The 72089-nt window shown below is 41.2% G+C and overlaps 2 protein-coding genes across 3 annotated transcripts; both read left to right on the forward strand.

Moving 5' to 3' along the window:
• Positions 1-32876: 32876 nt before the first annotated feature.
• Positions 32877-41476, forward strand: LOC147633386 (putative copper-transporting ATPase HMA5). The gene is made up of 7 exons (XM_086806448.1): positions 32877-33018; positions 33615-33916; positions 38273-39670; positions 39780-40034; positions 40138-40260; positions 40342-40824; positions 40905-41476. The coding sequence occupies exons 2-7, from the start codon at positions 33620-33622 to the stop codon at positions 41307-41309; spliced, it is 2961 nt and encodes a 986-aa protein (XP_086662574.1). The 5' UTR covers positions 32877-33018; positions 33615-33619; the 3' UTR covers positions 41310-41476.
• A 17309-nt stretch (positions 41477-58785) lies between these two features.
• On the forward strand, positions 58786-60553 carry LOC147633387 (uncharacterized). Of its 2 annotated transcripts, XR_015267055.1 has the most exons (4): positions 58786-58962; positions 59366-59429; positions 59523-59862; positions 59945-60553. XR_015267055.1 is itself a non-coding variant. In XM_086805845.1 (3 exons), the coding sequence occupies exons 1-3, from the start codon at positions 58821-58823 to the stop codon at positions 59620-59622; spliced, it is 306 nt and encodes a 101-aa protein (XP_086661971.1). In that variant the 5' UTR covers positions 58786-58820; the 3' UTR covers positions 59623-59933. The 2 variants fall into 2 exon arrangements, 1 of the variants encoding a protein (XP_086661971.1); XM_086805845.1 differs by lacking the exon at positions 59945-60553 and having other exon boundaries at positions 59523-59933.
• The last annotated feature ends 11536 nt before the right edge of the window (positions 60554-72089 follow it).

Raw genomic sequence — 72089 nt, forward strand, 5'->3', positions numbered from 1 at the left:
TTATGTGTGTTCGTCACTTTATCTTCTTGGTAGACCTCTTTTGTTGTGTGAAGAAGAAGAAGAAGTTTCAGCCTCTCACCTTGTGTATTCTCTTCTAGGGTTTGTGTGAGTGTGTGTGTGCTTGCAAGAGCTCAAGCTCTCTTCTCCCCTGCATCTTTTCAGTATTGCAGACAAGAGATCTACCAGTGGTTTTATGTTCTCATTTGGGAGTGCTGCTGTGAGTTGGAGCAGTTTAAGAAGCAGCTAATAGTTGGCTTGTCGAGTACATAGGTAGAGTACAGGGGTGCTCTATGGCAGCTTGTGAGGTAGCTTAGTTTCAGAAGCTACTTGGTGACATGGGAGAGCCCGTGGATAGGGCAATTGTTATATATTATGACAACATGAGTAGCATACAGTTGGCCAGTAACCCAGTATATCATGCTAGAACGAAGCACATTGAGGTGCATTATCACTTTGTGAATGAGGGAGAAGGTTCTAGCAGGAGATGTAGATCTGGTATATGTCAGCACACAGGATCAGGTGGGGCTGACATCTTCACAGGACATAGAGAAACTCCACAGGTTTAGGAGCTTACTTGAAGTGCAGTGTGTGGAGTTGAGCTCGAGGGGAGTGTTGAGATATCGAGCTCAACTAGTGCTACAACGGACATTGATGACCCACCTGGGTGATAGCTTCCGCATCTACACCACTGGCATGGTTGGTGAGATTATGGATTATATGCGGCCAATTGGATGACAGGTTGTGTGACAACCATTTTGGATTACTAGAGACTAGCATAGTTATAGTGCCAACTCATTTAGTCAGGTTCACATTATGGACCGCCGACCCTTGTATGTTGTAGTAGTTGAGTACTAACCCATATAGTGTGTACTCTTATCTTTATGTTATGTTGGTTGAGTAGAGAAGAAGAAGATAGAAGAAAATTCAGCTATCCATCTCTCTCTTGTGTCTTTCTCTCTCTTCTGTGTGTGTGTGTGTGTTTGCTTGCTAGGGTTTGAAGCTCTCCCTCTCCCCCACATTCTCTTTACACCTAAAGACCAGTGTAAGACACAACTAAACCACCAGATAAGCCTCCGCTATTCCTAAATGACCTGAGACATCTCCGTAGATCTCTGGTCAACATTTTTGAGAGAGAAACACCTATTGTCCAGCCTGTAGAGAAAGAACAACAAGCTGCCCAGCCCTAGAGAGAGAAAGTGACCACTGTCCAACCCTCTGTACCTACTATCTAGCCTTCTCAGTCTGTTTTCCAGCCCTCTATACTTGTTCTCTAGCCTTCAGTACCTACCATCAAGCCCTAGACAAAGAAGACAGCGGCTATAGAGAGAGAAAACAACCCGTCAATCTCTGTAGAGAGAAAGATAACAGCCTGACCATCTGTGTAGAGAGAGATATAACAACCCGCAAAGCTTGAATCTTAGTGTTTCTTCCTATCTCTTTCTTTGTGTTTTCTTGTGGGTCGTGGGTTGTAGGCTATCCCAATAGGCAAATCTAAGGACTGCGTGGACTAGTGTTTTAAAGCCAGGAGGGGAGCTTGAGGTGAGAGATAGTAGCAAACAAGGTTTGTAGAGTGGAATCCTTGCAGTACAAGTTTTACAGTTGGTGGGAGTGTGGAAGGCAAGAGATTGGGACTAGCAGTGTTGCCTTGTTCCAAAAATCTAAACTAGTCAGAGTGCCATGTTCTAGCCATGTTTTCTCAATGCTGGAAGAGAACTAGGGTGCAAGGTTTCCATATGTTTTACCTTAAGCATACCAAATCTCATGATATTTTGACACCAGGAGACATGAGTGTGAAAAGTACCTATCTAATAGTTGCTTGCTGCAAGCATCAGGACTGCATAAGGACCCGAGGGACTTACAGGCTATCAGGGGCCTTTCTTCTTTGAATTTGGGCATGAGACTTGACATGTGGGTCTTATAAAAGTCAAAGAACAAATCTGCATATTTTTATCCTTTTGGGTCTACTGAGGAGATGGAGCACAAGGGTTAGTGTCTGGTCCAAAGCATCTATAGATGCCATCCTAGAGGGCTGATGGAGGGCTTACTAAAGAAGATTTGAGTTGGATCTTGGTGTGCACGTGAACTAGCGGTAGAGGATTGCTCCCATCAAGTTTGGCAGTGTTTGGACAAGTGGAAGTGGTTCTGGGATGACATACTCTAGCTAGGGTCGACATGATGCTAGATGCCAACCTCAGTGCAAGACACAACTGAACCACCGGACAAGCCTTGGCTATTCCTCCATGACCCGAGACATCTCCATAGACCTTTAGCCAACCTTGTTGAGAGAGAAGCACCTACTATCTAGCATGTAGAGAGAGAAGCACCTACTATCTAGCATGTAGAGAGAGAAGCACCTGCTGCTATCTAGCTTGTAAAGAGAGAAGCACCTGTTGTCTAGCCTATAGAGAGAGAAGCATTGCAATTTAGCATGTAGAGAGAGAAGCACCTGCTATCTGGCTTGTAGAGAGAGAAGCACCTACTATCTAGCCTCTAGAGAGAGAAGCACTTGCTATGTAGCCTGTGGGTTTTTCTTGGTGTTTTCTTGTGGGCTGTGGGTTGTAGGCTATCCCAGCAAAGCAGTTCTAAGGGTTGTGTGGACTAGCATTTTGGAGCGAGGAGGGGAGCTTGAGGTGAGAGATAGTAGCAAACAAGATTTGTAGAGTGGGATCCTTGCACTACAAGTTTTGCAGTTGGTGGGAGTGTGGAAGCCAGGAGATTGGGACTAGCAGTGTTGCCTTGTTCCAAAAATCCAAACTAGTCAAAATGCCATGTTCCAGCCCTATTTTCTCAATGCTTGAAAAACTAGGGTACAAGGTTTTGTGTGGAGTATTTTCATATGTTGTACTTAAGGCATACCAAATCTCATGAGATTTTGACACCAGGAGGTAGGTGTTTGCAGGTGTGAAAAGTACATATCTGGTAGGTGTTTGCAGGTGTGAAAAGTACATATCTGATAGCTACAATCAGGACTGCATAAGGACCCAAGGGACTTACAGGCTGATGGTCAGGGACCTTCTCCTTTGAATTTGGCCATGAAACTTGATATGTGGGTCTTATATAAGTCAAGGAACAAATTTGCAGAGTTTCATCATTTTTGGGTCTATTGAGGAGGTGCAGCAAAAGGGTTAGTGTCTTGTCCAAAGCATCTCCAACAGTTGCCTGTTTGCCAACTAGGGATTGTTCAAGGATATTTGATTTGTAGCTTGGTGTGTAGGTGGACCAAAGGTAGAGGATTGCTCCCATCAAGTTTGGTAGTGTTTGGACAAGCAAGTGGAAGCAGTTCTAGGTCATGGGGTCAACCCCTTGGGGCTGACCAAGGCCCACACATATACACGCATTCATGCAACCTTTTTGTACCATATGAATAAAAGAAAATCCTGACACCCAATCTCGCTTCTTCTCTCTCCTCTGTCTTAATCATCTTAGTTCAGTATCAATGTTCTTAATCAGGCTTAGGTCTGTGGATTAGTACAGTAAGGCTTTCGCGCACGCAACAACTGAAGATGCTCCTCTGGGGCTACCGAGGCTAGCTGGCTAAGGGTTGGCCTACATTGCTCCCAAGCTCAAAGTAAGATAGCTACAAATATATCCTTAAAAGCTGGGCTAAATCCATGGGCTCATATCTCTGTGAAGATCCATTTGGTACTCTATGGCTAGGGGCCCCCTAGGCTCATTAGGGAAAATGTGGACTCATTTTTGGGCCCTCTAAGAAATGCCAAGTCATCATTCTATTACGAAAAGGGGGATCGTGGATAACTCTATCCATAGTACCTCAAAACTATATCATGTAGCATATCATTGGAAATATCTTGATGAGAGGATTCTAACGCACCAACCTCCGATAAATTTTGAGTTTTTATGCTCAAGTTATGGCCTCCCCACCAAAAAGTAAACTCAAAAGTTTCATAACGGAAGCCTCACCCTCATTGGTCCTTATGGAATATTCCCTAGAATCTCAAATTGCTTAAAATGCCCAAAAGTGAGTCCAGATTTTCCCTAATGCGGGGTACGGGCTGAAATCCGAGCCAAGAGGAAGTCCTTCCCAAGGCTCACCACTAGGAAGGAGTCCTCTAACAATCAGCTTTTTATGAGCAGAGTGTGGCTCTGAATAGCAAGGACAATGATGCCTAGGCCCCTTCTACACCATGGTGGCTGAATGATCACTCTCCATGCCACCTTGGCCCAAACAGGCCTCCCATCACTGCCGGCCCATAAGAAGTTCCGAATCAACCATTGTACCTAGCCAATGCATGCTCGGGAGAAGGCATAACAAGAAGTAATGTACCACATGGTGGCAAGAAGCACCTGGTTTTCCATTGCCACTCAATCGACTAAGGAGAGCCTCGCAGAACTCCAGTACAAAAGCTTCTTCCGAATGCTCACCAAGATAGCGGATTAGAGTGCCCCTCGGGATCCACTGGAAAGCCTCAACTGGGCACCGTCTATCACATGCACACCCATGCCATGGCTAATCTTTGGCATGAACTATCTTAATTCTTGATTAGTGCAACAGCTAGCAGTAACATTAGAGTCATCGTTAGCACCTGCATTTGCATCATCATCTTCATCCATCAAGAGGAGTACATAAGGGTTGTCGAGGGCTAGTATAGCAGGCCTCTATATAGTAGTATGTTTAGTTCATGGGCAACAGGTGTGGCAAGGCAACAAAGACAAAAGCACATGATTTATCAGCATTTTAATGAGTTTATTGTCCACATCAGGCTGACTTGTGTTAGCATCTGGCCAACTACATCCTCCAGCATTATATAAGCATAATTCATATTTTCAACATTCATTCCATTTAGCAAGTCATTTCTAGCATTCATTCATTCCATAACATTAGTAGAAGATATGTCGAAGGGCTAGGATCACCCCTATGGGGCTGACCATAGACCTAAGTCTGTACAAGCATCATGTAGTCTTTTTTGTAATAAACCCTCACACCCAATCTCTCTCTTCTTCTCTCTCTTATGTCTTATTAATCATGTGTTTATCATCATCTTGTTCTTAATCAAGCTTAGGGTTGTGTATTAGTTTAGCAAGGCTTCCGTGCATGCGCAATAAAGTCAAGGTGGGTGCACAGCCTACCCAAAAACCACACAACTTGTGCCAGTTTTGATCTGCGCTCCTGATGTGCTTGTGTTGGTCTTCTAGTGCAATGGACACCAGATTGTAGCCTGAAGACCCGTCTAAGAAGCTGCAGGCTTCCTCACCTACTACTCATTCTAGTAAATGATCCATTTATGGTGGTAATGCATAGTGGTCCTTTCTTGGTAGTTGCATTGACCTTTTTGAGAGATTAACAAAAACTCTTAGCTTTCCATTCTTTTTCGGAATGATCACGATTGGTGATAGCCAATCTGTATGCTTGATTTCGTAATGAAATCTGCAACTATGAGTTTATCAATTTCCTCCTTTACAAAATAGCTGCATATTTAGGATTCATCTGATACAGTTTTTGCCTGGATGGTCTTGATCCTTCCATGATCGGGATAGTGTGTTGAACCACCTTGGATGGTACACCCTTCATTTTTATATACTTCCAAGAAAAACAATCCTTGAACTCTTTTAGGAGAGCAATGAGCTCTTCTTCTAATCGTTCTCGCGCAATGTAGATAGGTTTGGGATCCTCCCTTGGCTCTGCAACCTGGCTCTGTAATCTCTACCTCCTTAACTTATGCTGGCCCATCATAAGACCTAGATTGGCCATCCTCCTTCACTCTCTTGGCCGTCAGTTGGGCCACTTTTCGCTCATCAATGGTGTAGGTTTTGAAATGATCTGGCACTGGGTGTAGATTTTTCTCTTTGTGTTATCCTCCTCCTCCTTTCGAGCCATCGCCTTCATTGCCTCTCTCTCAGCTTCAGCCAGAGCCTTGTTTTGTTTTCTTCTTCTTGCCTTAGTAAGTTCAGGTGGATCAGGCTCTTGAAGAGTAGTTTTCTCTTCTCGTTTTTCTTCCAAGGTGATCTTACTCAACTCCTCACCCAAGTTCTTAGAGAACTCATCATGTGCCTTAGTGACTTCGAGATATCTCAGCCCCACTAGCCATCCATGGGTTTACTTCGTAACAAGGCATTACATCGAGAGATATACTTCTTTTGTTTCTATCAATTCCTGAGGCATTGAGTGCTGTTGCAACCATGCGGTCCAAGCACTTCTGTTCTTGAGGATTCATCCTCAGTTTCCTCTTCCATGAGTTGCACATCCAACATGTGCACTGTGGTAGTGGGAATTGTGTTGCCATATATATATAGGCAGTGATGTATGTGAATACACTTAGGACCGCCGGGGCACTTTTTCCCTCTTTAGGAGGTTTTTTCCCTCGGCTTGTATATACGCCCATCCTTCTAGGGCTAACTTATCTTTTGTACATTGACACAATCTAATACATTGTGTGTTGTGTGCTTTCCTACAACCCTAATTCCAACAATTGGTATCAGAGCGGGCATCGGCTCCTAGGGCTACGCCGCCAGTACCCTCCGACTCATGTTCTCCGATTGAGGTGAGCTTTCACGATCGCTTGTAGGTCCCTATACTCTGCAAATAGGCCCGTAGGGCTTTGCGTTCTCGGAAATCGCATCTGAGGTCGTTTCGGGCTCCGTTTTTGCATTGCAAGTTTTGCACAGGTGTTTTCGTCATTTTCTGTAGAAATTTTGATAGTGCAATTTTCTGCAAAACAGGCATACGTATTCTATTATGGACCGTGCTACATAGCATGAGTTGTTTTCTGTTCAGTCTTTGCTTCATTACAGGCAGCTTTTGCATCAGTTTTAGTCAGTGGCCATAGCTGATAACAGCAATGATGTATTTCACATGTTGTCTGCTGAAGATAAACTGGATGGAGACAGCAACAACTACCCACTTTGGGCATACATGATGCAGCATGTTTTGGTTGCAAAAGGAGTGTGGAACATTGTGCAGGGTATGGATGTACGTCCAGGTTCTGTGGATGTAGGATCTGTTAAGGATGTTGCAGGTTCTAGCAACTCTACTGTTGCTACAGTTTTACCCACTGCTGAACAAGCTTGTTGGGATGGTAAAGATACGCAGGCTCATGCCTTGATTGCACTTTCTGTCAAACGTAACATCACCCCACATATTCGTTCAGCTAAAGCAGCAAAACAGGATGGGATATTCTAGCTGGTTTGTATGCAGGTCGTAACGAGGCAAAAATCGCTTACCTGCGTAAAGAGCTAGAATTGAAGATTATGCAGGAAGATGATGACATGAATGTTTTTCTTGCTGAGATTAAAGATCTCAAAGAACAGTTGATTTCTGCAGGTGAGATTATTCCTGATCATTCTCTTGTGCAGATTGTTCTTGATGCTTTACCTGAGACATATCAGACTTTTGCTTCCACGTGGAGGCTTCTTACTGAGGACAGACCTGATGCTGTCAAGTATGATACTTTAGTCAACAAGCTCTTGCAAGAAGCGCAGTCCAGGCAAAACAGGGCCAGGCAGCATGCAGTTGATCAAGCATTTATTGCTGCCCCTTCCACTGTTTCTTCTCCTATTAGTAGGTCTGCAACTTCTTCTCCTTCCACAGGTAGCAACAATAAGTCTGAGAAGGCACTTGATAAAGGCAAGAAAAAGATCAGGTGCAACTATTGTAAGGCAAATGATCATGTCATTAAGAATTGCCCTAAGCTAAAGGCTAAAGAGGCAAAGAAGAAAGAGTCAAATGCAGCCACAATAGCGAATGCTTCTACAAATGCAGATTCTGCAAATGTTGTGCAGGATACAGAATGGGCGTTTAGCGTGTATTGCCAGTATGACCCATCTGTACATGATGCATGTTTGGCAATTTCTGTTGACTTTAATGTATGGTATTTTGACAGTGGTACTACAAAGCACATTACCTCGCATCGTGATATGTTCACTTGTCTTGAGGCTGTCTCTAATGGGAATACTGTCACATGTGCCAATAATGCTGCTTACCCAGTGAAGGGCGTTGGTAAAATTATGCTTACTGCTGCAAATGGCAGTGCTTTCACACTTTCAGATACTTTGTATGTGCCAGGGATAAAGAAGAATCTATTGTCTGTCTCTGCGCTTGCTAGACTTGGATTTGTAGTCAAATTTGTGGATGATAGATGTACTATTCATGATTTGACTTCTGGTGATACGATTATTGCATCTGGCACCTTGTTTCGTGGGCTGTATAGGCTCAATTCTTATGACAAGTGTGTGGAAGATTCAGCAAATGCAGTTTCTGATAAAAAGGCAATTTCAGATGCAAAACTATGGCATGCTCGTTTTGGTCATCTGAACTTTGCTAGTTTGCTGCGTTTGCAAAAATTTGATATGGTTGCTTCATTGCCCCTTCTTGAGGCACCATTGAAACATGTTTTTGAAGGCTGTATTTTGGGCAAAATGCAGCGTTCTGCGTTTCCAAAGGATGGTTCTGTGCGGGCCACTCGCAAATTGCAACTTGTACATAGTGATGTATGTGGGCCTATGCAAACTCCGTCATTTGGTAAACACTTGTACTTCGTGACTTTCATTGATGATTACTCAAGGCATGCATGGGTATATCCACTGAAGGCAAAGTCCGAAGTGTTTTTGTGCTTCAAACAGTTTTTTCTTATGGTTGAAAATGTATCCAATTGTACTGTGGGCACCCTCCGTTCTGATCGAGGGGGGGAGTACTTGTCTAAAGAATTTGATGCATTTCTGGCTAGTCGTGGGATAAAACACCAATGTACAGTGCCGTATACCCCTAGCAAAATGGGGTTGCTGAGAGGAAAAACATGTCACTTATGGAGATGGCACGATGTATGGTCAAGAGCCAAGCTTTGCCACATGCGTTTTGGCTTGAGGCTGTCATGTGTGCTGCATATGTACTCAACAGGTGTCCCACTAAGGCCTTGCAGTCTATTACTCCATACGAAGCTTGGCATGGCAGGAAGCCTTCTATTGGTCACTTGCGTGTCTTTGGTTGCTTGGCCTATGCTTTAGTGCCTGTGCAACAATGCAGAAAATTGGATGATAAGGCTGTCAAATGCATTTTTGTTGGTTACAGTGCTGAGAGCAAGGGTTACAGATTGTATCATCCGCAGTCAAAGCGTATCTTGATTAGTCGAGATGTTGTTTTTGTGGAAGATGCTATGCAGCCTTTGTTATCATGTACCAAAGAGACAGGTGTGAGCTCACGGGATGTATTTGATACATTGTTGCCTCTATTTACAGGTGGGAATTCAAATATAAGTCCTAATGAGGCAAATACTCAGCCTATGCAGATATCAAACGACATCATAGATCAGCCTATTTCTGATGCAGATTTACAGGATGTAATTTCTGAGGATAGGGCTGAAAATGAGCAGGCTAGAGGTATGCCTAAATGGCTGGTGCAAACCTTGCGTGATAGTAAAATTGATGCACCTATATCTAGTCATACTCGTTCAGGTTTTCAGCATGCCTCTTATGCATCAGATTGTTATGCTTTGGCTGTGTCTAGTATGTGTGAAGAGGAAGAACCTCTTTCATTTGATGAGGCACAAAAATCAGAAAATTGGTTGGCTGCAATGCAAAGTGAATATGATGCTATAATGAAGAATGGTACATGGTCTTTATGTGATTTGCCTATTGGTAAAAAGGCCATTGGATGTAAGTGGGTTTTTAAGTTGAAACGAAAGCCAGATGGCAGTGTTGATCGCTATAAGGCTAGACTTGTTGCAAAGGGTTATGCTCAAGAAAAGGGCATTGATTTTGATGAGACCTTTGCTCCCACTTGTCGTATGACTACCATTCGTAGCATTTGTGCATTGGCAGCTCATAATGGTTGGAATGTACATCAGTTGGACATAAAGACTGCGTTCTTGAATGGAGATTTGCATGAGGAGGTGTATGTATCGCAGCCTCGTGGTTTTGTTCAAAAAGGGCAGGAAAACAAAGTGTGCAGGTTGAAAAAGGCTTTATATGGTTTAAAGCAAGCTCCACGAGCTTGGTATGAAAAGATACATGCGTATTTGACTGCACGTGGTTTTCAGAATAGTCCAACAGAAAGCACTTTATATGTTAAATGTGTGGATGATGTACATCTAATCATTGCTCTCTATGTCGATGACATGCTGCTCACAGGACCAAATGAAAGTCATATTGCTGATTTTAAGGCTGATTTGAATGCCTCTTTTGAGATGTCAGATTTGGGGCATTTGCATCATTATTTGGGGATACAATTTAAGCAGTGTGATGGAGGTATTGCTTTGTGTCAGACAAAGTATATTGAGACATTGTTGCGGAGATTTGGCCTTGAAGACTGCAAGCCTATTGCTACTCCAATGGAAACAGGTTTGAAGTTGAGTCTTCATGATGCTGGAGATCACTTTGATGTCACACTCTATCAGACAGCTGTTGGTTGCCTCATTTATGTATGCATTACGAGGCCGGACATTCAGTTTGCAGTCTCACAGGTGAGCAGGTTTATGCATAGCCCAGGGTCTCAGCATTGGAAGGCAGTTAAACGCATCTTTCGCTACTTGAGTGGCACCATACATCTTGGGTTGTTTTATCCCAAGGGGGGATCGTTGCCGCCAGATTTACATGCTTTTTCGGACTCAGATTGGGCTGGCTGCTACTCAGATTGGACTGGCTGCTATGACACAAGACTGTCCACAAGTGGTTTTTGTTTCATGCTCGGTAGCTCATGCATATCTTGGTTGAGCAAGAAGCAACCTACTGTGGCCACTTCTAGTTGTGAAGCTGAGTACAGGACAGCTTTCACAGCTACGGTTGAGTGTGTGTGGCTCAGACAACTTATGGCTAACTTGGGTGTTGGACAAGAGTCTGCCACCTCTATCTTCACTTACAGTCAGAGTGCATTGGAAGTTCCGAGAAACCCTGTTTTTCATGCTCGCACAAAGCACATTGAGGTGCATTATCACTATGTCAGGGAGAGACTCTCAGCAGGAGAGATCAGCTTGGCCTATGTGCCAACACAGGACAACCTCACCGATCTTTTCACAAAGGCACTTCCTCGTGAGAAGTTCGAAGCTTTCTGCAAAGCTTTGGGCTTGCTCCCCTTTGTGGACTGATCTACTTCGGGCATGGCACTCCCCTATACATGAGTGCCAGCTCTCGTTCACACCATCACTCCTAGGGGGGATTTGTTGCCATATATATATAGGCAGTGATGTGTGTGAACACACTTAGGACCGCCGGGGCACTTTTTCCCTCTTTAGGAGGTTTTTTCCCCTGGCTTGTATGTACGCCCATCCTTCTAGGGCTAACTTATCTTTTGTACATTGACACAATCTAATACATTGTGTGTTGTGTGCTTTCCTACAACCCTAATTCCAACAAATTGTTCCTGATTCCACATACTTTGTTCCTCTGGGAGAGGCAACACATCTATGGTGGTAGGTACATGCATTCAGTTTTCACTAAAGTCTAGAGGTGGAAGTGATGCATACATCTTATTCTCTTCCTCTTTCCATGAGTGTTCTTTAACTAGTTGGCAGACTTGTAAAAGGATGTGGTTCATTCAGTTATGATTGAATTATCCCCAAACAATTTCCCTTCCATGGGGTGTGCCTTCCACATATGGAGATCAATCTTCCGAATTTGCAAATCCTTTTATATATACATTTGGTCTAATGCCCAATCATGCATCACCTTGGTTTCCCTCATGAAGGGTCTACCCAAGATAATATCATATGAATCTGGTTGGCGCAAAAAGTACATTACAACAAATGCATGATGGTAACGAAACGAAAAGACCTTAAGCTTAACATTTTTCAATAACCCCATTAGTCTTGAAGATGTTCCATCTACCATCATAACGACTATCTGCTCTTTATAACTCCGATTTTCCCCATTTTTTCCAACATCGCTTGGTGATAATGCTCACACCCGCACCTCCATCTAGGATAGCAAGTGCTTGGTACCTGTTATGGTGGATTAAAATTGTGGTGTTTGTGTCATCGTTCTCATATCATTCTCATAATACCTCCCCAATTGGTTGACCAGTATTTGGATGAATCTAGGTGCTCCCCTTTCCTTAGGTTCTTGGTTTTTCCCTGCTCTGTCAGAGGTGTTTGGCTCTCCTCTATGGTGGTCATTGGGCTCATTCTTCCTTCTACCCAATCCTTGAAATCCTCCCACAATGCTAGCATGTTGCGTAGCAATGGTCTGTGGCATTTTGATAGTTGTAGACAATATTGCTGAGAGACAACCTATGTTCCTACGTTCTCTGCTAAGTGAGGACTCCTTCCATGTGTTTGTCTCATATTCAATCCTAGGGAATGAATGGTTTGACAATTCTTGATCTTCCTTCGCAAACATTATTGCCATCAGATCACTATGAGTCCCTTCCTTGGACTCTTCTAGAATTGGAGTAGGTACATCCAATTTTCTTTCCTTTAATAGCTCATTCCGTGGATACACTGTATCCCTACCTTGTTAGCCCTCAATTTGGCTTCATGGTTGTGCTAACACTCCTCTAAAAGGACTTTAGATTGCTCAAGCATTCTTATTTCCTCCTCAGCATTTGGATATTCTCCAACACCCTTGGGAGTTGTTGGTCTCTCTTTTTCCTACTCATCTAGCCTTGGCACTTGATCATCTTCTTTCCTTGATTGGGTGGAACCAGTGTCAATGGTATCTTCCTTGGATCCATCATGAATTCCAACCAAGGTGTCACCCTTGCCCACCTTTTTCACTCTTCTCCTTCTCCTAGTCTTAGAGGTTGTAATACCTCTAGGGTTTTTCCTTTTGTCCACCTGTTTCGATTGTGCGTGTGTCAGGACATTTATTGGTGTGATATTTCTAGGCTATACACTTATAGTTATGATGGTGGCGTGGTCAGATGTAGAAGCATTGACATTGGCGCAATATGGAAAGTCCTTGACCAAATGATCAACACCACTTAACACATGAAAGAGTTGGCATGGCATTGGTATGTGTTGCCATCACTGTGTTTGACCAACATTAGTCGAATTTTTTAGAGGACACGTTACAATGAAAACATTGTATGGGGCCCCTTCTCATAGTCAAGTTTATGTCTTTTCCCTTCCTCTGTACTGTGGTTTAAAACACTGGTACTAGCGTGCTATTTTGTAAGACATAATACTCTGGTGTAATCTCAGTTGGTTCCTTGTCGTAGTCATTATTCACTTCTACTTTGTGCATAGCTTCCCCCTCTTCGAAGGGTTCTTAAATCAACACTTGGTTGATCTTGGCCTATGGTGGCTATGGTGGTAGAGTAGGTGGTAGTAATGGCGACATGTTCTACATCCTGAACATTCCTCTTTGTAAGTAGAACGTATTCGACTGCTCTTCAGCCACATTGGGCTACATCGGTGGTGCTAGTAAAGCTAGTGGCACTCTGGGTGCTGGTAATTGTGCTAAAGGCTGGATCCTCGGGTATCTGCAAATGGCGGTTATCATGGTTTCCTAGTCTTTGACAATGAGTGCAATAGAGTAACTACCTTGGTCTTAGGTGAGGGCATTCAGTGCTCGTATGATTTTGTCTACAGATTGAGCACCAAATCAACCTCTCCAGGGGTAGAGATGGGAATTCCCTAATGCTTCTCTCCCATCCATGACTTTTAACTTTTTTAAAATGGCAGTACTGAGTTCTTTAGCTGTTATGTTGCTAACTTGCTTATTCTTGGGTCCCGCGTCCTGATGACTAGAGATTCGTGATGCTGCTACCACTAAAGCTACCTTTGACATCTTTTGGTTGTGTGGCAACTCAAGTATGTTATCTTCATACTCAATAGCCAACTTACATCACGTATCCAGAGTAGTCGTTCGGGCTAACACCAGATAATCATGCATCTTATGATCTTGAACTTCTCTCTGGAAGCAAGGCAATAACTGATCATTAGTTAGCCTTTCCCTCAGTTTGCATCTTAAGTTTAGGTGCTTGAGTTGAGAAACATAATCCCACATGGATTCATTTTCTTTTTGGTAAGATTCCTCCCCATCCCCTCAAGATGTCCAGTTTCTTCCCCTATAATCAATCCCCTTTTCAGAATAATAAAAGATCTTGTTTCTAACTGTTTTTGCCTAGAGAGAGAAAATATTCTAGAGAGAGATAATTCAAATTTCAGATATCTTTGGATGGAAAAAATATCCCTTCTTATTAAAATAATTTCTTCCGAAATAGAAGTTTAAAAAGAAATTCCTAAGGTGCATTAGAAATAAATTATAATGTGCACAAAAGACCTTAGCCTAAGGGCCCCTGTTTTCAAAAAATTTCGGATTAAGGTCCAAACAAAGGTTTGATATGCCAATGAGATTAATCCAAATGTAGGGAGGAGATAAATTGAAGAATAAAAGAAAAACCTCCCAAAAATGAGTAAATGCTCACATAAGATGGAGAGTGGACTAAGGACCCAAAGAAAAGAATTAAAAAACTGAATTTTGACACCTCAGTGTGGGGATCTCCCCTCATGAATTTTGACACCTCAGTGTGGGGATCTCTCCTCATGAAGTAGGCACCTTTTTCTCATCATTACTCTCATTTTTTAATCAATAAAATGAGATATTTTCATCTTTCCTCTCTCCTGTTTCAAATCTAGATCCAAAAAGTAAGCTGAACTGACCCAAAAATGGTCAAAATTTGACCAAACTGATATGGAAAATTCTAGAATCAGTTTACTTGGTTAGAGGCTCACTTTTTCCTATAAATAGAAGCCTCCTCCTTTTGTAAAAGCTTAATGGTGTTTATGTTCTGTTATTCTGCTCCTGTGTCCTAAGCCATCTACATTGAATTTTTTAATAATTTAATTGTTTTTGGCGTAATCCTTGAAAAGATGTAGGGGAGAAGAGAGCTTGAGCTCTTGCAAGCACACACACACTCACAAAACCCTAAAAGAGAACACACAAGGTGAGAGGCTGAAAATCTTCTTCTACTTCACACAACACTCAACACACCATATACAAAGATAAGAGTACACAATATGAAAAGGTACTCAACCAAATACATACTAGGGTTCTCCATAGTGTGAACCCAACTAAATGAGCTGGCACTATAACTATGCCAGTCTCTAGAATGGCTGTCACACAACCTGTCATCCCACTGGCACTATAACTATGCCAGTCTCTAGAATGGCTGTCACACAACCTGTCATCCCACTGGCCACATATCACCCATGATCTCACCAACCATGCCAGTGGTGTAAGTGTGGGGCCTATCCCCCAGGCGGGTCAGTGTCCACCACCTCACTAGATGAGCTCAATATCTCAACACTCCCCCTCGATCTCAACTCCATCTCATGTACACCAAGCAAAGCCCTGAATCTGCGGAGCTTCTCTATACCCAATGCTTTGGTGAAGATGTCAGCGACCTGATCCTGTGTGTTGACATAAACAAGGTCAACATCTCTTGCCAAAACCTTCTCTCTGACAAAATGGTAGTGGACCTCTATATGCTTCATGCGAGCATGAAAAACTTGGTTCTTGGCCAATTGTATACTGCTAATGTTGTCACAAAAAATAACAACTTATCTATCCAATGACAGACCCAAATCTGCAAGTAGCTTTCTCAACCAAGCTACCTCACATGTCACAAAAAATAACAACTTATCTATCCAATGATAGACCCAAATCTGCAAGTAGCTTTCTCAACCAAGCTACCTCACATGCTACAGCACCTCTGTACTCGGCCTCTGTACTGGATAGAGCAACCGTAGGCTGCTTCTTGCTGCTCCAAGTCACAGCAGCACTCCCCAAAGAAAACATGAAGCCACTAGTAGATCTTCTATCTGAGATACTACCAGCCCAATCAGCATCTGTGTAAAAAATTCAGAGAACTCATTGGAGAAGTACTCTCCCCCTCCATCTGACCTTAGGCACTTTACATATTTTCCTGTTTGCTTTTCAACCATAACTCTGAAATTCTGAAAATGAGTGAACACCTCACTCTTCTCCTTCATGAATTATACCCACACTTTCCTTGTGTGGTCATCAATAAATGTCACATAATACCTGCAGTCTCCCATAGACATGGTCTTCGTAGGACCCCATACATCTGAATGCACAACATCTAGTGCATTTCTGCTCACATTTCTGCTACATGGAAATACATGCTTTGTTTGCTTTCCAAATTGGCATGCTTCACATATTTTCTGCATACCTTCAACTTTAAACTTTAGCAGTCTTGTCACAATTCCTTTAGCCTACATAGACTTCATTCTCTGCACATTCACATGTCCAATTCTTTTATGGCAAATGTCTGTGTCTGTAACAATTCTTGAACCATTTGTAAACATCGCAGCACTCACTTCAGGCATGTTTACATTCAATGTAAACATTCTGCCCACTTTGTTGCCTTTTGTAACCAACCTGCACTTGTCTTTAAAGTCTTCAACATAACAACCACCATCAGGGTCAAACCGAACTTGCAAACCCTGCTCAATCATCTGGCCAACTGAAACCAAATTCTTTGTTATGTTCGGAACATGAAGTACATCTGCAAGGTACTTCACTTTGCCATCCTACATAGACAATGGCACATCTCCAACACATGGGCAATTAGATGAGTAGTGTCATCCCTTGTTTCCACAAAACCTGGTCTTTCAAGGTTTTTCATCTCCTTGAACCACTCCCTATGACTTGTCATGTGGTTCGAAGCACCTGAATCAATATACCATACATCATCTTTATGTGCTGCTTCAACATTTTTAGACATGGCATTAATGACATGCTGCATAACAAACAACCTTTCATTATCCTCATTGTTTTTTCTCGAGGATGCATAGTTGTTTTGCTGCAATTTTCCATTTTGCATGTCAGCCTTCTTCTTATGGCAACCTGTCTGCACATGTCCAGGCTTACCATAATAAAAGCATCCACGTGTATCATTATACTGCCTTTGCCAATTTCCATGACCTCTTTGACTTCCCCTGCCTTTGAATTGGCCTCTTCCACCTGCGTGTTGTTGTTGTTGTGAATTTTGGGACTGTTGTTGTTAATGCTGGCAGCCATAATTTTGATTACCTGTTCGGCCACCTCCTTGGCCCGTGACCACAACCTTCTCTACCTCGTCCTCTTCCTCAACTTGTGTAGAAGGCCTGTTTCTCTGAACTGTTTTTGTTTTGTGAAGGCTGTTGGTCTTCACCCAAGCTCTTCTCTTCTATAATCAACAGACACCAAATCTGTGAAATTGGGAATGTTTTCCCGAGTCTGAATAGACGTCTTGAATGCCTTGTATTATGGCCCGAGACCACGTAGACAGACTTCCACCTTATCATCATCATCTACTGAAACACCAATAGATGCAAGGGATTCCACAATACCCTTGATCTTCAATGCATAGTCATTCACAGACATACTCTTTTTCTCCACAGTATGAAGTTCATTCTTCAACTGTATCTTTCGCGCCTTGGTATTCGTTTCATAGAGTTTTACCAAGGTGTCCCATGCCTCCTTGGCATCCTGTATGTGCCCAATCATGGTGTCCTGTATACTGATAGAGAGCCAATACATAATTTTTCTGGCTCCTTGGTTCCAATCCTTAAACTCTTTCACATCTGCAGGCAGTCGGATTGATCTCCGGTATCTCCGGTGCCTCTTCATGCTCACCTTCTATATAGTCCCAGCAACCCTTTCCCATCAGAAAATTTGTCAGCGCCTGAACCTCCAAGCATGGAAGTTGTTCTTATCAAGCTTCTTAGCAACAATCTGGTTTATGCCATCATTTGACATCTTGCCAGACACATAAATTTACCAGAAACAGCACTCTGGTTTGTCCTGCACAAACTGCTATATTTTCTACAGCGGTACTGTACTACACTCGTGTCACAACCAGTGACCTCAATATGCATACATACACCCAATGGCAACTGTTTGACCTCCTTGCAGCACACACAATGTCTGCACAACCAATCTGTCTTCTTGCAGTTCTTAAAACAGAGTTCTACAGAGAATCGATGACTTACCTGCTGCAGTGCTCAAAATCGCCTGCTTTCTGAAAAACGGAGATCCTAATGCACCCGAAACGCATTTTTGGCCCGAAAAAGTTAGTCCAATACAACAGTATAGTTGCCCTATAGCTTTACTCCTGCGAAGAAATCTCCTCAATCAGAGATCGTTTGCCGGTGCCTCCCATAGAGCTCCCGACAAGGGTGTAGTCGCCAACACAAATAGGGAAGAGTAGATGAAGCTCTTATCCTCGTACCGCTTCTTGTGCTTCTCTTGCTTGCAACTCAGTCCTTAGCATGAACCAGGCTCTGATACCATGAAAAGATGCAAGGGAGAAGAGAGCTTGAGCTCTTGCAAGTACACACACACTCACAAAACCCTAAAAGAGAACACACAAGGTGAGAGGCTGAAAATCTTCTTCTACTTCACACAACACTCAACACACCATATACAAAGATAAGAGTACACAATATGAAAAGGTACTCAACCAAATACATACTAGGTGTGAACCCAACTAAATGAGCTGGCGCTATAACTATGCCAATCTCTAGAATGGCTGTCACACAGCCTGTCATCCCACTGGCCGCATATCACCCATGATCTCACCAACCATGCCAGTGGTGTGTGGGGCCTATCCCCCATCAATGTCCACCGCCTCACTAGATGAGCTCGATATCTCAACAATCCTCTCCAAAGTGAATTGGTGGCCACTATTGCTTCAAACAAGAGTAGAACCCTCAATCCCTCAAGCCAAAGGAGAGCTTACAAGCTCCATGTAAGCTAATTTTCTTACTTTGTTTACGAATTTTAATGAAAAATCTATGGTTTTCTTGATTTTTATGTTTTTCAAATTAAATTCAATCATTTGAATTTAATTCAAATGATTGAATTAAATTCAAATGCTATGGTTTTCTTGATTTTTATGTTTTGCAAATGATTGAATTAAATTCAAATGCTATGCCTTGATGAAAAGACCACCCCCTTCTCTTCTTTACATTCCAACCTTTCTTAATCCTAAAAAGATTAACTAAGTGATTAATTAAACTCTTCTTATTGTTTACTCTCTTGAATTTAGAGAATTGTGTAGATTAGAGTTCTATAATTCTAAATTGGGTTAATCAAGTTAAGTGAAGAAAGATAAAAATGAGAAAGTCAGCCATACAAAATATGGCAAAATTTTTTAGAATTTTGTGAAAAAGAAAGTTTGTTTTTATGTTATTCCAAAAGAGTAATTCCCACCATTTTTGCATCTAAAAGAAATATTCTAATTACTCCATGTACATATTCACCTATGAATATGCATGGATATCACTAACATTAATTATTAAATTTGATTTCTATGCATAGAAAGATGCATAATGGAATTTTTTTTATTATAAAAGTGTTATTCTTATTAAATTTGATTTCATTGGGGAGTGCTTCTATGATATGGAGCAGCAAGAAGCAGCCAACAGTTGCCTTCTCAAGTACAGAGACAGAGTACAGAGGAGTTGTGGTAGAAGCATGTGAGGTAGCTTGGTTATGCAAGCTACTTGGTTTATTTGGGATTACATGTGGAGAGAAAGGTTGTCATATATTGTGACAATCTTAGTAATATACAGTTGGCCAAGAACCCAATTTTTCATGCGCAAACGAAACACATTGAGGTACATTACCACTTCATCAAGGAGAGAGTATTGGCAAGCGATATATTGACTTGGCCTATGTCAGCACACACAGGATCAGGTAGCTGACATCTTCACGAAGGCCTTGGGAGCTGAGAAGCTCCACAAATTTTGTGATATTCTTGGAGTTCATGAGCTGGAGTTGAGCTTGAGGGGGAGTGTTGAGATGTCAAGCTCAACATGAGCTGACACTCACGAGGTGCGTGCATGATTGACATTTATATCACTGGCGGGTTTGGTAGCTAGCATCCGCATATCTTCGCCAGAGATTCTACAACTGGACTACACCGACTAGTCCACATCTACCCACTCCTCTTTAGTCACTTTATCTTCTTTGTAGACCTCTTTTGTTGTGTGAAGAAGAAGAAGGATTTTCAACCTCTCACCTTGTGTGTTCTCTTCTAGGGTTTATGTGAGTGTGTGTGTGCTTGCAAGAGCTCAAGCTCTCTGAGTAGAGATGTTGTAGTTCAAGCACACCCTCTAAGGTATGTATGTATGCTTAGATCAAGAGAGGTATTTGTACGTTCTATGTGATCTAGCATCTATATATGTGTGTATGATTTACTATAGGCAACTTCAAAAATAGGTAGAATTAACTTAAATTTTAACAAGATCTTGTCTTTAGTAAAGTTTGTGAAATCTAATCTAGCAATGGTTATATCTTATTTGTTGTATTCCCTACCTCAAATCACTACTATATGTGAAGGAAGATATCTAGTGTGTTCTAGACGAAACAACTTTTTTTAATTTTACATTTATAGCCAGTGGGCATTTTTTTATTCAAGCACCCTAGAAGGTACTTATGCTTAGATGAAGAGAGAGTGTTGGAAGTCCTTTGTGATCTAGCATCCATATATAGGTGTGTATCCATGTGTTTGGAAACATTATCTAGGTGACATTAATAGCTTAGGGTATTACATTTGGTAGAGGGTCAAAGGTATGACCCATCCCTAGCTTGGTAGAGGGTCAAAGGTATAACCTATCCCTAGCTTGGTAGAGGGTCCAAGGTAGCTCGGTGAGCTTAGGTAGCCAATCTTATAGGTGGCATCTCCTAGAATCAAGCCACATGTCCCTTAATGTATGGAGATAATGAAGGGAGGTGGAGATAATCATGGAAAGTAGGCATGAGGGTCTATTTATGAGCACTCCTTGTCACCTTTGTATAATGCATCTTTGTGATAATAGAGCTTTTGTGGATACCTTGTGTCAAGCTTCATTATGCTTATTCTTGAGTGTATTTAACTCTTTATTAGTGTTGCTTGATGTTTCAAGTCTTGCTTAAAGTTCATTATTGTGTGAGATGTTAGCTTAATACTGATCATCTTAACTTTGTGTTAATCCTCTCATTAGGTGAGTCCTATGGCTTAAAGTGCATCATTGTGTGAGATCTTAGCTTAATACTGATCATCTTAACTTTGTGTTAATCCTCTCATTAGGTGAGTCCTATGGCTTAAAGTGCATCATTGTGTGAGATCTTAGCTTAATACTAATCATATTAAATTTGTCTTAATCCTCTCATTAGGTGAATCCTATGGCTTATGGTAGGCTATTTTGGGATGGTTTATCATGACAACTCCATGGTTTTTTGTTTTTATTGTCTCTAAATTTAAAGTGTATAGGACCCCAACCATATGGGTTTGCAAGGAAAATTCCAATGAAGCTTTAGATAGGTTGCTTTTGGGAGGGTTGAGATCCAAAGGAGGAATGGGATTTACTTTAATGTTTGGTTGTAAAAATATCACTTTCGTACCTTAAATAGGAGTGGAAACCCCTTAATTTTGATACTATTGCTAAATAAGAAGTCAAGCTTCCAATCATGCTACTGCAAGGAGAGGTGACCTACGTCATCTAATTGTGAAGAAAGGTTTGAATCTCTTAAACATGAGAGAGAATAAGGTTAAATATTGTATTCATTTAAAAAAATGTTTTCTTTTGCTAGCAAGGCATCACTATCAAATCTCAAGTCCAATGGGTGCAAATCTACAGAGGTGGGATGGTGGCTACTATCCACATAGTTGTAGGATGTGAAGAAATCATAGAGGAACATGTATTTATTAACCCTCAGCTCCAATGTGGGTGATCTATAGAGGTGTTCTAGCAGGATGTGCATAAATCAAAGAGGGGAGGGAGACATGAGAGAACATGTATTATCATGTAGCAACATGTTGTTCCTCATTCAAATTTGGAAATAGCATAGCAAATAAGACGCCATGCCAAGTGGACTAGTTCTCCAAGCTAGAAACAAACAATTTACCCTAGTGCTACTTGCCATAACAAGTTGCAAATCCCCTTTTGAAAATGGTATCCATGCAAACCTTATTTATTTGTTGCAATCCATTTTGAGCCTTTGAATTCTAGTTACTTAATCTAATTGAACCCTTGGAAACTAACTCCCTTGGACTTCACCAAACCATGTTTGCCTTGCTTCATTTTTACTAGACCACCTCCACCTTCCCACTCCATGGGCTCCTTCCTTTTTATGCTCAATCAATCACCTGGACTTATTACCCTTCTTAATAGTCCAAGCGTCCTTTGATTATTCTCTTAGAACTTTGTTAATGGAGGAAGCTTATCAGTTGATGCATGGATGAAATGACATTAACAATTTCATGACCCTCCATAGCCACATTCACAAGAACTTTACCTAATTTCTTCTTTGAGACCCACGCTTCTCTAGATTCTTGCTTTGACTGGTTCCATATTCCAAGATGCAGTTGTAAGCTATAAAATGCTTTTCCCAAAAGGCATTGCTCCTTTTTTAATGTGGTGTAGCACACGCATGGGCATCCCATTTGTTTGGACAGGTTCCCATTTGATGCTTGCTTAGGTGGATATTCAGCTAACCCTCAACTTTAATCTCCTATAAACCCTTTTGTATCTCTCCTTTGGGCTCTCTGACATCCTTTTGGTCCTAATTGAGCCCACATCCTTCTTGCCCCCAATTCTTAAGCACTCGAGGGAACCATTAGCTTAACAAGTGCATTAGCCACATTTTTAGCCTAAGTGGTCACTTCTTCTTAGATACTTAACATTAGAAATTCCAAAACTTCTCTACTAGCTTGATCTTTGGTTGCACAACTTCTATTCACGTCTTGAAAATTATGAGGCTCTCAAGCTCCAACTCCAACTACTCAAACTCCATGGCTTTAAGATCCAACGTCTCTTCATCTTTTTTGAGCTTTGGTGGATCTTGTTCTTGAGTGGGGCGAGGGTCATATGTCTTTTGTTTGGCCTCACTAGGCATGAATTCCTCGCATTCTTGATTAGTCTACTTGGGGAAGGTGGTCATCTCTACCACAAGAAAATGTGATGGGATCATTGCTTTGGCTTTGGAGGTCAGCACCTTGTTCTTTCCTTGCTCTCTTTATTTACCTGATAACTTGGTCTTTGTTGTACCCTTACTATCTTTGTGTGTGGGTAATTACAATAATCCAATAGGAGATTTTAGTTATGGAGCTCTTGCTTTTGGAACCCAATGATAGAATGCACTCATGTTGCCCCGAGGTATTTTGGACTCAAGTATAACTTTTGGCACCCATCTTTTCACAATCTTTGGCCTTTTTGATGACCTATCATGCCATGTCCTTGGTGGAGTTTGTCAATCCCATGCTTGATCATTGTGGTTAACTTCCTCCCATGGCTCTTACATTGTGGGCTCTATCTCTATTGCTAGGCATTGGGAACTCCAAAAACTGACCTGCATTCCACCTTTATGATCTTGACTACTCCAACTCCTGATGCTTTAAACCTAAGTTGATCCAACAAACACGGATTACATCTCAATGGACTCGATCTAATTTTTGCTATGGGAACATGGCATACTCATCCAATTCTACTAAAACTAAATATGAATTGGGACCATTGATTGTTCATTCTTATTTGTGACTCCTTTAATTGGCCTCTTTATTGGGTCTACTGGTGGGCGGGGTTTAATTCCTCTATCTCATGGTAATAGATGCTTGGAGCATCAAATCACTACAAGTTCATACATCTAGTTAATGTGCTCTCATGACTTTCAAATTCCATGGTAATAGATGCCTGGACCATCAATCACTACAACTTCATTATATCCAATTGATGTGCTCTCATGACTTTGAAATTCCATGTCACTTCTATGAGCCTTCCATACTTCTATGTGTGGTGTCACAAGAATCATCAAAATATCTTGCCATCATTGGTTTAGTGGCCCAAATATGTAGGTCAATCCCTATGGCTATCTTTCTCTATTTTTGAAGTCAACTTAGTTCCTATTCCAATCATGGATCATCCCATTAATCTTCTAAGGTAAGGTCTTCTTAGGACTACAAATGACGAGGGAAATTTGTAATAGGGAAGAACAATAATGGGAATTGTGAATCTGAATTTTACTATGTGCATAGGCACATCCTGCATTAGACCTATTGGCTTTATCCTTGATTGCTTAGCAAGTTGCAAACTTGATGGACAAGTTCTATTCTTTCTTAGTGGCATGCCCCACCCAATAGTGTAAAGTGCTTTGATGATCACATTAATTCCTAGTAGTGTAATGGGAGTGTTGCATTAGTGGTATCACTTTCCCCAAGTCTTTTGCTCATTCTAGCATATTAACCTCATTTAGAGCAAGTCATGATGACCACCTTAACTTTTTTGGTGGAAAATGCCCCTATTTATCCATTTCTTTATAAGCTTTCACTACTCTGGGCTATTCCTTAATAAGACCTCTCATGGAATGTTCATGGGTGAGCTTGTTAGAGAAAGTAGGGTTGGTGTGCTCTTATTTCACACTCCACACCCTCCATGGTGGGTAAACATCTATCATTAGCATGTATCTTGTTGTAGTTGGTTGAAAATCACTAGGGTTGGCATGCATTCTACCCCATTATTTCCTAGACTCAAACTTTCTTTCATCTGTTGGGGATTGTCCCTCAGGATATATTTTTTGTTCCACACTCCTTATTAGACTAAAGTGGCTGAGAGGAATTATAAGTTTGTGTCTACGATAAAATTAACTTTAAATTAAAAATACATGCCTTGATTCTATTGGGAAAAGTTAGATGACACTTTCAATCTACATCATGAATACATGTTTAACTACATTAATATGATGGCAATTCAAGGAACCCTTTAGTAGTGTGAAGCCATATATATCACATGTATAAGTGTTTGAGTGGTGAATGCATCTATGTCCATGTTCATGGTCTTATACATTTTCCTAGGATCTTATACATATAATCTAAGGGAATATGATCTAAGTTAGGAGAAAATATGATCTAAGTGTTTGAGTGGTGAATACATCTATGTCCATGTTCATGGTCTCATACATTTAGGATCTTATACATATGATCTAAGTTAGGAGAAAATATGATCTAAGGGAATGCATTTTCCTAGGATCTTATACAGAGTTAAAGGGGTACATTTTTTATAACATAACCACATGAAGTTTACCATCATTTTGGAGGTGATACGTTTGATGAGTTGGGAAATTTGTATGTATGTCATGGGTGGTCAACAAGATGTGATTGGTGCTAAAAAAGAAAGAGTAGGTTAAATTCCACCTAGTCCCCATAGTTGTAACAGCTCCTCTAAGACAAGTCAAAGTCAAATAAGTCCACCAGATTCTAAAAGACGTGATCGACATGCCAAACAATTTCTCACCTTGGTCATGTAGAGGATGCCAAAACAACATCCCAAGTCATCAAAATTATTAAGATAAAGTGAACGTTGTTAATAGATAGTTAATTACAACGTTGCCATGTTTCACTCAAACTACCCAAGCTGGTTAGTATACATGCAACCACATAGAGCTAGTACTATGAAAATAGCAAGAGGAATCTTGGAAAAAATGGCACCTAAGATGTTTGGAAATTAGGATGGAAAGGGTGGGTATAATTGGCAACCAAGAGGAATAGAGAAGCTTTAAAAAATCAATCAAAACTTTGACTTTTTAACCCAAGCATGGTGACTAATGACTTAGCAAGCATTGGAAACATATATAATTGGTGACTAATGACTTAGCAAAAACATATTCTCTAATAGTTGGCATATAATGATCATGTTAAGCTTTAGGCAAAATCTTACGTACTTATAATCAAGCCACGCTCAATTAGGGAAATGTGCTATAGTTTTGGATCATTAAGGATTTCAAGGGTTTAGAGAATTAGAAAAAGAGGAGATCTTTTCTACCATTGACTCGTAAAATTAAGAGAATTAGAAAAAGAGGAGATCTTTTCTACAATTGGCTCATAAAAGCCCAGAAGCAGCTAAACTTTAGCAACCAGTTCAACATATTCAAATAACAGCACATGTGGTTATAAGGTAGTGGGGAAAGGACATTGCATCTTTAACAAATGTGTTTGATAAGGTATTGTAAGGAGGAAATAGATACCCTTCTCATGGTTAACTTGTAAAAAGTGTACACTGTGAATTTAAGATAGCTACCCCAAAATTTTCATGGCCTATCTTAGCTAGGGTTCTATACAAAAACTTTCCAAAATCTTGGTATGGAGGAATAGAACACATCGCAAAGGACTACCCACATTGAAGACCTAACCTCTTAGGGAAAATGTTCTAGAGGGATAAACCTAAGGTTGAAATAGAGCTTTAACCTATAGCCCCAAAGATGGGTTTTGCCAAATATAATACATGGATAGGTCAAGAGAGAGAAGACTGGAATGATATGGTAAAAAGCTACTAATTTAGGGAAAATGCATCAGGTTGCATTTTCTCCTTTATGTGTTAGGCATTGAAAGGACTAGAGATGAAGTCGATTAAAAAAAGTGCACACATAGAAGATAGAATTAACAAAGAAAAGTTTGAATTCCAACCAACACATGCTGCTAAAGTTTAAATTTCAACCATTCCAGGAGTTTTAAGTCTTCCTCATAGGGCACTATGCCTTCCTCCATTGGCGTGGGTGCAACCACAACACCAAGCTGACTTTTCTCATTTGTGAGAAAGATGAAGAGATAGTCCATGGCCTAAAAATAGGTACCCCATATAGGCAAGAGGAGGAAAAACATTAATAAGAGTCCATGAGAACTGTGTCTTGAAATACAAAAGTCTTGATATAACCATACTTGGCCATGACATGACTAGAAATAGAGAATATCTTCCATCTACCTTCAAGCTACCCTTAAAAAATCAAGTCTTTGGTGATAGAGTGAGAATATAGAATAGGTTTCACACCCTACATAAGGAATTTTCTTGGTTCAATTTAGAGGATTAAAAAGTTAAGAAGGGGAGAGAGAGAGAGAGAGAGAGAGAGAGAGAGAGAGAGAGAGAGAGAGAGAGAGAGAGAGAGAGAGAGAGAGAGAGAGAGAGAGATCCTTGTGGGTCTAAAAAATGAGTGTACCATTATAAACATAAGGAATATTCTTGATTCAAATTTAGAGTATGAAAAGGTTAAGAAGGGGAAGAGAGGGGGGGGGATCTTTTTGGGTCTAAAAAATGAGTGCATGATCCTTTAAAAAAATGTATTTGGATCAAAATTTATAAATAAGCTAAATAAACATTACCCTTGGTCAAGATACAACATCCATGTGTTGTAAATGATGAGGGTGAGAGGATATACTTAAATGAAGATCTGCTTAATGTAGACAAAGAGTGTAACTTCATGTGTGTGGATTTTAGCACGTGTTAATTTTCTATCGATAAAAGTGGAGATAGAACCCCTATGCCAAAGGGTGTGGATTTATTGTTTAGTAGCCTTTTGGTAAAATTGGCTAAGACATGCATTGTAGATAAACCCTTCACATGAGCTAGTGAATTGAAGCTAGTTTTAGTAACATCTTTTGAAATTACCCATAGATGATATCGTACTTGCATTATTTGGAGACGTAAAAATTTAGAGAAGTTGCATTGTAGTTAGTGACTTTTTTAATATTTTAGGATTTATGGTAAAAGACACAAAAGCATTCATCTAGTCAATCAATGGCCAAGTTGATAAAATATATAATAATTTCTAGAAGTTGCAAGCTACAATTACAAAAGTTTTAGGATTTTCATTTGGAGTTAGGTTACAAATGCTAAGATGAGAATGGGTCATGCAAAAAGTGGTAAAGAAACGAATGTTAAGAGGTGTGCTTTGGGTCCATGTAAATAGAAGACCTTCTAAGTCCAAGATTGAATGGAGAATTTAAGTTTAGTGGATATTTGAATGATTGCTGATAAGTTGGCAACCAAGTGGCATACTAGAGATTTTTACAACTTGAAGGAAGCAACTTAGAGGAAGCATGCTTTATACTTATTCTAATTTCTCATGCACCTACAATAAATACATATTAGCCTACCACTCCTCTCTATATTATGTGCCCAATTAAGTCTCACAATAAAAGTTTTGAGCTATAAAAAGCTTTGTGAAAAGCATGGGAAATCGGTTGATGGTTATAAATACAAAGAGACTTCATTAGACTTCTTTTTCTGTTAGTGCTAGAAAGCATGTAAAGGAAGCCTATATTTTATAGAAAATAGGCCTTTAGAATTGGGAGGACATGTGAGACTTTTAGACATATTCCAGATGAGCTAGAACTAACAAAAATTTGCCTTCAAATTGAAAACTATTGGCAAATAAAATATTTTCTTGAAAAAATATCATGGCTAGATGGCACAAAAACTAGCATGCAAGCCCAGTTTTGGTGATGCAAGATTTGAAAAATTGTCCCTTTTTTAGGGTTGATAGTAATGGATCAGGCTCATTATTTTGATAGTAATGGATTAGGCTCATTATTTTAATAGTAATGGATTAGACTCGTTATTTTGGCATAATCTAAGTAGAGAAAAATAATTAGCAATATAGATAATGACAATGCAAGAGAGTTGATCCAACACACACACACTTTCCAATAGATGGGAAGGCCTTTAAATAGGTTGAGCTACATCATCATTAGCCCATGGGTTAGCTTAATGAATTTAGTGTCTCCTAACATTTACCAGTGTGTATTTGATTTAACCTTAGCGACATTTCTTCTCTAAGGTGCATACTCTCCCACATTTCAAAGTACCCTTCATCACTTGATTTTCTAGCACTCCCCCTTAAGTGATGAATCTCTATCATTGTACTAGTCTACACACTAAAGTGATGAATCCCTATCATTGTATTGGTCTACACTCTTAGTTAGTTTTGCTAGAGTGGTCCATCTAAGCTTGCCTCCTGTGCATATTGACTTTGAATTAAGACTTTACACTATATAGGTGGGAATAGGGCTACAAGTACAATAGGTTGGAATAGGTCTACAAGTATAATAGGTAGGAATAGGGTTACAAGTAGAGGTGAGAGTCATGCCCTCATTACATTCTTTTAAAAGAGAGTCTCTAAGTCTTGACTTCTTTCCTGGGAAGTCTTCTCCTTCTCCTTCTCTTCAATCACATCATGTTTGCTTTGGCTCGGAGTCAATATGCCATGTAGCAGTCCTTTGCTATATGTCCCATCTTACCACAATGATAACACGTTATCTTGGTCTTGCTTCTTGCTCCTTATCCTTTGTGGAAGAATGCTTGTTCTCCTGTTGTAGGTGCGATTCTGACTTTGAACCTTTGGTCTTCTTCCATGAGTGCAACTTTGGCTTTGATCCTTTGGTCTCCTCCATGAATGGTGCGCACCTTCTACGCACTCAAGCTTTGGGTCAGGAAGATTCTTCAATGTGGCCAAACTCTTCACTTGGCATGCTTTTCAATAGGATGCAACAACATCTTCTTCTTCTACGAGGGAGCCAATACTTGCTAGTTGTTACACGATGCTCTTCAATTTGTTGACATGTGCAGGAAAATAACCATTGTACTTTCATGTCCAAACTAAAAATAGGCTGAATTTAGAGTTCTTTCCCTTTGCCTCAAATATTTTTTCCAATTCATCCCATGCCCCTTTTCTTCCAATTCATCCCATGCCCCTTTTCTTCCAATTCAATGTAGTGTATGAATGCATCACTTAGGCAATGATGAATAGATCTTTTCCACTCTACTCTTCCATCTATTCAATGTGGTGTATGAATGCATCACTTAGGAAATGATGAATAGATCTTTTTCACTCTACTATTCCATCTATTCATCTTTTAGATCTGAACTCAAAACACTCCTCTCTCCCATTTACAATGCTCCACAAACTACTCTCATGAGTAGGTACTTGATTTTTACTTGCCAAGTGTGGAAGCTTTCACTCTCACGAACTTCTCCACTATCAATCCATTTGTCAATCATGTGGCCATGCTAATGTAAATGAAGAGGGTCTTAGAATGATGTCTAGTGTCTACAAATCAATATGAGTATAAATATGACAAATGCAAGTGCAAATTCCACTAATCCCATTTGAAGCAAAAATGCAAAAAAAAACTTGTTCTGGATTAGTGGTTTGAGCACCCAAATGACGTTGGAGTGCTAATATGATTAAAAAAAAGGAATATCAACACTACAAATTAGAGATTTGAACCCTCAATAGTTGAGATTAACACTCTAAATTAAGCATTACTTACTCTCTATTTGTAGGCAATTTTCAGTTATGAAAACAAAGAGTAAATTGATAATTTTAAAAGCTAAAGCTATATAATACTTGATGTGAGCATGGAGAAATGATGGGAAAATATTTTCATAGCCTAAATGGCATCAAAAAATATGATTTATATCAAGTTCCTGAGCTAATTTTCAGTTTATGTTGAGATTGGAAAATTGCTCCTTGTGCTTGCTCCGATGCTTGATATGCGAGCTGAAGTAGATGATATACTTGCTCTTGAGCGCTTGTGGGTTTCCCAAATCCTAATTAGAAGCCTCCCATCACTTAATTTGATATACTTGATATACTTGATATGCTTGATATACTTGCTCTTGAGCGCTTGTGGGTTTCCCAAATCCTAATTAGAAGCCTCCCATCACTTAATTTAAGTTGATTTGAGTGAATGGGTAGAAGAGGGAAAAACTAGATTAGCAAAGTGATTAAGGCTTAATGATATTTACTTATCAAGCATTCTAGAGTACACAAATGGCTAGGGGATGGTGATTGGCTTTGATACCAACTTGAAACTTGAAATTTGCAAGTTTCAAGCATTCTAGAGTACACAAATGGCTAGGGGATGGTGATTGGCTTTGATACCAACTTGAAACTTGAAATTTGCAAGTTTGGATTGATTAGGGTGGATAGTAATGAATTAGGCTTAATATTTTTGCATAATCTAAGGAGAGGAAAATAATTAGCACTAATGACAAGATAATGATAATGTAAGAGAATTGATCCCAACACACACACTTTCCATTAGTGGGGGGCCCTTTACATATGATGAGGTACATCAAGCCCATGGAGTTAATCCTCACCTAAATATACCCTAAATCACCTCCCTTTATTTTGGGTCCATCTCCCTTTATTTGAGGCCATAGATTAGCTTAATCCTCACCTAAATATGCCCTAAATCACCTCCCTTTATTTTGGGTCCAATGTCTCCCTTGATTTAAGGGTCATTAATGCTAATTGAAGACTTTTGTGTTCTCTACTTGCCCACTTGAAGTAGGTGCACATTTCTAGTGAATTCTCTAGATAGGTTAATGTCTTTTAAGGCTTTATAGTGCCTCTTAACATTTACTTGTGTGACTTTGATTTCTAACTCCACCTCATTTCCAAGTACCCTTCATCACTTATTTTCTATCGTTATTAATTTGAAACGACCTTGTACTTGTAACAATGGTTGTGTACATTCTTGAAATTTTTAGTCATAATTTAGTTATAAGTGGTTGTGTACATTGTGAATAAGTTAATTAGCTAAATCTACACCTTTCACAACCAGATATTTAGTTAATTAGCCTTATGCTCCCAATCAATGGTTGTGTACATTGTGAACTCGAGTGTTAAGTTAGTTAGCATCTATGAGACGACTAAATGCACATTCACTAAAAACATATCTTTTTCATTAGTTTGGTCCCTTGGCCTTTGCTACAAGGGCATAAAGTAGTTTTTGAGAAAGTAATGAACCTCTACTTCTAATGTACGTTGGAATGATTATGTAATCTTATAAGAGATTTTTACTCCTTACTTTATTTTATTGCTTTAGCAATTTAAGATGATAGATAACATGGGGGAAGTTTGCTATTATGTTTTATAAACCTTTTCAAGGTAGGAGTGGGCTTAGTGGTTTGAGTTGATTCACAAATAGAGACAAGTAAGTGGGGAATGAATGACCTTGGGCATGATGTCATGATCCAAAAGGAATAATGTTTTTTAGGCGTGTGGATGAACATTACAATATAAAAAAGTGTTTAGGAGAGAATCATTCTGTGTATAAACAAAGATTTGAGGGGACCATGTGTCCTCTACCCACCACTGAATTTTGGCCCATGCATTCTCGATTGTTGATCTCAAAGTTTGAATATCCTTTCCTTGCCAATAATCTCAAATAACTTTAGAGTCATTTTGTAGTAGAAAGCTACACTTGACAACTTTGTAAGAGACGTAATCTTGCTTAAAGATTCCAGAAACGTGTTTTGAACCCACTTTAAATATGGTGTGATTAATTGGTCTCACATCACGCTCAACTACGACTCTTTGAACTTACTCAGAAACTCATATATTTTTGCACTAGGCATTCAAATACACAGATTTAATAATGACAAGGTTATTAAATGATCTTCTTGAAAGATTCAAGAAAATGTGTTTTTGAACCCACTTAAGCAGGTTTTAGCACAAATAGTGATTAATTGCCCTCATAGTACATACCAACTAAGGATAATTCTTTGAACTTCATTTATAGGCAACCTATGTACTTTTTGCAATAGGCACTAAAATACAAACATTATTGACAAGGTGGTTAAATTATTGCTCCGAGGGCTTAAGTCTTTTTTTAAAATCCGGAAGCCCCTTTCAGGGGATGCAATGCAAGCATTGCACCACTCATGCACACCACGAATGTGGTGGTATAAACCCGGGTCCATTTGTTTGGGTAGGGTAGAATGGGCCGGGCTAAAGCCAGGTGACAACTTAAGTCTTCTTTTGAAAAAAGGAAGACAAGAGAGCAAAAGTAAAAGAAAAAAAGGGAAAAAAAGGAAATAGCTTTGTTTAGGGGCACATAAAATTGTGTTGGGAAAAACTATATTCATGTTTTCATGCATAAATATTTAATTGTTAATTTGCATACAATAAAAAATTTGGTGAATTCAAAAAAGACTTGTCAAATTTGGCATTACTCTTTCTTTTTTTAAACATTTTTTTAAAAGATAGTTTATGAGAGATAATTATATTATTCACATAAAAATTTGACCTTTAAGCACACATTGACTTTAATTGAAATTTTGTGAATTTTCTAATTTCGATGGTTTTGAAATTTCTAACTATTCACCGGCTGACTTAAACCGCCTTTCAAAATACAAAGTATTCCCGGGAAAATCCAACTTTTTTTTTTTTTTGGTTGCCCCTCATTATTATTGTCGTCCCTGTCGCTTCCACTTCCGCTTGTTGGTTTTTGGGAGTTCTCTAACAGATCGATTTCTTGCAAAACCTCACCATTCGACATCGCTCAGGCTCGGAAATCTCACAGAGGTAAGTGCTTTCATAACCGTTGGAAACATCAGAAAGCCTAACAGCTTAATTTCGCAGAGGTCGCTAAATTTCAGAATTCCTTGTAAATCACCCTGTAATCCTGCATCGGAGCATCAGAAACCCTACAACTGATTCAAAAACCATCGAATTGAGCTAAGAATCCCCAAAATTGAGCGGGACCAACTTCAAGACCTGTATTAGACCTTGAATTAACCCTAGCTTCTTGTTTTAGGAAATCAGAAACCTTAAAATCACACAGATAAGAAACCCTATGTCGCTTGTTCTAGGACAACAGAAACTCCTAATTACGGATCTGACAGAATTTAGAGACCCTAAATGCTTAATGCTTGTGCTACAGAGGCAAGAAACCCTGATGGCTTCTGTAAGAGTAGTCACAAGCCCTTTACGACTGAACAAATGTAGCACTGATTGTACTACCTTCTGACTAAGGCTTTATGCAGTTGGAAATTAGTGCGTGGAGAGAGAGAAAGGGGGGAGGCAAGAACCCCCGCCCTCCCCCCAGCCTCTCTCATATTTTTGTTCATTTAAGGCTGTATTTTTGTCATATTGAAATAAAACTTGTTATGTCTTTTCAGGTCAGATGGCTGGCCATATGATTGATATGGCAATCCAGAAGGTTAAGTTCAAGAGGGATTCTCCCAGTAGATTAGCACTTCTTCCAGCTCCGCATTATCCGTCAATGCCTCGATACCCACCATCCAATAGTATCGATGCTGCAGAAGTACGCGAGTTGAATCTGGAAGTTCTTGGGATGCAATGTGCAGCATGTGCTGGCTCCATAGAAAAAGCTGTGAAGCGTTTGCCAGGCATTGAAGATGCAACTGTGGCCGTCCTCCAAAACAGAGCTCAAGTCATTTATCATCCCGCTTTCGTTGATGTATGTGCATCCAAGTTCATTTTTGATGGATGAGATAACCATGAATCTGTTATTGTCTTTGCATCAAGATTGACTGTGTTAAAGCATATTGATTGCCAGTATTACTGTATGATTCCATTTACAACATTGTCTTCTGCAGTCATCTTCATAATAAAAGGAGCTATTTAGAAATCTGACATTAAAAGTGGTCCTTAAGAGTTAACACAGGTCAAACACGTACTATGGTGATGTCTAAAATAAAAATATGTTCATGTGTTCACACCGTGACTCTAAGCTTCATGGCCATAGCATAGAACCATTTGTATGTCTACATCATAGAAGCACACATGTGGAACATGGTGAACATGCATAGTGGCACTAGAACCAGAAGCTGGGTGGAAGTGATAAGAATTCCTTCCAAGTTCTGAAAGTGCTTCCACAACCATCTGACTGCATGGGAACTATGTAAGCTTCATTTACAATGGGAGTTTCATTTGCTTGACTGCTATGGATTTACTGATCACTTGTATAGGGGATTAATGCTCCCCCCCTTGTCCATGATCTTGTTCTTGATTCATGGTTTTACTTGCACTGGGAAGCATGGATGGACTATGCCTTTTTTCATTCCAACCCATGTTTCCTGCCATGGTTTAAAACACAGGTTGCTGGCATAAACTGCAACTGTGATCAAACCTTTATGAAATTCCTTACATAAGATGTAAGGTGTGAGTCATAACACAATCAGTTCATCCAGCATGCTTAGATGAGAAAAACTAGTTGATGCTCAAAGAGAGATCATATTCTTTTGAATGTGAATGACATGGCGTTGCCGGGTCGAATATCTACTGAACAATGGATTGCCTTTGACTTTTTTTTTTGGGGGCTTTGGGGTTTGATGTTGCATTTCACAATGTAATAACCCATGGATGTTCATTTGATGCCATCAAAGCATGCAAAAACACATGTAATTTTCCGCTATTCAGTTACATGAATGGGCAGTTCTATGAAGACTTGCTATCTTAAACCTTGCCTTGTTGTCTAGGTAGAAATAAATACTGTGGGGAAAGACTCACTCTATAGACACAGGTGGAGGCCTCAGTGGGAATTCTCAGCTTAATACAAAGGCCTTTTGTGGTGCTTATAGTTGCAGCAGCAGACCATGGTGTTGCCATGCATTCTCCTTCTTCCTCTTGTACTAGGGTGTCATGTGCATCCGATGCTGTGGACATACTACAACAACTCAAGTGCATGGTCCTAAGGCTGGCCACCAGGCATTTTGTGAGCCCTTGTCCAAGAACGAGTTGCGTGTGTATCGCCAAGGGGTAATTGGGGTAAATGTTGTGCCTGCCCCACACATGTCAGTGTCGTGCCCATCCCGCACACCCATGTAACCCTCGTGTATGGTGTAATAACGACTTGTCGTCCCGGCCACTTATTAGACCACCACTGGTCGGCGGGCACCCATCAGGTCATTAGGCAAACATGTCATCCGTGCCAACCTTTATTTTAAGTTCTAGCAACACCATCTAGCTTTTGGGGACTTGGATAGTGGTCTTTGTAAGACTTTGGGCAGCTCATTGGCCACCCAAATTGGGGGCAATGGGTCCACAGCCTTGGGCATAAGGCCGAATGGCCAGGCATCCATGACAAAGGTCAACAGAGGGCAAAATCCAGCCCACACATTAGGCCAGCCTGCTCCTCATGCAGTCAGTCCCTTCCCCCACACACATATACACTAGACCAAAATCAACATAGCTATTCAGACCTTAGCACAAAGAGAGAAGTAAGAGGGAGGCCTCCTACAGTAATGAGAGAGAGAAGAAGAAGAAGAAGAAGAAGAAGAAGGAGGAGGAGGAGGAGGATCCACACAAAAGCATAAACATGGATACCCTCCCCCTTTGCTCCTCTCTACATGCATGCCACATATTGCAATTACCATTTATGATAGATTACACTAAATTACATTCTTGACAAGCTTGAAGCAATGAAGGCAAGTGGAAAAAACTGAAGAAACGTGAAGGCAAGTTGATTTAATTGAAGGTTTCTTTCAAAGGTTGAAGAATTACATGGTTTTTATGTGCATTGGGTAATGACCAAAGGACAAAAAGGAAGTGGAAAACCATTTGTGGTTTCATAGATCTACTCAAATTCCCAAAACCACTTTCTTTATGCCTAATCCTCTTCAAAATCGGGCGTTATAGATGCATTTGGCTAGGCTTGGAGATTGCTGAACCATTCTTACATCACCCAAAGCTTGATTTTCATCTTCTTTTACTAATCAAGGACTGACGGTGGCTGCAAATAAGCTTCCCTCAACCACAATTGTCGTTTTTTTTTGCTTCAAACCATGGTTTTAGGCTTAAAAAATACAAGCTTATAAGCTTTGAAGTTCAAAAAAGGGTTACAAATCACTATAAAAGCCTTGTATGTAGAGTTTGGTGCAAGATCTGAATGTTGTAAATTTTTGCCAACTCTCCAAGGGTTTTAAATCAGTCCTAGTATTTTTTACATTTTTTTGGGAGATATTTTTCAGTAATATTTTGATCCCAAAATAGCGCTTGTTGGCCATTTCTAAGCCTAAAAAAAGGATAAAGAATTATTTAAAAAACCCCAAAAAAGTTCTTGAATTTAGGTTTTTAAAACAGTTTGGCAAATTTCTTAGCCACTTACAACTGTTGGACCAAGTTTCTTCAATCCACATCAATGGATTTGGACCTTGCTTTTAATCAAGCCACCATTTGTACACACTAGAAAATTTAATTTATCAATGACATATTCTTCACAAATCATTTGAACGTGCAAATAGGAACATGTGGGGAGTTCATGTTGTATTAGCTTAACCAAAGGATATATTTCTTGATTGACCATAAGGTACATGTGGACACCTCCTTATGCCTTATGTGTACATCCTCACTGCTGCCACCTCCCTTACCTACTTGCAAACCCCCACCTCCTTGCAGATGGGGCCCTTGCCTCGTTCCTATATACATATTTAATAAAATCATATCGACATAGCTTTTTTTGCTGACCCTATCACAAACTCGAACATACACACACAAGCAACAGGAGGTCGACAGCAGTTCCATCTCTTCTTAGGAGCAAAAACACAGGTGTACCAGTCTGTGTGGAGCAAAATGTAGCACATATTCATGGTCCAGCAGAGGTGACTTTAGGCGAGCCCTGACATCCGCATCTTGCACATCGTTCTGGTTGGTGATTAGGATTTTCACAGGCCTACAGGTCAGTCCATTACTTCATACAGCAATAAAGCAAATACAATGTGGGTTGGGTCCAGGGTGGTTGTGAAGAAATGGGTTGTGAACTGCGTGCAAGAATCAGAGATGGAGGTTGTGGAACTGATGCACATCCTTTATAGAGTGCCTGGGGGCTGGCTGACTGCATCAGGAGCAGGCGTATCTGATGCGTGGGTCTGGTTGTGGGTGTGTTTTTCCCTTTGTTGACCTTTCTCATGGGTGCATGGTCATGGGGCCTTGTGCCCAAGGCTGCGGGCACCCAAAGTGCCCATGCGGTGGCCAATGGGCTGCCCAAAAGACCATAATTCAAGTCCCCAAGAGCTAGATGGTGTTTAGTGCGGATGTCGTAGTATCTAGTCCATACTATGCATAATGGAGTTGATAGTTATATAGTCTTGTGGGTTGACTACCATGAGTATATAGCATGCGCGTTTCTAAAAGGTGAATTTGGGCATGTTCTTGGATTCATCTAGGTATATAATTCAGCCGTATTAGCGGACATGCAGATTTCACATTGTGAAGTTTTCGTCCGAGTTGTGGCCAGTTGATATTGTGCTTATTCTTTCTATCTTTAGTGGTGCATTTGCCCGATCAACTACTTATTTGCTGTACTAATTCTTTCTATTTGCTACTTCCCTTAGTGCTAGGCTTCATTATGGCTGAGTTTGCCCTGCATCTCCGAAGGTTTGACAGAAACTCAGTACGAAGGGCTTTGTGTGAATATATGCTCTTATGTGTGTGTGTGGAGTACGTGTGTGAGAGCATATCTTGATAGAGAGTTCTACACCCACTATTGGGCACTGATGATGTTAGTGGGGATGTAGTATCTAGTCCATACTATGCATAATGGAGTTGATAGTTATATAGTCTTGTGGGTTGACTACCATGAGTATATAGCATACACGTTCCCAAAAGGTGAATTTTTCTCTTGGATTGGTACTGGTTTTATTGAGTTGGTTTTGAAAGCCTTCACATGCAACTTCAGCCTTGTATGTTTCTTATAGGCTTCTTATGCAAACTCTTGAAACTGAAAATCAAATCAAACCGGTTTTTTTCCTTCTATTTTGGGATTTGAATGTCATTTATATTAACGTTGAATCTGTTTTGTCATGTACCTTTCCAGGAGTTTAAAATTTGTGAAGCCATTAAAGATGCAGGCTTTGAAGCACAAATCATACAAGGCTACTGCGGTCAAGAAACAAAAACCATATGTCGTTTGCGTATCAAGGGCATGACTTGTACATCCTGTTCAAGTTCCATAGAATCTAATTTGAAAAAGGTGTCTGGTGTGAAGAAAGCAGACATAAGTTTAGCAACAGAGGAGGCGGTTATCCAATATGATCCCAAAGTAATCAGTTACAAGCAGATTATGGAATTGATTGATGACATGGGTTATATGGCTGATCTTATAAGTGCAGGAGAAGAGAGAGATAAAGTGACTCTGAAGGTAGAGGGTGCCCATTCTGTTGAAGGCATGAAATTCATCAAAATTTCTCTTGAAGCTTTACCAGGGGTAAAATCAGTAGAAATGGATGTAGAGGGTGAGAAGGTGATAGTGGCTTACGATCCAGATCAAACAGGCCCAAGATGTTTCATAGAAGTTATTGAATCTACAGGATCTTCCCCCAATGATTACAAAGCAAGCCTTTTCATGCAACCGGGCTCTGGAGGACCAGATAGAAGTGAAGAGATTACACGATACAAAAGATCTTTTCTTTGGAGCTGCATCTTTACTGTCCCTGTTTTTCTTCTCTCCATGGTCTTCATGTATATTCCAGTTCTCAAAGGAGGGTTGGATGCAAAGGTTGTGAACATGCTAACAATCGGTCAGCTTTTGCGCTGGCTTTTAGCTACGCCTGTTCAATTTGTCTTTGGAAGGCAGTTCTATGTGGGTGCTTTCAAGTCCCTGCGTCACGGTTCTGCCAATATGGATGTATTGGTGGCTCTTGGCACAAATGCTGCTTACTTCTACTCAGTCTATACCGTCTTACGGGCTGCAACATCTGCAAGTTTTACAGGAAACGACTTTTTTGAGACCAGTGCCATGCTCATCTCTTTCATCCTTCTTGGCAAGTTTTTAGAGGTTTTGGCCAAGGGGAAAACTTCAGAGGCCATTGCCAAGCTGATGGAGCTTGCTCCTGATACTGCCACACTGCTTCATATAGACGGGGACGGAACTGTCATGTCTGAAAGTGAGATTAGCACACAGCTAATTCAACGTAATGATATCATAAAGGTTGTGCCAGGATCCAAAGTACCAACAGATGGCTTAGTCATCTGGGGACAAAGCAATGTCAATGAAAGTATGATCACAGGTGAAGCCCGGCCTGTGCCAAAAAACCAGGGTGATAGGGTGATTGGTGGAACGATGAACCAGAGCGGTGTTCTACATGTCAAGGCCACACATGTTGGGTCTGAAACAGCGTTATCTCAGATTGTACGACTAGTAGAAGCTGCACAAATGGCAAAAGCACCAGTTCAGAAACTGGCTGATATCATCTCTCGATATTTTGTGCCCTTTGTAAGCTTTCAACCCCATCACTGCTTCATATGAAAGCTTTCTGAGAGAGAGAGAGAGAGAGAGAGAGAGAGAGAGAGAGAGAGAGTTTAATTTTTATGCTGTTTTGAAGGTGGTTGTGATTGCAGCTACCACTTGGTTAGGGTGGTTTGCTGCAGGTAAAGCAAGGTCTTACCCGAGGTCATGGATTCCTTCATCCATGGACGAATTTGAGCTTGCCCTTCAGTTTGGAATTTCTGTATTGGTCATTGCATGTCCTTGTGCTCTGGGATTAGCCACTCCTACTGCAGTAATGGTGGCAACTGGAAAAGGAGCATCACAAGGTGTTTTGATCAAGGGGGGGCATGCATTGGAAAGCGCTCACAAGGTTTTTGCTTGTGATCTCACACGTTTCATGAACTTTGTTTTGTTCAGCAGACATTTGTTGCAATGGTTGACATGTAGTTTGGTTTGAATGTGGGGAGTCACAGGTACAGTGTATGATATTTGATAAAACAGGAACACTTACTGTTGGAAAACCAGTAGTAGTTAATACAAAGCTGTTCAAGAACACAGCACTTCAACCCTTTTATGACATGGTTGCTGCCGCGGAGGTCAGTCGCATGTGTGCAAATTTTTCTTTGATGATTTAACAGAAGTGTGGCGTTATGTTTACTAAGTATGGCTACTTGCAGGCTAACAGCGAGCATCCTCTTGCAAAGGCAATTGTTGACTATGCAATGTCGTTGAGACAGGAAACCTCAAATTTGAGTTGGCTACCCGAGATAGATAATTTCAGGGCCATTGCGGGTCAAGGAGTGTCTGCTGAAATCCAAGGGAAGAAAGTGTTAGTGGGCAATTCACAGCTGATGGCTGGATCAGGCCTTGATGTCCCGGAAGTAGCTGCTGAGTACTTGCAAGATATGGAGAAGCAAGCTCGAACAGGCATTTTGGTGGCTATTGAGAACGAAATAGTTGGGGCTATAGCCATATCAGATCCTGTAAAGGCTGAAGCTCCTGCCGTAATATCAATTTTGAAGTCTATGGGTGTGCAAAGCATAATGGTAACTGGAGACAACTGGGGTACTGCATATGCAATAGCAAGGGAAGTTGGCATTGAGAAGGTTTTTGCAGAGACTCAACCTCAAGGGAAAGCGGAAAAAGTGAAGGAGCTACAGGTACTTGGCTTGGTTTGTTTGTATGCCAATGGCTTCACTCTAAAAGGGCAGCGTATTGACACTCTTCTTTGGTTTTGCAGTCAACAGGGAAGACAATTGCAATGGTAGGTGATGGTATCAACGACTCACCTGCTCTTGTAGCTGCTGATGTGGGTATGGCAATTGGTGCTGGGACAGACATAGCCATTGAGGCGGCTGATATTGTCCTGATGAAAAACAATCTGGAGGATGTTGTCACTGCTGTACACTTGTCAAGGAAGACATTTAACCGTATACGGCTAAATTACATCTGGGCTCTTGGCTACAATATACTAGGGATTCCTATAGCTGCTGGAGTGCTTTTTCCTTTCACAGGATTTCGTCTTCCACCTTGGGTTGCTGGAGCGGCAATGGCTGCTTCTTCCGTCAGTGTTGTCTGCTCCTCCCTCCTTCTTAAGTATTACAAAAAGCCTCGTGAGTTGCGAGCAGCCACAGCCACAAACTGAACTAGCAACTTGAGTAAGCTGAGAAGGATGTATGCTCTTACATACCGAGATGTAGCCGTAGCTATGCCATGGGCTATATGCTATATGCTGCTGCATCTTGTGTCAAATTGATCAAGCAAGGTGAGTTAATAAACAAGCCCAAAAGGCTGAAGTCAGTGGGTTGCTAATGTGCTCTGGTCTCTCACTCACTGTTGCATAATAGGGTGGTGTACTTCACTTTCTAGATCTTTCCATTGTCATGTAAATAGTAAGATCATTTTTTTTTTGCTTGTGTTTCTCAAATATGTTTTGTTGGCTGAAAGCACTCCTAGAAGTTTAAGAAAAGAAGAAATCCATCTAAACAGAATGTCCGCTTGTAAGCTGATAGGACTACAACCTTCTACGGAGGTAAAATGTACAAAGTATAAAAAAGGAGGAGAGGGTGTTGGAAGGTTGGCGATTTCGAGCGTGTGATCTATGGCTAGAAGGTGCCTTGGATTATCCCATAAGTGGAAGCATGGGAAGTTGAAGAGCCATATATAGGCTAGAGTGGCACCTTGTCATAGTTATCTCCTCCGGCCGGTGTTTTGGGAGGCAGCTCATCGGGAGATGGGAGACCGGTGGAGGGATGCTGCAGTGCCCGTTGGGGGTGTTCGTGGAGCTCGATGGTGATGCGTCTCCTACGTTCGTTAGTCTTCTGCTGCACATTTTGACATGGTATCAGAGCCCGGGCGTGTGTGGTCCTGGGCGGCTCAGGCGTGTGTGGTCCTGGGCGACCCCCTCGCGCCTCGGTGGCTTGCGGAGCTCGAATTGAGGGAGGGTGTTGGAAGGTTGGTGATTTCGAGCGTGTGATCTATGGCTAGAAGGTGCCTTGGATTATCCCATTAAGTGGAAGCATGGGAAGTTGAAGAGCCATATATAGGCTAGAGTGGCACCTTGTCATAGTTATCTCCTCCGGCCGGTGTTTTGGGAGGCAGCTCACCCGGAGATGGGAGCCCGGTGGAGGGATGCTGCAGTGCCCGTTGGGGGTGTTCGTGGAGCTCGATGGTGATGCGTCTCCTATGTGCGTTAGTCTTCCGCTGCGCATTCTGACAGAGGGGAGGGGGAAAGAGCCACACTAGGGGCCTGTATTGCCAAGTGACGTTGCTGTCCCCTTAAGTGAGGAAGGGACCTGGCCCCCTAGTTTTCAAGTGCGAAAGAAGGCTATTTGGTGCTGTTGCATGCTCTTTGAATCATGTGTAAGGCATTCCAATTTCCCCTGGAGGATGTGAATAAGGTCTGTCTAGATAGAGTACGGTCCTAGTGGTGGGGTGACTTGGCCATCTATGGCCTCACTGCACCACGCTTGCCAGCTTGTGATGCTCTAATGATCTCACACCATTGGTGAGTGTGCTGGGGGGTCTAGGATGCCATTGTGATGGCGTGGTGACTTGAAAGTGACTGTGAGGCCTTTGTTGGATTATATATCTCCAAAGGGTCTACATCACCTTTTTTCATGCTTTTATTGACCATTTATGAGGCCCTGCATTGGCATATCTTAGCAGAGATTATTCAGCATCTTCCTACCATTTTTTGGGTATTTTTAGGCATTTTTGTAGCATTTTATGCTACTGTCTTGTTGTCGGCCTGCTGGCCGACCAGCATCCTGGGGGAATATATAAGGGCTGACTCCCTCTCCCCAATTTATCTCATTCTTTTGCATTCAGTTGAGGTCATTAGCAGCTGCTTCTGCTTCTTACCATTGTACAGCACCTCGGGCTTCCCTCGTGCTCAGTTTTCAGCAATAAACATCAGTTTCTAGTATTTACAGGTCTTGTACCTGGGCCTATATCTGTGTTTTCTATTCGCTTCACTTTCTTTCATGGTATCGGAGAAAACGCTGACCTGTGAGCAGAAGAGAGATGCGTTTTCTGTTTTGGAGGAGAGGCTTCGATAGTTTGCTGCGTTTTTTGCAGATTTCCGCGTAGAAGGTGCTGCGTTTTCTTCCGGGAGCAGAGGCTTCCTCAAGATTGCTGCGTTTTCTTCATCTAACACTTGGGACTGTTGTATTTCTGAATTTTCAACAAAGATTGCTGATTTGATTTTTCTGATTGCTGAAGCCCTCTTCTAGGTGCTAAGGACAAGGATCTACATCTTGGAGAGATCTTCTTCCTCTCCTTTCAGTTTCCCACCCTCCCTCCCTTTCTTCTTTCTGTGCACAACCTGAGTGGAGGGCTTGCTGATTTTTTTTTCAGCCCCTTTCTTCAAAGAAGGTTTCTTGTCATAGGACATGGCTTCACGAGGTTTCTCTACTGCTGCTCCTCCTGTTGATTCTCCAGCACCATCACAGCCTGGATCCCTTGCTCCCGCCGCTCCATAGGTGGTTCCTATTCCCAATTTTTCCTCTTTGAGTTTCTCTCATCTAGGTCTTGCTCCCATCCCTACCCACATACCATCGTACAATCCTCCCCAAGTCAGTGACTCCATGAAGCTTACATCAACCAACTATCATACTTGGTCTTTCTACACTCGGTTGTTGTTGGAAGGAGCCGGTGTGTGGATGGCCATCTCCACACCTCACTTGGTGAACCTTGCTTTGAGAAGCATATTGGATGCTCGGGCTCGTCTTATCATCATTCATTGCATGGCTCCATCCATCCAGGCACAATTTGTCTCTTCCCGAAGTAATGCTCATCAGATGTGGACAGAGATCCAGAGGAGGTATGGGAGAGTTTCGACAGTGAAGATTGCCAACTTGGAGTCAGATCTAGAGAAGCTTACCATCATTGAGTCAGATAACTTGATTGAGAAGATTGGAGAGTTGTTTGCTTCCTTTGATTCTTTTAGGGATAATATTTATTTCCGTGATCCTCTCCCCGCTTTTGAGGAAGTCATGCTTCCTTTGATTCTTTTAGGGATAATATTTATTTTCGTGATCCTCTCCCCGCTTTTGAGGAAGTCATTGAGTTATCTCCACGACAAGTGCATGCTTCGAGGAAAAGGCAACTCGGAGTTTACTTTTGTTGCCTCTGACAAGGGCAAAGGCAAAGGTGGAAAAGGGAACTTCAACAACAACAAGAACAACAAAAACAAAGGCAAAGGCAAGGGTAAACAAGATTCTAAGGAATCCAAGGACAAGCAATGAATGTGATTACTGTGGCATGTCAGGTCATACCGAGGCTTGTTGCTTTGCTTGTCTCGTGATGATTCTCGAGTAGCCAAAACCAAGTATAAAGCCCAGGATGCTTCTAAAGCATCTGACAAGGACAAAACCAAAGATAAAGGCAAAGTTTCAGAGGAGGGATCTGCCAAAGTTGCATACATGGCAGTCATAGATTCATCCACTTCTTCACAAGATTCATTCCTCGTGATCACAGATATGACTTCTCCTGAAGAGGTTAGTGACACCTGAAGCGGTGGAATGGGTTGGTGATAGTGGTGCTTCTGCCCACATGACCAATCAGGCCCATATACTGTTGCCAATGGAGTCCATGATGGGGGTCTCTACAAGATCACCAAATTTTTTTCCCAGATCCCTCACATTGATTCCCATATTCATGAGCTTTTCTCCCCCTTGATGGCTTTCGTTTCTGAGGCAGATACTTCTCTGTGGCATTCTCGCTTTGGTCATGTACCCATTGCTGCCTTACAAAAGTTCCATTTTCAGCAGGTTGTCAGCGGACTACCTTAGTTCAAGTCTCTCTCACACATTTGCTCATCCTGCATGATGGGCAAGCATCATCGAGATGCATTTGGAACGAAAGAACCGGACCATCAAAGAGATGGCTCGTGCTTTGTTGCATCATGCATGTCTCCCTCTTGCTTTTTGGGGGAAGTTGTGGCTACCTCAATTTATCTCATTAATCGCTCTCTCACAAAAGTGGTTGAGGGGATGACTCCGGAGGAGGCTTTTACAAGCCACAAGCCGTCTGTTTCTCATCTTCGTGTTTTCGGTTGTGTTGCTTATGTGCATGTCCCAGATAAGAAAAGGACCACACTCGCCCCGAAGTCAAAGAGGATGATCTTCGCAGGCTACAGTATGAGATCCAAAGGGTATTGCTTTTTGGATCCGGAGGTTGATGACATCATCATTTCCCGTGATGCTCGGTTTGATGAGAGCTTGTTTGGCATTGATTCTTCTCCACCTGATGTATCTTCCGATTTTCTGGATGATCCATTCTTGGTAGATGGTAGTGATCTTTTACCTCTTCCACGTTCAGCTCCTCCTCCTCCCCCTGTTGCAACTCCAGTGCTAGCTGCTCCTTTACAGTCACCCGTTCCCGTTGCATCAGCTTCTAGCTTCTGCAGCTCCCAATCCCTCTATGAGTCCTGCTTTGACTCCGAGATTACCCTCACCAGTGCTTACCTCATCACCACTTCCAGCAACATTGGATGAGTCCTCTACTGCAGAGGGATCTTCTTCTTCACGCTTTGGGAGGAAGGCTAGCCTACTTCGATGGGTTCAGCAACTCTTTAGAGATTCTGGTCTCACTGATGCACAACTCCATAACCAAATCTCTACCACCACCCCTGGACCTCGCCATTCATCTCGGGCTTCCACATCTCATCACACAGTGAATTATGCTCTCATGAGTTCTCTCCAGGAGATTGATAAGCCTGAGAGTCCAGAGGAGGCTCTTTCAGAGCCGCAGTGGCGGCAAGGCATGGAAGCAGAGATGGCCTCTATTGAGAGGAATAACACTTGGTCTTTGGTACCATGGCCTTTACATCGTCGTGTTATTGGTGTGAAATGGATTTTCAAAGTCAAGTTTCATGTAGATGGTACTTTGGACAAGTACAAAGCTCGCCTTGTTGCACGAGGATATGCTCAGAAGGCAGGTGAAGACTTTGATGAGACATTTGCTCCTACAGCCAAGTGTACCACCATCAGGATTGTTTTGGCTCTAGCTGCACACTTCAGATGGCCCGTGTTCCAGATGGATGTCAAATCCGCTTTTTTGAATGGAGATTTAGAGGAGGAAGTTTATGTTGAGTAGCCTCCTGGTTTTGTGATTCAGGGATAGGACACCCATATGTATCTTTTGCAGAAGGCTCTTTATGGTCTCAAACAGGCACCCCGTGCCTGGTATCAGAAGTTTGATGCCTTCTTGTTATCTCTTGGCTATGAGAGGGCATATGCTGATAGCAATCTCTATGTGCTTCTTTTTGATGGAGATATCTGGGTCATTGTTTTGTATGTTGATGACCTCATTCTTTCTGGCTCAGATATAGGGTTGGTCACTCAGGTTCAGTCCAAGCTTTCAGAGACATTTGAGATGATTGATCTTGGCCTTATACATTATTTTCTTGGGCTGGAGATTTGGCAGAAAGATGACTGTATCTTCATTTCTTAGCAGAAGTATGTGAAGAAGTTGCTCTTACTTTATGGGTTGTCAGACTGTACACCTCTCTCTTGTCCCATGGATCCCAATGCCAAGTTATCCAAGGAGGATGATACACCCTTGGTGGATTCAAGAGAGTACCGGCAGATTATTGGCTCATTACTTTACCTTGCCAACTGTCGAGACATCTCCTATTCCATGAGTGTCCTCAGCCAGTTCTCATCAGTCGCTCGAAGGTCTCATTGGCAGGCAGCTTTGAGAGTTCTTCGTTATCTTCGAGGTACTTCCGATTATGGCATCACCTACTCTAGTGGTGCTGATTTGGTTGGCTTCACAGATTCTGATTAGGCAGGCTGCATTGATACTCAGAGGTCTACATCTGGATATTGCTTCATGCTTGGTACTGGATTGGTTTCTTGGAAGTCTCAAAAGTAGAGGACTGTTTCTGCTTCTTCCATCGAGGCTAAGTATAAATCTTACCTTCTCTCCTCCACCGAGGCACTTTGGATTCATAGATTCTGGAGCATTTGTGCTGTGCCGACACTTCCCCGGTTACTATCTTCTCGGATTCTCAGAGTGCTATTGCTCTAGCACAGAATCCTGTGATACGGGGACGATCCAAGCATATTGAAGTGCATTATCATTTTGTACGTGGCTGGATCGAGTTGAGACTTCTTCGACTGGCCTTTTGTTCTACCAAGGACAATGTGGCTGATCTCTTCACCAAACCACTTTCGAGAGCTACTATGGAGGTGTTACTTCAGCGTGCTGGTATTGGACTGTCCCTCTGGCGCTGAAGAGGAGGTGTTAGATTATATCTTAGCAGAGATTATTCAGCATCTTCCTACCATTTTTTGGGTATTTTTAGGCATTTTTGTAGCATTTTATGCTACTGTCTTGTTGTCGGCCTGCTGGCCGACCAGCATCCTGGGGGAATATATAAGGGCTGACTCCCTCTCCCCATTTTATCTCATTCTTTTGCATTCAGTTGAGGTCATTAGCAGCTGCTTTTGCTTCTTACCATTGTACAGCACCTACGGGCTCCCCTTGTGCTCAGTTTTCAGTAATAAACATTAGTTTCCAGTATTTTTACAGGTCTTGTACCTGGGCCTACATTTCTGTTTTCTATTTGCTTCACTTTCTTTCAGCCTTGGCCATCCTCGTACACGAGTGCCAGGCCCATCTCTGTAGTCCTCATGATGGTCCCCCATGTGATAACTTAAGTCGTCGTAACATGGGTGATTGCGGAAGCGTGTTTATGAATTGATTGATTGTGATTAGTGTCTAATCACAAACGTAAACCCATGCACCAACTGCTTTTTCTTCAATAGCATGGCTACTGGACTTGCTGTCTCCAATGATATCTCCACCACTGCCTCCTTGGGAACTGGAACTAGCCCCTCTACCTCTTGATGCTCAGCTAGCATAGTAGACACCATTGTGGAATTGCTTATCTCATCCTCAATTTATTTGTGAAAAGTTTGAAAGTCACTCGATCACTTCTCTGGGCTCATCCTCCAGAATCTGCTCCTTACTTGGGAACTTTGTCACCGATACCACTTCCTCTCTTGCTTGTTGGCAAGGTGCCAAGTCGCTCTCCAACTCCTCACCCCTCTCTATCCTATATGGTTCTACTATGCTCTTGTAGAGATTGATGTTGGTGGACTATGTTTTCTCCCAAGAAACCAAAGAGCTCTCGTTATCTGCCGAAACTCCATGTTCTATACACGTGTACTTGCAGATGTACGTGAAGAAAAACAAACACCCCTTTGTGGTCAAGGACTAGGCAAAGGTTTCATCCTTTGTAGCCAATTGGCTCGGGGAGGTTATATAAAATGCTACCCTATCTGCCTCCTCCGTCCACAAACTAGCCGGCCTGTAGCACCCCCTTGGAATTGCCCTTTGCGCGTTTTGTTGTTGGGGATGGCCGCCTACTGTGTGGTGTCCTGTAGCCTGAATAGGATAGGGCTGCTTTTTTACTGAATCTGGCTGCCTACTGTTTCCTATCCTGTGAATAGGGCTGTGTTTTTGCTGACACTGGCCGCCTTTATGCTCTCCTAGATCTGGCCTTTTAAATGCCCACGATTGGACCCCCCTAATGTGCCTTCTTCCACTCCTGTCTGGCACAGGCCACCTTGCTTGCTTGCTCAATCGGTCCTCTACTTAGTGTGTTTGGCTCTCTTTCTTGCCCTTTGGCTGAGCGCCCCTTGCACAAACAACAAAAGCTTTTTGGTACAGAATTTGCAACATGCAGCCTTGATGAAAGAACACAAACCTGACTGAGTTTCTTCATGGTGGATCTCCACGCCCTTGTGAGAGAAAAAAAATTGTAGTCTTTCGTCCATCAAAACTTGGCACTCTATTACCAATGTAACATGGGTGCTTGCGGAAGCGTGTTTATGAATTGATTGATTGCGATTAGTGCCTAATTGCAGAATTAACACCTGCACAAACTGCTTTGGCTTCATGCTCAATACACAATAGAGAGAGATGACCTAATCCAATAACTCTTGTCCACATTGACTTGCTCATTGGGCGCTTGGACAATTACAATGATCTGGCACAATAGCCCTTACAAATACATGAATCTAGCCCCGTACTTGACCTTTGAGCTGGCCAATGAGGTGCAAGATCTGCCACCAAACCTGTTGCACCTTTGGGCAATTGTAAAGGCAATGTCTGAGAGTCTCCCATGGACTGCCATGCTGGCCAGCACAGGAGGCAGAGCGATTGGTGATTGCGAGCGAGGTGCCGACCAATTAAAGGAAGACCAAGGAAGTCTCTAATCTTTGTTAGCCAAAAACTGTCTCAGAGTGACTGGTGATTGCGAGCGAGCAAGACTCTTGTGTGAGACCAATTAAAGGAAGACCAAGGAAGTCTCTAATCTTTGTTAACCAAAAACTGTCTCAGAGCCTCTTCCAATAAATGGAGAGAAAAGGGGGAAATCCTGTATGCCATCCATGCGTTTGGATCTGCTTCCCCAATGGGGTGGTGTACTCGAGAAGGGGGTGCTTTGCGGCGCGGCGGGGATCCCATTGAAGTTTGGCAAGGGGGCGATTCTCCCAAAGCCATATGCGTCATCAGAGGTGGTTTGCGACTTTGATATGCCATGTGATTATGAAACCTGACGATCTGCACCTGTCATTTGGGGACATGGCAATCCTCCTTGGGAAGGGTCCTTGTGCGCTGCTGTGATACACCTTACATGTAGGTACACATGGCTGACCTGTTGGCGCAGCCCATGGTTAGGAGTGATGAAGTGGAAGGTCGTGAATAGGCTGACAACGTTTTATGTTGGGTACACGCATGATGGAAAATCACCAAAATGATATGCATTTCTTTAAAATTTGGCGAGAAACACCGGTTTATATACCACCGGACTCCAGTTACAAGGACGCGCACCACCATAGAGAGCGCGGATCGAACCCGCACCACCGGCTGGGACATCGTCCACTTTAACCACTCCACCACAGCCGTGTTCGCAAAATGATATGCATTTCTCAGTGTTGGACTTCAAAGAGCACTTACTAGCTTACGAGGGATTACGTTAAATATCGGGGTGCCTGCATACGTGGCAACCTGGGGCCCGGTCACCCGGTCAATGGCCGGTGAGACAGGCCCATTTGTAGGCATATGTCCATAACATGTTATGGACATGTGTGTGTATCACGAGTGCGTGTGCGGCGTAGTGCATAGGAGCTTTGCCTCCCTTGGCAGGGACCTGGTTTTGAATCCCAGTAAATGCACGAACATATGGACGTGTGTCCATAACTCCTTTGCACCATTGTCTAGATCGAGCTGGTCACCGGCTAGGTGATCGGTCATGCTGGGGGCCACGTATGTAGGCACCCCGAAATTTAACATGAGCCGCTTACGAGTATTCAACAGGTCATACGGTTGTAGTTGATGTTTTCCTCAGCCATGTCTCCCATACTTTTAGGAATTCAATTGTAGACTATTTCTTGTACATAATACATACCAATAGTTTTAGGACTCTTGTGTGCCCTTGTGTGTTGATTCCGTTGCACTTTAGTCTCGAAACCTAGCACATAGATACAAGTGTTCTACAGTTAGCATTAGAGCCTAGTGAACTTGCAAATTTTTGTTTTCTGGCACCTGTGTGGGTAGAGCCCCTAGATTCCAAGAGTGCACAAGGCTGGGTTTGGGAAAAGTCATTATTTGGGTTCTTTTTGGTGTATTGGTGCCCCCCATATCCCACCAACCCTTCCTCAGTGCGAAGGGTTGCAACGCTCGCCATCATTCTTTATCTTTGGTCTTGGGCTACCTGTTATGGATTCAGTAGCACTTATGGAGGTACTTTCTTGTATGCATGAAGTATGATGGCCATATCATACTCTTGGTTTAATGCCTAGATCCTCAATATCCATGAGCTACAATTCACCCCTTGTACATATTAGGGAGGTTGCTGCTGCTCAAAGTTGTTCCTCCCCCCATACACTCCATTGACTCATACATGTCCAATGCATAGCTGTATGTGCAAACATTTGACCCTTCCACATCTAGACAATACTAAGAGGGAAACAAACGATGAGAGCCCCCTCACAACGGTGCCTCCCTACACATTTCTTGAAAGTTCTAGACACTCCTCATAGGCCCATGGATCTTAAATTATTTGCCTAGACTTGTTGCAAACATGCATCCCTCCCTTGAACAAACCACAAAGTTAGCACCCCAAGCACCTAGAGTTCCGGACTTGGAGTCCACTAAGGCTTGTGCCTCTTAGCATGGGCATGACGATTCCGAGGACGAAGTGGTGAAACTTTCTTGAGGAGACGTTTTCACTCCTTTGGATGTAGGTAAGGATGCACTAGGCGAGTTTCGCTCGTAGCCCGTGCGTAGTGCACAGGAGAGTATTGTTCGCATCACCAACGGTCTCCTTTTTGGTTCTTCGAATAGTTCTCGCTCGCTGGGGGACTACGGATTTGTTGATTACTTCTTCCATGCCTCATGAGAGGAACGAACTCAGTTATTGAAGCCTCCCAAGTTAAATGGGGGAAAATCTTCTTGTGAGCTTTTTTCATGAGCTTTTTTGGCAAAAAAAATTAAAACTGCAAGCTTTTTCTGAGCCCTTCTTAAACCACACATAATACTAACAAAAAATTTGAATGAATGATACCTTTTTCTCCAATTAGTCATCTTAAACTATAAACTATCAACAATTTGAATGAACAATACGAAAACATACAGTTTAAATTCTTGCCAAAAGTTTCCAAATGAACATGTCCATACAAAAAGTTTTTCAAAGACATTACAAAAGTTTCCATCCATAAATGTTTATGTATTCATTCTAGGACGGCGAAGTATCGGGCCTACTTGTGTTCTAGAAAGAGTTGGCGTGGATAAACATATCCTCATTCCTATTTAAGCCTAAAACACAGAGGAAGATGAAATATGTGTTTGCAAGCTAGGTAAGGTTTTCTAGAAAGCTCCCTCTTTTGGAAATCAGGACAAGTGCACATGGGCTCAGTTTTGATGTGCACATCATAGATTTGGACACTCTCACTTGCCAATTGAAACACACAATGATGTCTAGAATCAATTGTTCTTTCCTTGACCAAAATTGCATGCATAGTCTCTGCACTTTCTATTCTCTTCTTGGGCTCCTTTGATATTCCATGCCTCCATTTAGTCGATCTTCCGGACATTGTTGATGTTGATTGTGGTGTATTTTCCTTAAAATTGTGATCTGTTCTCAGTTAATGAAGGCCCATGAACTGTGAGTGCATGTAGCTTATAACCACCTTTTAATAATTTACTTATCTCAGAAGATGTGATATTTGTCCCCACCTCCACCTTAATGGATTTAGGAAAATCAGGCTAGTATATAATGTTTGGATCTAGGTGCCAACAATGTGTATTTTCATTCGGGCAAAACCACATCATTTATGGCTTTGGACCACTTGACCCAGTATGTCGCCTTTCAGAGAAGAAACAAGGAGCCACCACCCCCCTTGAAGAATGTGGAATATTGCGATTACACTTATTTTTTTTATCTATCCACCCTAAGCACTTCACCTTTGAGTTTATTGGAGTTCTTCTTATAGCCCACATAGAACGATTCATTGCAAATTCTTCAACTGAATAAAATGGGTCCCCATCCTCGACTATCGGCGATTTTTCTATGTGTGACCTTTGCCGATGCTCAGATGAAGGTGGAAATTTTGCTCTCCCCTGTCCTTGAGTTGTGTTTGCATTGCTTGGAGCTCCAGCTTCAAACCTGATTTTGTGTGGTCTGCCATGCTGCTTACGCTCCAGGTTCAAACCTGATTTTGCGTGGTCTGCCATGCTACTTACGTTCCCTTGTCTCCATCACATACCCTGGCCTGTGAGAGTTATTCTCGACATAAGTTCTTGGTACTTGTCTTCTTTTCCTTTGCACTGTCTCCTTATCACTATGTAAAGTCCCAGGCTCTTCAAACATTGGTGTTCCTGCCACAGCTTTATGCACCACACGTGCTACTTGTGGTGGTGTGGGTGTGTGTCTACATTGAGACCTCTCTACCAAATCTTCTAGGCTAGGTCCATCTCCAACATGCCTACCTACCATGTATGCATGCTGCTTCGCACTCTATAGTAGCAAGAATCATATAATGTAATCTTTGTCTTGTACCCCTCTCTAGACAACCAACTTCCATGCATTTGCCACAAGAATCATACAATGTAATCTTTGTCTTGTACCCCTCTCTAGACAACCAACTTCCATGCATGCTCTCCGCAAGGTTTGTTCTTGGTGTATGTGGCTCTTCCATAGGACTCTTCATTAATTGGGTCAAAAACAACACAATGGAAAATTTCCCAAATGTGAGTCAATACATTTTCATATTGGGAGAAAGTAGATTACTGTTGCCATTAGATTACCCCAGTGTGCTATGCGTACTTCCCACCAACTCAACCATATGTCCATCGAAGGAATTCCTCCCTTATGGACATGGCCATTACGTCACCATTTTTGTATAGCCTTGCTTTGGGTTGTAGCTTCTTGCTTTTTGCTGCACAATCTCCATTTTTCACACATGTCAAGATGTTCTTTTCGTGAACTCTCTAGCACGAACTTTCTTGTGTGCCTATGCAAGCTTTGCTCCCAGTGAAATAGCCAAGTACATTCACGATGCGCTATAATCTTATCAGGACCTCCATTGAACATAGTCCGCACTGCAAACTATTTTGCTCCTGGCTCATCTCCCATGAAACCATGGAAATCTGCCGGTGGGTACTCGCATTGCTTCGTTGTTGCATTCAACATCTCCCAAAATAGAACCTGGCTTTGAGTGTCTTCCTCCTTCATTTCACACATACGTCATGAGTTCATGTACACTGAAGAGAAGGATAATGATTTCATATAATGATTTTATAGATGTAAATGGTCATAACCTAGAGGTCATTGTCATACCTTGGATCATATACGTGACGCCATTGTGTTCCAACTGATGACTCAATGTGATGACACAAATCTCCAATGCCTCCTCGCCTCATGCGATTCACAAGATCCACTCTTGATGCGGGACCCTTTGTCGACATTTTGAATACAAAGCACTTCTCATCGGGTAGGCCTTGCTCGGGAAATCTACTGTCATGAAAGAAATAGTACATTGATCTCCTTTTAAGCATTAGGAGGCTATCATAGCCCTCTTCAATAGGCATCCTTGCTTTTTTTTCTTGTGCGACAATTCGACGAAACCTATGTATGCACAATATTAAACTCAAGTAGTATTCATGAAAACTATTGCCTTAGAAAGAGTCTATTTATCACAAATGTGAACTTACAATTATGCTCCCACCTCTCAACGGGATAGAGTGGCTCAACTTAACACTATTGACAATCCATTCTATTGTGGCCTCGTCTTCAGAAAACCATCATGCATTTAAGGAGAGCCGAGATGAGCAAAGTGAGGCTACTGAGCAAGCAATAAGATGGTGGAAAATAAGAGCACTATAGAAACAATGCCATTAGAGGTTATTGAGCCAAAAAAAAGTTATTAGAGGTTATTGAGCCAAAAAAAGTTATGTAAGGTGATTGTGAAAGAGAGGTCGTGGCCATATTTACCATGTGCATTTATTACATGTAAAAGTTTTGCAAGGTGGCTGTGATAGAGAGGTAGTGGGTGGCCATATTCACACAATCATCCCATGAGGTCGTGGCCATATTCACATAATCATTACATGAGGTTATGGCAATTTGTCTACTAAAGCTGATAGCTCCTATTAAATGCAAGCCGCCCTTAATATTTGATATCATTATCATTATTATTGATAATTCCTATTAAAGATCTTAGAACTAATATATATTACTAATATTACCATTATATTAATATATTAGCAATATTACTAATAGTAATATTAATATTACTAATGTTACTATATTAATATATACCCTAATATTTTCGTTTTTATCCTTTACTTTCTCTTCATCCTCTACTTTCTCATCCTCAAATCAGGAATCCGCATCTCCATCGTTGCTCTTCCTCGCACTCTTTCTCGAGCCAAGTACACTCGCATCACTTTCACTGCTCTTGTGTGCCTCTACGTTTGCGCAGATCAACAGCGAATACAAGGTACAGAGCTTCTACTCTCTGCGTTTTTTCCATGACTTTGCTTTAGAAAGAAGGAGAGGAGGAGAAGGATCCCCCGACATGGACAACATAGAGGCTGCCCGGATGATGGAAGCAGCAACAGGCAGGCCGTGTGAGCTTGTAAGCCCCCTTTGAAGGAAAAAAAGGGGGGGAGACCACGGGGGGCTTAACCCAGACCACGGGGGGCTGGGGAGCTCCCCCTTTTTTTCCTTCACGAGGCCGCCTTGATTAGCTGGTTTTCGCTGTGCTTATCGCCTTCTGCACGCCTTGATTAGCTGGATTTCGCTTTACTTACCGCCTTTGCTTCACGTCTCTTTTGCTAGCCTTGTAAGAAGCTTCTCACACATTAGCCGTCTTTTTCTCTTGCTTATGCTTCTATGTTGAAGCGCTGCTCGTGTGCGCCTCTATGTTTGAGGCAAACTGGCGCAACATTGTTGCCGATTTCATTCTCTTCAAACAACTATTTTGCGATGCTGCATTGCTTGTAGTTGCAATGCCAATGTTGGGCTTTAACAATGTAGAGGTTGCTGCCTTGACTTGGATGGCGAGCGTTGGCCTCGTGAGGGAAAAAAATGGGGGGGTCCCGGGGGCTCCCCTTTTTTCCCTTCACGAGGCCAACGGGGCTGGTCTGCGAGTAGGTGTTTCCGGCGAGTCCAGGGGGATGGTTGTATCTCCTCATGCTGTCTACCGTTACAGAAGCTTGAAAGCAAACGAGGAGGATACCTTGTAGGCTCGGATGAGACCGGCAGTGCACACACCTTGTGGTGATGGCTAGTGATGAAGAGCAATTTTCTTGCCCTCTGAAATTGCGATCCCTCCAAAATAAGAAAAAAAAGGGGGGGCTAGGGGGTGCTGGGGAGCCCCCCCCTTTTTTTCTTGTTTTAGATATAGTGTTAATATAGTGTGTCAAAAACCATTCCTAGAATGCAATCAACGTGTGTCTATGCAATCAACATGTGTATATATGCATCAGTGTGTTTATGAAGGTATGCGAAAACAAAGACGCTAATGTCGGTGTGCTGAAGAGCAAGAAGCTCTGAAATTGCAAACCCTCTATAGTGTTAACTGTGGTTTGCGTTAACGTAGACCACGGGGGGCTCAAGAAGCTCTGAAATTGCAAACCCTCTATAGTGTTAACTGTACGTAGACAGACCATGGGGGGCTTGGGGTACCCCCCCCCCCCCCCACCTTTTTTTTTCTTGTTTTGGATATATTGTTGATATAGTCTGGTAATGTAGTGTGTAATATTGTATATAAACTTGTTAGTAATAGTTGGTATTAGTATTAGTGTGTATAGTTGTTAGTATTAATATTGTATATAAACTTGTTAGTAATAGTTGGTATTAGTATTAGTATGTATAGTATTATTAATATAATATGATATAAGTTAGTATGTAGTATATAGTATTATATTGTTAGTATGTAGTATAGTTAATTATACTATATAATATTATATACTCTACTAACTAATACTGTAGTATTAGTTAGTCCAGTATTAGTATATATAGCATTATTAATATAATATGATATAAGTAGTGCTATAGTATGGTGTTATATAGTTTATATAGTTAGTATAGTGTTATAGTTATTAGTATTAGTATTAGTTAGTATAGTATTAGTATTAGTATGTAAAGTATTACTAATATAATATGATAAAAGTTTTATAGTTTGTAGTTATAAGTTATAGTATGTAGTATTATATAGTTTATATAGCTAGTATTATTGTTATAGTTAGTATTATTAGTATGTATAGTAGCAGTATTAGTATAGTGTGTGGGGATAGTGGGTTGTGTGGGATAGGTGGATGCGCATGAGGGGGAAATGTGAGAGGGCTATAGATTAGTGGGATATAGGGATTGATGTGTTTGAGTTGTTTTCGTGATTTAAATTATAAATTTTCTTTACTATATAGGTGATTTTAAAATGACTTGTCGATCAACAAAGCCGATAGCTCGAGGGTATGGGCTCCCAGGTAACTAAAAATTCACAAAAATTTGTCACTCACATGTTGCATTCACAAATTTTCTCTCAAAATTTGTTTCCTTATTTTAGGTTCACGAACCTAAAACTACGCTCTGGAGCTACTATTGGAACTACAAGTGAGGAGGCTACCTCAAGAATAACTTCTCATGCAGCTATCATTATTACAGAGGTTGGTGAGTCCCTCCCAACCACAGGATGAAGGTCAAGGTCAAAGTGAGACTATTGTGACCCAACCATAAGAGGTGCCAGGGACCTTTGCATAAACACCGATGCACGGGAGAGGAGATTGACTATTGGGACATGACATTGAATTGGAGTTGCTTCAAGATGCCTTGAAGAGTTTTATTGAGATGCGGGCATCAGAACCACCGCTCATTCCTCTTTGTAGATTGGTGCCACATGAGGCTTTTCACATTGCGAGAGATACAATAGAGGAGTTCTGTGATATGTTTGATAGGCATGGGTATGCAATCATTGGTAATCCCTTTATAGTGTCATTGAGGAAGCCATGAGGTCAAGAGTATTTATAGGTCACGGATATTGATAGAGCAGAGTGGGGAGTGAAACTCGCAGGCGGTGGGCAGGGGACTAGGATCTTTGACACACTTGTTGATACCATTAATGCATATTAAAACATTTAAATATGGCCACAGCCTTAACATATATCCATCATCATCACTTTGCATGAAACATAAAAGCTAGACAAAACATCCACAAATGCTGAAAGTGGAGCTTGCACGTGTGACATCGCATAGAGGTCGGAATGGGCCAACCCTCCCCTTGGAGTATTTTATTACCCAAGGAGAACAATATCATGTACAAGCTTTGAGGGCCTTACTCTCCCTACGGGAGATGTTGGATTATCCATATACAAACGCCATAACACAACCCAACACGAGGCAACCAAGCCAGAACATAGGTTGTAGAAATGCCGAGTCAACAACATAATCCATATATCTTTGTGTGGGTACTGATTCTTTCTCAAAAACCACGGGTCTTCATGCAATAGAGCTGGTGCAGCAAGTACAACTCTCCATTTAGCCGGTATAGCAGGTACAATGGTTGGTACAGTCAGTACAGTGGTTGGTACAATAGGTACAACAAGTACAGTGACTGGTATTGCATGTACAATGGCTGGTACAACAGGTATAGTGGCTGGTATAGTCGACACAATGACTAGAAATCATAATAAATGATTAAATACCTTTGCTTTTAGTATTTCTTCGCAATGGAAGCCTCCAAAACAATCCCCAACAGTCGGTATTCTTCATGGGCAGCCTTCAAGAGAGAGAGAAAGAGAGTAGCCATCATTAGGGTAGCCTGTAACGGTGGTAGAGGCTAGTGTACAGCAAGAGAGCCTCTATTAATGAAGAGAGAGGGCTCCAATTTATAGATTTGGATCTCCCATGATATGGCAAGAGAAGGCTACAATGACAAGTGGAGAGCCACACAATAGCTGAAGTGACAAGTGTGAGGCCACTTGTCTTACTTTGATCCACTTTTTAACAAGTGTTAGGCCACTTGTCTCACTTTGGTTCACTTTTTTGCCACATGTCCCAATTTAAGAGATGGGTCCTTCCATAATCTTTACCTCTAATAATGTGCCACCACAGAATCCTACTAATGTAACAGAGAAAATGGCATCCCCTCCTGAAAAAGTCTTGGCATCAAAGCAAAGAAGGCAAACGGAAATGGCAGGAACATCTCAAGAGATAAGAAGCAAGAGGGTCCTAGACTTCCAACGCCATGATACTTCTTTGAGAGGAATAAATAGAAATGGTATGACTACTCTGTATGGAGTGTAAATCAGACATATATAGTGGCTAATGGTATTGTGCATATGCATGACTAGTCACTGCGTGTGTATGGAGTATATACAAATTGTGGCTAATGGTGTTGTGCATATGCCTGACTAGTCATTGCATATGTATGGAGTGAACATATGGAATATATGTAAATAGTGGTCAATGGTGTTTTGCATATGTATGAAGTATATATATGGAGTATATGTAAACGGTGGCTAATGGTGTTGTGCATATACATGACTAGTCATTGCATATATGTGAAATGTACATATGGAATATATGTAAATAGTGGCTAATGGAATTCTGCATATGTATGAAGTGTATATATGGAGTATATGTAAATGGTGTCTAATGGTATTGTGCATTTCTCAATGTAGATTACTTTGTTCAAAGAACCATCATACCTACTTGTATTGGGACAATAGTACATAACCAAAGATTGTGAGTGTTTTTTGTACTGATTCTTTTGCATCAAATTCATAGTAAGTGGAGTCTCTTCTTTGACTGACATGCCTTGTGTTTATTTGCGTGAAGGGTGGATGCGTTCTTGGAAAAAGTGGATGTCAACTTGCTTTCATATGATGGAACTCCATGTGCCATAGTTTGGTATGGGCCGACTTTCCTACAAGTTTAGGAGTGGAGATGGTGCCAGGTGATGGGTTCTCGGATTGGAATTAGTACTCAAAGGATTTGACTCGGCAAGTGGCCCAACTTTGCCAACCTTGATGTGGTCAATGAGGGGTGGTATGTGACATACAGGGTAGCTGAGCAGCTTACAAGCATCCAAATGAAGGCAAATAAACTAGGATTCTGATTGTATTGTGTGCTTACCCTTCATGTTGGCTATGGATATATGTATGATAATGGAGATTAGGTACATGAACATGAACATTTCTTGTTGAGTTTCTTCTTTTGTAATAAGTCGTTTAACTAACATGTGATAAATTTCTTGATAGATCAAGATATTATATAAATTGCTTTGTTTGGTGGGGAAAGTACGATGTCCCGAAGATAGATAGAGAGGTAGGACAAACAATATCCCCTATACTCTTTAATGCAAAAAGCAATTTGATAAGTGAATCCGGCCAACGATACCCTTTTGAGAGAACAAAGGTGGGCGGTGTCTACATTCGTGGAGGTGCACAGCGGTCACTCCATTTGTATAAGTAAGTTACTAGTATCCCATAAGATCCTCTATGTGGCTATCCCTCTCTATGGAAGGAATTATACAAGTTATAATGTTTTTACAGGTGGTTATTGAGTACTTTCACTGATGAGAGTGGTGTTGTGATTGATGTTTTTGTTGGATGTGGGGAGATGGGGCGTCAAAGTAATGAGATGTTTCGACACTATTTAGGCATTGAGAGTGGCACCTCTCTTATTGACACGGTTCTCTCAGACATTCAACATATTGATATTCCTTCTTAGTGTTATGCAATCCTTGTGCTTTGACATGAACTTTAGCTTTTGGACAAACTCTTTATGACATAAACCTTTGTCATATTTATGTCTTTAGAGGTCATGGTCTAACTTTAGCTTTACCCTATTATTGTTTTTGAATCTACATGATAAGCATAACATGTTTTATGGATTCACATGTATGATTTTGATATAGGAAAGTATGAAATGGATTTGAACTTTTTGCTTGTGATATATGAAAGGATGATATGGATACATGGGATACTAATTAGTTGGCCTAGGAAATACCATTTGTGAAAGTATTCAATCTATTTCATTGAGAAATTGGTTTGATAGTTTAGTGGTATATCTTGATCCAGGAAAAGGGGATTCCTTATATTTATTGAAGTGTTGAGTTTGAAAGTGACATTTCATATATAGTTATGATATATGACGCACTAACCATATGCCAAGATTCAAGTTTTTTGGAGATGTATTGGTGTGTTTTTTAATCTAATCAATGTGCCTATTTGTGAATTGTGGATTGTTTGAGGTCTACTAGATCTTAAGTTCTTTTGATGATGTGAGGTGTACATGTTCAAGGTTTGTAAAAGAGAGGTTTGAATGGTTACTTTTTGATTGTGATATATGAAAGTATGATATGGATATATAGGATACTAATTAGTTGGCCTAGGAAATACCATTTGTGCAAGTATTCAATCTATTTCATTGAGAAATTAGTTTGACAGTTTAGTGGTATATCTTGATCTAGGAAAAGGGGATGCCTTATATTTATTGATTAGTGTTGAGTTTGAAAGTGACATTTCATATCTATTTAGGATATATGACGCACTAGCCATATGTCAAGATTCAGGTTTATTGGAGTTGTATTGGTGTGTTTTTTAATCTAATCATGTGCCTATTTGTGAATTGTGTGGACTGTGAACTGTTTGAGGTATGTTGGATCTTAAGTGCTTTTGATGACCTTATTCTTTTTAGTTTGTGATGATGCAAGGTGTACATGTTCAAGGGTTGTGAAAGAGAGGTTTGAATGGCTACTTGAGGGTTTGATTGAACCAAGGGCGAGTAGGGTCAATCCTAATCCTAAATTGGCCACCTGTAGACATGTTTCAAGGTTGAACTTGATCTAGATTTGATTGAATGGAGTTGTCCATTGGATGAGGTTTCCAAGTGTATGTCTAGTAGGGTTTTTTAGTTTATGTTCATGATGCAAGTGAAGGTGCTCCTGTACATTCAAAATGGGGTTTCAATAGTGGAAAAGATGCCATCAATTTATATGGTTTAATTGAAAAAGCTCGCAGAAAAAATTGGGGAGTGCCAAATAAGATCGCGACAAAAAGCTCGCCAAATAATCACACCTAGTTGAATGGGAAGATGGACGGTGTCACATGTATCCCGCATTTGGATGCCACGTGGACATATTTGTACAACATGTGCAATATCTTAGAGTGGTTACTGGCCCTTTGTGGGCCCTTGTTTTGGACGAGTTAGCTAGGAGTCCACTAGATAGTCATGGTCAGGTATACAAGTCCCTGTACATGGTCATAAACAAATGTGCATGTCCCGCACAGAGTAGTGCCAGTCCGTACTGTGAGTTACGGTCAGGCGTGCATGTCCCGCACATGGCGCAATGCTAGTCCGTACTGCGAGTCACCTTGTGGAATGATGTAGAGGGGCATCAAGTTGTGCTTGGGACACCAGTGTTAGGTACTAGAAGTCTTGTCGTTTTGCAAGAATACATTTGTATGTGGGCATGTAGGCAAAGGGATAGCCAGCCCTATGGGCCACCCCATAAGGCCTTAAGGGCCTTGCCTACAAGGTGGGCAGCCCTTAAAGGCTACCCTAAGGGCCATGAAGGCTCCCATGCCCAAGCAACCATGCCACTGAGGGTTGGGTAGCAAGTTGGCAGTTCATGGAAGGGCATAGGCCACAGTTGGCTAGCCCATGGTCGGCCATCCCATGGGAAGGGCGAGACCTCAGTCAGCCTAGTAGCAACAACATCTTGACCAAGAGGTCACGTGTGAAAAGGCGCTTAGTTTATGATGTTTAAATAGGACGTAGAGAAAATATCAACAAGCCAACAACACCATCAGCAGATGGACCAGCTGATGGGAGTCATATATAAGTAATAGGTAGCAAAGGGCTAATATATCTCATAATTCACAAAGTGATGAAGACTCCAAGGGCCAAGATAGCCAAAGGGAGACTAACGCAAGGTGAACTTGAAGGTCAAGAATAGGTCATCTTAGCTGCAGTTTTCTAGCCAAGGAAGGTCTCCAAGAAGTCAGTCTTTTATGTCATTCAATAAAGCAAATACACGAGTCCTTGCTGAGGGCCCTTCGGAGGGTATTTAGGACCCAATCGGGTGTATTTATCTTCTCTCTCTCTCTCTCTCTCTCTCACACACACACACACACACACACACACACACACACACACACACACACACACACACACACATTGCCAACTCCAAGAGTTGCTGCAATTTGGTTTCATACACTAGTGTGTTTCCGTTTGTGTAGCCTCGATCCATTTTGTCAAAAAGAAGGATGGATTCTCTCGACTTTGCGTGGACTATGGTTCTTTCAATAAGCTAATAGTCAAAAGCAAGTTCCCAATGCCTCGGATTGACTACACATTAGAGAGGATTAATGAAGTTAAGGTTTTTTAGAAGATTAACCTAAAAAGTGGGTACCATTAGGTACGAATTCTGGAAGGAGACATCCCAAAAACCGTATTCCAAACTGGATGGGCCCACTACAAGTTTGTGGTCATGCCCTTCGGTCTAGCAAATTCCCCAGCTACATTTAACCTCATGATGGTGAGTGTGTCTAAGGACTTGATCAGCAAGTGTCTTCATCTTTTTGGATGTCATACTGATTTTTTCAGGTACAGAAGAGCAACATGACATTGACGTGGAGAAAGTGATGAAATTGATGGAAAGCAAAATGAGCTGTATGTCAATGAGAAAAAAATGGAGTTTATCTATTTGAGGTTCATTACCTTGGATACATAATTAGTGCCAAAAGGCATCCGATTAGATCCCACAAAGGTGGCGAAAATCCTAAATTGGGAGATTCCAGAAACTGCTTATGATATTTGGTCATTCGTCAGCATTTTCTAGGCATATTTCACCCACATCAACAAATTTTTTGACGTCTCAATAGCTCTCACTGATCTTCTCAAAGGTGTCAAGACTCAGAGGCAATGTATTCACAGACCCCTCATGGATTATAGGCTTTTAACGACCTTAAGGTTGCATTTTATGAGGCTCCCTACCTAGCACTAGCCTCGTGGGATGACAAGGAAACAAAGTGTGCGTGTGCATGGTGTCGGCATGCAGGGCGAAAGAAAAGATAGCTAGCAATTGAACCATGGTACAATAAAATAAAAAATAGAACCCTTAGCTAAGCTACATGAGGGCAAAGGAAAAAGGGTCATGTCTGTTTTTCACACCCCTATCCCATCATTATATCTCTCGTCATTCGATGCTAAGGTGCTAAATCAACCTAGGATTTTGGGAAATCATGGAGAGGTCGAGCATTCATTGCCGTACCCATCAAGAAACGCGCATCGTCTCGCCAACAATCCATTTCATCTCTAAAACCCAAATGGTTTGGGTGCTGAAGCTCCGAAATGATAACTTTGGGCATCGCTTGCCTACTTGTTTCAACCTTTGCTTCATGATCCAGAGATATAGGCAATCTCCTTTCGATAATCCAAACAATCTTAAAGAACCCTAACAATCCACCTGTAAATGCAATAACAAGACTCATGGCTCAAAACACACCAATTGTATAAAGGAATAAAAAACCCAAGTTACCTCAACAGGATCCAAAAAGAAATAGAGCCATAGAAGAAAGAAATCTTTAAAGGAGAAAGTAGAATGGGTAAACTTGGGAGCATCCACCAATGAATCAGTCTACATGAATGAGACTGATGAGGATTTTGATTCAGTTAGCACACATATTGACTCGTGTCTTCATCTTTTTGGATGACATACTGATTTTTTAAGCTACAATTTAAGAGCAGCACGACATTGACAAGGAAAAAGTGATGAATTTGCTGGAAAGCAACGAGCTTTACACCAACGAGAAAAGATTAGAAATTTATCTATACAAGGATCATTACCTTAGATATATAATTAGTGCGAAGGCATTCGATTAGACCTTGCAAAGGTGGCAGAAATCCTTAATTGGGAGATTACAAAAACTACATATGACATTCGGTCGTTTGTGGGCGATATGGAAATTTACTTGGGGGTTCAGAACTTGAGACGATTTTAATTTTGTGGTCCTTCGGTCTAGATGGGGGAAGTTTAGGAGGCAGGTTGCCCTAAAGAGTAGGGCTTGGTACTTCTCCGAAGCACTTGTAACTATTGAGGTAGTCTGAACATCGATCACCACACATTGTGCACCTTTCCAAATCTCTTGTTTAGCCTCTCTATGGGGATAATGATCAGAAAGTTAGGTATCCCTAGTTCACACTTACTGATCACGGGAGCCTTTGACACATTTCGGGTAATCCAGAACATGTGCTGGTCCCAATCGACGTTTGGGGTGAGCTTGTGAAGAAATCACTGGATCCCTAAGATGATGCTTGCACCTATGTGAGGGGAAACCATGAAATCACACACAAATTCTGTGCCTTGGATGACTAATTTAGCACGGTGAGCTTCAAACTTGATGCTCATTATCATACCTGTGCTAAATCCCTCCACTTTCTTATCTACCAAGGTCAATGAAAAAACGGACTCCTCAAGCGATTTGTTATGTGACCATGTCCTTTATACAGCCGCCCACCACTGGCTAAACAAGATAATGACTCTTATCTTGAGCAATTCATTTCCCACATACTCCTGGTCATGGTTTCTCTTCTTCTCATCTTAGAGCTCTTGGCTGACAATGGTGGCAACCATAGCTCTGGGAGCTGGAGGACTAGTGATAACTTGGGGGGTTGGTGTGGGAGTCTGGCTCACCATGGAAGCTTTCAAGTCTGGGGTGGTAGTTTGAGCAGGGGTCTTCTTATTAGAGCATGCGCTAGAAGTATATCATTTTGTATGATAAAATAAACATCGCCCCTCCTTGTATTGTTTGTGCTCTTCAGGATTGAGCTTACCACCTGTCTTGCCGGCCAGAGCCTTCTGGTCTAGAGTAAGGTAACATCCATTGTTTAAGTTCTTTGAGCTAGAGGCTCCCAGGGCTGATTGGGTCTAGGTGAATGACTTTATTTGCAAACTGGAGGATTGGTATCACATTCTGGTGCAATCGTTGATTGTGAGGTGGTAGAAACCGCTTCTTGAGGTTAGTGACAAATTGTTCCCACTTATAGGCAGCAACTCCATAATTGAAATTGGCCTAGGCCCCGAATGATTCCACCAAGAGATGGCTTCCTCTTCGATGTAGCAACTAGCTAACACCACCTTCACTATGTCTGACTTCCTACCAACATCAAAGTAGGCTTCAAACTAATGAAAATACAAGAGTACAAAGTTGTGGGATCGAGTTTACCCGTTATACTTACTAAAATTCACCTTCTTGTGAAGGTGAGTCAAAGAAGTTGTGGGTACTGCTGTTGCATCTTCTGTGCCCGTTGGCCTTCAAAATGGCAAACTAAGACCCTACCTAGACTTACTGTTGACCTAACCAGACTAAGATTAGCCTAGCTATTTATAGGCTCATAGATAGCCCCTACAAATAGCTGACTACTTTCATCCAGTAAGGGATAACAATATGATTTTAATGTTGCCAACTTCCCTTGTATAATAAGCTTATGATATGGATGACCAATCCTTTAACCATGTTAGCTTCTTCTTTGCTTGTTAGAGCCTGCTGGTGCCCTAGGACTACCCTAAACTTACTGCCAAATCACATGTCCACGTGTGTGCATGTGACACTAGGTGCAACCACAAGGCTATGTGAAGCCATCAATTAGAATCCTTCCCCCATACACATGAGTTGTGTAGGATACTAAAGTGGAGTATGTATGCAAACCAAGGACTAGAAAGGGTGTTTGATAATTTAACAGATACCTATGCCAAGTAAAATGATCATTCAAGAGGCTTAATAGCCTTCACAATTTTGAAGGGGATATCATACTTTATATATGCTTTTATTTGCCTTTGTTATATTATGTGTGCAGCCACTCCCTTCATCTAGGTGACAAGGCTAGAATGAGGTTGAAAACCTTCTTTCTAGAATATAATAATCATGTCGATCTTATTTTTTTTATAGAGTTGGGTAGTAAACTTCTTTAATGACAATGAAGGATTGCTTTATATGATCCTAGTGTGAAGTTCTTCACAAAAAATGAGTGTTTGTTGTAGCAAGTTGGTTTATTTTACTTCTTTCTATCTAAAGTGGGGTAATTGCAAAACTAGTTTTGGTAATGCCAAATTTTTGTAAAATAATACAGCATGCGTAGAATCTTCATAAAACCAAGAACTTGCTGTAAGAGAAATGGAGAATAATTCTGTTGAAAACCAGAGTTACAAGCTGGTAAGGGATATAAAACATGATCGATGCATTCTTTGGAGAAAAATTAGAACTTCCTGATGGACAAGACACATTATTAGAAGGGTGACAAAGAAAAAGAAGGAGAGACACGGAGAAAGACAGAGAAAAGAGGGAGAGAGAGTGAGAACAAGAGAGAGAGAGCCACAAAAAGGGAGAGAGAGTGGAGTTGGTGGAGGAGGAGTTGAGCTTGGCTGGTTGGGTGGTAGTCATGGTGGGTGGTAGTCGTGGTGGGGACGAAGCTAAGCTGATCTGGGTTGAGCGACAATAGTGGTGGGTGGTAGTGGAGGAGTTGAGCTATGATAGGCTAGTGAGAGAATATTAGTTTTTAAGAGAGACTTTGACATAATAATCTCCCTCCAAAAGTTCCTATTACCAAGCTCGCTCTTTGCCAAGCCTCCACATGGACATGGATAATCTCTAGGCTAATCCCTAATTTGGGAAGCAAATAAATAGTAGGCGTAGAGCACTAACAAGGCTCAGAAGCATGCATAAGAATCCTTGTAAGTTCACGACAACAGCTGGGCAAGGTGGACAAGGGCATGTAGATAAAGTCGGGATAATGTTTATTGGTGGGATTTGTCCTTGCTATTGTTTGTCGGCCAAGTTATGTGCATGTGAAGAGCCTATAATAATAGGCTAGGCAGGTCAAGCGTGAAGGTTTTATAGGTCTTAGATTTACCTTTTGGAAGGCTAAAGGCCACAGATTTGTACAATCATATAGACACTTTTTGTACTATATAATATATTGAAAATATGGCTCTTGTTCTCCTCTTTGGCTTTGTTGGTGACTTGCATTGAGGTTCCTATTCAGCATACTTAGGGTTAAAAGAAGGAACATAGTGCTTTCGTGCTTGTGACATGGGCATGGGTGTGTCTGTGGAGCGAGCACGAGTTAGAGAGTAGATTGGGTTATTGACAACTTACTAGTGCATGAGCGAGCAAGAGTGAGCTTAAAGATGTATTGATATGTACAAATGTAATAATTCATCATAAAGGAGTACTGAACTACCTATATTTACTAACATCAAATGGCAAGTTGATCATGAATTGACAAGCAATTTACAAATAATACAACATAAAAAATATACCAGTGGTAATACTGAGGCAAGAACAGTAACATTATAGTGCCAGTTTTTAGGAGAATCTGAGACACTGGCATTTCATGATAACTTCAAAAAGTTAAAATTTCTACCACATGGAGATGCCTATGTTGGTATTTCTACCATCAAAAAATAGTGCTATTCCTGTCTACCAAAAAGGAGTATAACATAAAAGGAGGCAAAGGAACTCTGGGCTAATGTGAAGCGGAAGGGTAGCTCCTTATAGCTCCTTATAGCCTTTATGAGCATGTCCTTCAAAACATGTTGAGCTATAAGGAACTCTGGCCTAATGTGAAGCGAAAGGGTAGCTCCTTATAGCTTTTATGAGCATGTCCTTCAAAACATGTTGAGCTATTTTTTCTCCAATTCAAATACTCACACAACTTGTTTTCAAGGTAATTTTCTACTCGTAACGTGAATTTTTAAATGTCAGATTACATATATGTCTTCCATTTGCAAAGTGAAAACATGAACTTACACTAATTGTTCTTGTTTTATTATATTATGTTTTCTATCAAAGGATGAAATGGAACAAAAAGTGGATGAAAAGATAAAGGGCATGGATGATGAGGCCAGACAAAAGGTCATAAGAGAGGTGGAGGTGTTGTATAGAGGAAAAGCATGGAAGTATGCGAGGCTTGCAGATCCTTGCAATGGTGAGTGTTACTGGCATGCTGTCCTTTCTTTACCTTGGAATGAGCCAAGCAAACACATTACCACAGAGGAGAAATTGAACATGATTAGTGTTGGCTGCATTAAAGATGAAGACAAATCGTTTCTTGTGGGGATGCTTGACAATTCTCAATCTCTTAAACGCACCTTGGAGTACTTACCTAATGATAAGAGGAAGATACGATATTGGTTGCACATGTTTGTTTATTGGCTTCAAATTTTCGAATTGGGGGTATCTTTGTTGCATGACATACGTAATGTAGATAGAGTGAGGCTTCTTAATGACAATGTGTACATAGAGCATGTCATGACCAATCGAAGAAAGTACTTTCAAGACTCATCAAGTAAGCATTAGATTCAACAATGACACCAGCATCAGCCCAATCTTCGCAAGGCTACACAACGTGTTATTTGTAGGTGAACTGCTTCCTATATACTTCTTGAACTCTTAAATTAATCATTAATGACACCTATTGAAATTAGCTTATGTAATAAGCAGGTGGGTTCTTAAGCTTGTGAGTCTGGGTTCACTTGAGAGCATACCTCCGCTAGCAACCATATGGGCTTGCAACGATACACCATCATATATGTATGAAGACTTGTAATTGGAAAGAGTAAGTGTTTATTCTTTGAGTTCTTGTAATACCATAATCAACTGTAACTTTTTCTTATTCTTGTTACACCTATACATAGGCTATTTCTAGTATTGAGAGAGATCATTGTCCATGGTGGTTAGACATGGGAAAAAATATACCACCAGATGAAGAGATGGATCTATATCAACAACATGAGTTTGTATTACTTATACAAGCACAGCCTGAGATTACAGATGAGGTAAGTGAGAATCGTTTGTCATTCATGTGTTATAATATAATAACATTATGTAACATGTATTTTTAATGTGTGTTGTATATGTTTAGAATACTCCCATTCTTGTACAACTTGTAGAACAAGCCTTGCAGGCAAGCAAGAGGCAAGGAACACAAGCAGGGAGTAGTAGCATTTGTGGAGAGGAAACTGAGAATGTTGGAGATCCACCAATAGACATTTTGGAACCAAAAGGTGAGTTGACTCTCCATACATATCACAATCTCATCACAATGAAAGATCCCTACTTGATCTAGCCATGCTAACATTTAAAATTGTGACAGGAATTATATTTGCCTTTAATGCAAGCATTGTAGATCTTGCTTTGGATGTTGAGAATTGGAAGCAACCCTCCCCCATCATGAATGGAATTATGGAAGACTTGAATATAATTTTTAATAAAGGCAAGGTGAAAGGAAAGATGGTGGATCATTGTATTAAGCTAATATTTGGTGACTTACCATCTGACATTGTTGTACAGGGTTGTTCCATAAATAAGATTCCATCTTGGAATAGAGTTGATGATAATCTATATAGCTCAGCCTTTAAAATTGTCGACTTTTGTCTCTCTGATGCTGGCTTCTTTGCATGCCTATACACAATGGAGGAGGCTACAAAGGTAGAGCATTGTCCCTCAATTCAAGGTTTTGTAGTGGTGCATCGCCAGGTTGTGAAGTGTACACCACCGGTGGAAAGAAAAAAGAGACTAATGGCAACAAAGGTAACCTTTTTGCATAGAAGTCTATATAGAAGCTAATTTCATATAATACTTATTTTCATTATCTTAATAAATGCGTAACACAGGTGACATGCCTTATCTTATCTACATTAGTATGCTCTTCTTCACTAAAAAATGTATTCTCAATTCATAGTGATCAAGTTAAAGACTTGAACCTTGGGAGAGGAACTTGATGTGGAGCATAAACTAATTCATGATATGTATGTATTTAGTTTCAATTATCTTTGTTTCTGTCAAGAATTTGTTTAATTTTGAATTCGTTTCAACATGTATGTACTTACTTATTATTATCTTTATGTTTATCATGTAGTTTGATTTTGAATGATAATTTATTGAATCACCAGAGTTCCCCTTAAAGATTTGGTCAAAAGGAAGGGCTCTTCTTGGAGAGGTGGTTGCCAGAGAGGCTAGAAGTTCTGCAAGTATATCGTTTCATTGTTCAGCAAGCCTGGGGACACTACTATGGATTTGTTCTTTGGAACTGGGACACTTGGTCTTGCAGTAGTATATATGAATCGCAATATGATATTGTTAGAGAAGGATGAGCGCATTTGCAAGAACCTACTAGAACCCTACTCTGCTAAGGTCATAAGTATTTCCAAGCATAAGTAAAGTTATTCCCACTAATGTGCATTGAAATATAATTTCCTCTAACTAACATACATATTTATTTTGCAGATTTAGAACAAAGCCAAACAACCTAGAATACCATTGATGCCTTCTTGTTTGGGTCACCATTCCATGTTTTGATTCTTGTGTTTGTTTCTTTAGATTTAAAAGCTTCTCTTACACTTAGAGCTTTGAACATTATGGACATTATCTCATTTTCACTATTGTAGACATTTGTTATGATTAATCCGGCTTTCTTGCCTTTGTTTATGACTAAGAAGCTCCTTTTACTATTACAGCTTCAAACATTATGGACATTATCTCAGTTTTGCTAGTGTGGACATTTGCTATGATTTAAGTAGATTTATGATCTTAAACATTGCTTAATACTTCTATTGGCATTGTCTCGTCTAGGCACTTCATGAAAGAGTGCAATCAATCACAAAACTCAAATATGCTCGCTTAATCATGTTCACAAATCCAAACCATTAAAAAAAGGAAATTTGCTCGCTCAATTGCTCGCTTTTTGGCCATCCCCCATGGGAATCAGAGCATCAAGCTCAACAAAGCTAAGTGTTTAAGGTGTCTCAGGAAGGTGCACAGGTCTAAGGAGAGTAACACAACTACGGTAGAAATCCCATGGGGTTGGTCGGTGTCAGCAAAAGCCAAGGGAATGGTATCCCTACGGGTCAAATGCCATTTGGGGAGACCAAGGAAGGCTCTCAGGAAAACGGTTCCAAGGGAGTGGAGCACGGATGTCATGATCAACCTCGAGAAAGAGACCATTGTAGTGTTCATGGGTATGGTATGAAGGCAAGGGGATAAAAAAGAGGAATAGATGCTCAAATCTCAGCACCATATTTAGAGGGGAATATAAGACATGACAAGGTTTTCACTGGCTAAGTAAAAGGCTGGTACAAGGCAGCTTGCTCTGCTCTAGCCAAGAAGGGATGACAAGTTTGGGAGTTCGTAGGAGATAAGATAAGAGATGATGACAGTCATCCAAGGTCAAAGGTTGGAATCTTGTCATCAAGTTTAATAGGAGGGGATGTCATGTTCACACATGGATATTGCTAATCTCTAGGCTAATCCTTGATTTGGGTTGTAGATAAATGGTAGGCTTAGGGCACTAGCAAGGCTCAGAAGCATGTGGAAGAATCCTTGTAAGGTTAGGACAACA

This window comes from Cibotium barometz, chromosome 12 (assembly GCF_041138505.1).
Source record: "Cibotium barometz isolate CiBa-2024 chromosome 12, ASM4113850v1, whole genome shotgun sequence".
NCBI classification, from domain to species: domain Eukaryota; kingdom Viridiplantae; phylum Streptophyta; class Polypodiopsida; order Cyatheales; family Cibotiaceae; genus Cibotium; species Cibotium barometz.

What these genes read in the sequence shown, in the direction of transcription:
- LOC147633386 (XM_086806448.1), top strand. Translation starts at nt 33,620, where the DNA reads ATGGCTGGCCATATGATTGATATGGCAATCCAGAAGGTTAAGTTCAAG. An exon ending in CATTGGAAAGCGCTCACAAG is followed by an intron (nt 40,035 to 40,137) that starts GTTTTTGCTTGT and finishes GGGGAGTCACAG; the next exon opens with GTACAGTGTATGATATTTGA. An exon ending in AAAAAGTGAAGGAGCTACAG is followed by an intron (nt 40,825 to 40,904) that starts GTACTTGGCTTG and finishes TTGGTTTTGCAG; the next exon opens with TCAACAGGGAAGACAATTGC.
- LOC147633387 (XM_086805845.1), top strand. Translation starts at nt 58,821, where the DNA reads ATGGCATCCCCTCCTGAAAAAGTCTTGGCATCAAAGCAAAGAAGGCAA. An exon ending in GAGAGGAATAAATAGAAATG is followed by an intron (nt 58,963 to 59,365) that starts GTATGACTACTC and finishes TTCTCAATGTAG; the next exon opens with ATTACTTTGTTCAAAGAACC. An exon ending in ATAGTACATAACCAAAGATT is followed by an intron (nt 59,430 to 59,522) that starts GTGAGTGTTTTT and finishes ATTTGCGTGAAG; the next exon opens with GGTGGATGCGTTCTTGGAAA.